At 47.4% G+C, this 72089-nt stretch overlaps 2 protein-coding genes across 3 annotated transcripts in view; both read right to left on the reverse strand.

The window, feature by feature from the left end:
* Window positions 1-248, reverse strand: part of LOC109762233 (DEAD-box ATP-dependent RNA helicase 31) — a 7950-nt gene extending 7702 nt beyond the window's left edge. Inside the window, exon 1 of the mRNA XM_073504012.1 lies at window positions 1-248. This exon is cut by the window's left edge and continues 1314 nt beyond it. Coding sequence (XP_073360113.1) covers window positions 1-161 — 161 coding nt within the window. The 5' untranslated portion in view covers window positions 162-248.
* Window positions 249-19017: 18769 nt separating this feature from the next.
* Window positions 19018-23833, reverse strand: LOC109762243 (probable protein phosphatase 2C 56). 2 transcript variants are annotated; one of them, XR_005764666.3, is made up of 9 exons: window positions 23491-23833; window positions 22880-23007; window positions 22701-22799; window positions 22437-22595; window positions 21820-21906; window positions 21412-21506; window positions 20900-21281; window positions 19902-19976; window positions 19018-19633 (listed from the first exon to the last, which is right to left on the reverse strand). XR_005764666.3 is itself a non-coding variant. In XM_020321063.4 (8 exons), exons 1-8 carry the CDS (start codon window positions 23751-23753, stop codon window positions 19508-19510), a joined length of 1032 nt encoding a protein of 343 aa, XP_020176652.1. In that variant the 5' UTR covers window positions 23754-23830; the 3' UTR covers window positions 19018-19507. The 2 variants fall into 2 exon arrangements, 1 of the variants encoding a protein (XP_020176652.1); XM_020321063.4 differs by lacking the exon at window positions 20900-21281 and having other exon boundaries at window positions 23491-23830.
* Between the last annotated feature and the right edge of the window lie 48256 nt (window positions 23834-72089).

Genomic DNA, 72089 nt, shown 5'->3' on the forward strand with positions numbered 1-72089 from the left:
CCGGTGCGCGAGGAGAGGAAGCGGGTGCTGATGGGAACGGCGGCGCCATTTCCCGGCGGGATGGGGTGTAGGAGGGAGAGAGAATCAGCATGGCGGGCCGCGGAGAAGGAGCCTGCCGCGGCGCGGCGGAGGAAGCCAAGCAGATGATGGCGGCCTCGCATGGCGGAGGTGCGGGGCTGAGTTTAGGGTTTAAGGGAGAGACGGCGGCGTCTCGGGGCTTATGGCATTTTGGGGGGCTTTAGGTTCAGGTTCTGAAGAGGGAATGCTGATCAGAGATTCACTGAACAAGTTTAGGTTGATTTTTGGTGAGCTCTCATGGCCGTCCGATTTTCAGATACGAAAAAAACCATTTCCAGACGGATCTGAGGGAGGATCTCCTCTCTCACGGACAAATTCCTGGCTCGCCCATGCGTCGCTCCACGCGAGCGGCTCGGGCGGAAGCCTAGCAGTCATCTTCGCCGCCACCCTCCATCCCATGCTGCCCACGACACAATGTCGTCAGGCAAAGCCCTGGCGGCGGCTGGTGCAGTTTGGGGGCTATCATGTGCGGGACCAAAGCATCTCAAACATGATAAAAATTACATTGAGATTTCGAGACCATCGAACGGTCACTACTGCCATTAGAACGTGTTGCCAACGTGTCGCTGTCGTCGCCCCCTTACCAAAGTCGGCTTGACCTTCCTGATGATAGCCGGGAAGTTTCTTCGTGCATGTGTCCATAAGGACCAGCGCCCTGGAGCCGCGGTCGTCGTCGTTAAACCCTTATATAGATCTGAAACAGTTGTCACCAAATCTCGCCACATGATGAGAAAACACTAATCTCGCCACCCCCAAGGAGAAGGCAGGAATTTACGCTTGAGCTCCGTTACTACGTCCAGACAAACGAAGGAGGGTTGAAGCTCGGAAGACAAACTTGAAGAAGAAGCAATGCCATCCGCCCAAGCGCCGCACCTACGAGGATTAAAGACCCTAACCTAAACTACTAACCAAAGTGAAGGCAACGGATTCTCCTCCCCCGCCACCGGGCATCGGAGCGGCAGGCAGAGGGGAGGCAAATCCACAGGCTCGTCAGTGAAGTATGAAGGGGAACCCTAACAGCTTAGGGTTAGTGGAGGAAACGAGAGTGTAAGTGCATCTAGTGCCCCTTAGTGATTTTGGTGTATTGAACACTTATAGGTTAAGGGACTAATGTGTTTATGAGTGTACACAGGTCTATAAGTCTATGAGGAGTTTGATATTTACAGAGAAAGTCGACCCCTAAAAATGAAGTTCTTTGACTGAAGACTTTGGATTTCTGAAGACTTTCTGAAGACTTTGAAAGTGAAGAGGTGTGACCTTGAAGACTTGGTATTCATTTGAGGAACATGAAGCGTGAAGACTTTTGTGTTCGTAGTTTCATTTTCCCTTTCTTGAGTCATAGGAAACACCGTACTGTTAAAGGGGGTCGAGGAAATACTAAGGAAAAATTTCCATGTGATGCTCAACTCAAAATCCTACACCTACCAATCCCTTCGAGTGAAGCCATTGGAAATCTCATACAGTTCAGTCATATTCTTCAGTGACAGAGACGAAGTTCTTCTGGTCTCTGAGGAATTTGTTCTGACTGAGGAGTTAGGAATTCGCCAGTGCGGATTGCCTACACAGTGAGGAACATGATAGCCCTGAGGAATTTGATACTCAAATTTCCGACCGTTGTTGTGCTATGCGCCAGCTGTCCCAAAATATCTACCCACCTAACGGTCATATCATTGAAGGGCATTTATGTCTTATCATGTCGGGCTGCTCCCTAGGCTATAAATAGCCGCCCCCTACAACCACTAGCTGGTTGGCTGCTCCGAGAGAAACTGACACTTGTCATTTGAGAGCATTCCATCCTCCGAGGACTTTGAGCGAAAATCATCAAGTGAGGAAAACCCAAACCCAAACACCTACAAACCCAAAGTGATTGAGCATCACTGAAGAGATTGATCCTGCGTGGATCCGATGCTTGTTACCTTTGAAGACTGTGCTTTTTCCAGACGGTTAGGCGTCATGGTCTAGAGCATCCAAGAGGAAATTGTGGATTGCCGAGTGACCGAGTTTGTGAAGGTTCGGAAGTCACCTGAAGACTTACCACGAGTGATTGGGCGAGGTCTGTGTGACCTCAGCTCAAGGGGAATACGGTGAGGACTAAGTGTCCTGGACTGCGTGTTCAGGACTGTGTGTCCTCAGGTTTAAATACCTAGCCGCTCCAACCAGATGTACAACTGAGACAACAGTTGGAACTGGTCTACCAAATCATTGTCTTCACCAAGCTTACTGGTTCTATTTTCTCAACTCTTTCATTTCCTCATAACTGTGTTGTGCACTTGTTCATATCTGTGTTTGAAGACTTTGACTGAAGACTTTCTCAATTTCCTTAGTTCAATTTCTTCAGTCTGTTTGTCTTCATCCTGTGTTATCCTGTGTTTACGCTTTCTGTACTCTGTGCTTGTCTTCATTTCATCATGATGACCATGCTTGTGTTCTGCTATGCATACTTTTGAGTACTTATTCCGCTGCAAGTAGTTCTTCGCTAAGGAATTTCCTCACTGGCAAATTCCTCAGTGAAGAATTCATAAAAATCGCCTATTCACCCCCCCTCTAGTTGATATAACGCACTTTCAATTGGTATCAGAGCAAGGTACTCCCTTGTTCTGTGTGATTTTGGTTTAACCGCCTGGAGTTTTAGTTATGTCGACCGCTGGTATGATCAAGGTCTCTGCTGGGTGTCCTACCTTCGATGGGACGGACTACCCCTACTAGAAGAATAAGATGCGAATGCATCTTGAGGCAATTGATAATGATCTCTGGTATGTTGTGGAAAATGGTATTCCCTCTGTCTCATCCTCACTGAACGCTACCGATGTGAAGAGATTCAAGCAACTCGATTCTCAAGCGAAGAATATCATATGTGGCCATCTGAGCAAAGGACAGTATGGAAGAGTGAGTGCTTTGGAAACTGCTAAGCTTATCTGGGATAGGCTGTCCAAAGTGAATGAAGGAGTCTCAACTCAGCGTGACTCTTGAGTTGATGTTCTTCGCAATCTCTTCAACCGCTTCAAAAGACTCGACAATGAAAATGTTCAACAAACCTTCGATCACCTCACTGACATCTCAAATGAGCTTCAAGCGCTTGGTGCCACTGACATCACCGACCATGAGGTGGTGAAGAAATTGTTGAGATCGCTTGATTCCTCATTTGATACTCTGGCATTGATGATACAAGAACGTGCTGATTACAAGTCACTTGATCCCGCTGATATCCTCGAAAGGCTAAATACTCATGAGTTCCAGCTTGCTGAAAAGAGAGACCTCTATGGTTCGAGCTATGGCAGATCACGTGCACTGAAGGCCAAGGCAGTTTCTGAGTCTGAAGATGAAGACTCTGGCAGCAGCCTTGGTGATCCTGAAGAACTGAGCCAGGAACTAGCACTGCTCGTGAAGAAATTTCAGAAGTTCTCAAGACGTGGTCGCTTTGGAAGATCCTCAAGGAGCAATGATTCCTCGTCCATTGACTACAAGAAGAGGCTTTGTCACAAATGCAAGAAACCTGGACACTACATTCAAGATTGTCCTCAGTGGGAAAAGGAATCAAAGAAGAAGAAATACAAGGATTGCAGTTCTGATGATGCGAAGAAAAAGAAGAAATCCTCAAAATCTTCATCATCAAAATCCTCAAAGTCTTCTTCTCACAAGAAGAGCAGCTCCAAGAAGGCTCGGGCATTCATTGGCAAGGAAATGGACTCTGAAGCTGAATCTGAGGAACATGAGGAAGAGGAGGCATCTGAGGAGTCCGAGTCTGGAGTAGCAAGTCTAGCTCTCGCCACTGCATTCGTCAGCAAGTCTATCTTCAACTCTGAAGAAAATGGCTTCACCAACACGGCTGATGAAGGCAATGATGACTATGCTCCCACCTATTGCTTCATGGCAAAGGGTGCCAAGGTATTCAAATATACCTCCTCTGAATCTAGTGAGAATGAATCTGATGAAAACCTCAAGCCCAGCTACTCTAAACTTGCTAAGATTGCTGTGAAACAACAAAGGGCTTTTGAAAAGGTTCAAAATATGCTAGACAAAAGTGATGATATGTTGGATGAAGAAATGGATCGCACTAAAACCTTGACTGAAAATCTCCAGAGACTTCAGACTAGGTTTGACAACCTTCAAGGTCATCATAACACTCTCTTATCTGATCATGAGAAGCTTTCTTATGAATTTCTTCAAATAAAGCAAGATCTTGAGAAGCTAAGAGTGAGTTATGAAGATCTTCAGAAGGAGCGCGATTCATTACTTGCTCAACAAATCAGCGCTGCTCAGGAAGAATTTGTTCCTTCATGTTTAAAATGCATTGAACGTGAACCTGTTAATTCTTCACCTGAATGTTCAAATGCTTCTAATGCTACAAATTCTTCAACTGTCTCTGCTATCACTAATTCCTCATATGAGGACATTGCTAGTTTCACTGACGGTGCAGGTGAAGGAAATATGCCCTAGAGGCAATAATAAAGTTATTATTTATTTCCTTATATCATGATAAATGTTTATTATTCATGCTAGAATTGTATTAATCGGAAACATAATACATGTGTGAATACATAGACAAACAGAGTGTCACTAGTATGCCTCTACTTGACTAGCTCGTTGATCAAAGATGGTTATGTTTCCTAGCCATAGACATGAGTTGTCATTTGATTAACGGGATCACATCATTAGGAGAATGATGTGATTGACTTGACCCATTCCGTTAGCTTAGCACTCAATCGTTTAGTATGTTGCTATTGCTTTCTTCATGACTTATACATGTTCCTATGACTATGAGATTATGCAACTCCCGTTTACCGGAGGAACACTTTGTGTGCTACCAAACGTCACAACGTAACTGGGTGATTATAAAGGTGCTCTACAGGTGTCTCCGAAGGTACTTGTTGGGTTGGCGTATTTCGAGATTAGGATTTGTCACTCCGATTGTCGGAGAGGTATCTCTGGGCCCTCTCGGTAATGCACATCACTTAAGCCTTGCAAGCATTGCAACTAATGAGTTTGTTGCGGGATGATGTATTACGGAACGAGTAAAGAGACTTGCCGGTAACGAGATTGAACTAGGTATTGAGATACCGACGATCGAATCTCGGGCAAGTAACATACCGATGACAAAGGGAACAACGTATGTTGTTATGCGGTCTGACCGATAAAGATCTTCGTAGAATATGTGGGAGCCAATATGAGCATCCAGGTTCCTCTATTGGTTATTGACCGGAGACGTGTCTCGGTCATGTCTACATAGTTCTCGAACCCGTAGGGTCCGCACGCTTAAAGTTTTGATGACAGTTATATTATGAGTTTATATGTTTTGATGTACCGAAGGTTGTTCGGAGTCCCGGATGTGATCACGGACATGACGAGGAGTCTCGAAATGGTCGAGACATGAAGATTGATATATTGGAAGCCTATGTTTGGATATCGGAAGTGTTCCGGGTAAAATCGGAATTTTACCGGAGTACCGGGAGGTTACCGGAACCACCCGGGGGCTTAATGGGCCATAGTTGGCCTTAGTGGAAGAGAGGAGAGGTGGACAGGGCAGGGCCACGCGCCCCTCCCCCTAGTCCGAATAGGACAAGGAGAGGGGGGCGGCGCCCCCCCTTTCCTTCCTCTCTCCCTCCTCTTTCCCCCTCCACTCCTAGTCCAACAAGGAAAAGGGAGGGAGTCCTACTCCTGGTGGGAGTAGGACTCCTCCTGGCGCGCCCCTCCTGGCCGGCCGCACCTCTCCCCCTTGCTCCTTTATATACGGGGGCAGGGGGCACCCTAGAGACACAACAATTGATCGTTTGATCTTTTAGCCGTGTGCGGTGCCCCCCTCCACCATAGTCCACCTCGATAATACTGTAGCGGTGCTTAGGCGAAGCCCTGCGTCGGTAGAACATCATCATTGTCACCACGCCGTCATGCTGACGAAACTCTCCCTCAACACTCGGCTGGATCGGAGTTCGAGGGACGTCATCGGTCGGATCGTGAAGACGTACGACTACATCAACCGCGTTGTGCTAACGCTTCCGCTTTCGGTCTACGAGGGTACGTAGACAACACTCTCCCCTCTCGTTGCTATGCATCACCATGATCTTGCGTGTGCGTAGGAAAATTTGTGAAATTACTACGTTCCCCAACAGCAGGGCTGAAGGAATTGTACATAACAGGCATGTACAAAAGCCTCAAAGGGCATCAGACTCTTTGTGATGTGCATAAAAAGCAGATCCTCAACAGGAACCCTAGGAAAGAGGGTATTGCCTTTGAGAGGAAACTCAATGCTGATGGTACATATTGGAAGCCTGAGCAGTACCCCAAAACCTCATGGGTTGCTGCAAAGGGACCTCCAGTTGATCCATCTAATTTATCTGGCTTTACATGTGAATCTTCTCATTCTTCTGATGAGTCATTTGACTCCAACTATAAACTGTTTAAAAATCAGAATGGTGAAGTATTTGCTAGATATGTTGGCACTAACTGCAGGAACGGTTCTCCTATGAAGAAAATCTGGGTTCCCAAAAGGTGCCTTGAAAGTCTTCAGGTGAATGTCCTCATGACACCACCTGTGAAGAATAGGAACCCCAGATCAAATTCTTCATATGGACCAAATTCTTCATATGGATCCAAGTCCTCATACGGATCGAATTCCTCACGTGGATCATATTCCTCAAAAGGATCAAAGTCCTCATATGAACATCATCGTGCTAACAACTCTGTTTCGCGGGGAAGAGCTAAGGACTATGAATATGAGCATTATTCTTCTAATCATTATGTTCATAAGTCCTCGAAGAATTTCTCTGCTTATTCATATGCTTACCCTAACTCCTCTTATGTGAAACGAAATGGATTGGCTTCTATGCCACCTTTCTCGTATGGAGCTCGCAGAGTGATGAACTCTTTGCCACCCCTTCAGATGTGGGTGGTGAAGAAAAAGAACTAATCTTTTATGCAGGGTCAGGTCTCCAGATGTACTTTAACGTCTGAAGAATTTGCTGGAGACCTGAAAAGTGCCTGAAAGGACGCAGGCTAATCATGAAGAAATGAACTTTCATTTCTCACGTCCTCATACTGTTTTTAACTATTGCATTGCTTGATGAAATTGGTCTGATGAATTGTGATGTCATATTCTTCACTGATGAAGTATATGAAGTTCGTAAGCTGCACTAATTCATCTGCAGGATGATCAACCCAAAGCCACTGAGTGGGTCCCCGATAATGGATGTACAAATCACATGACTGGTGACAAGAATCTATTGATGAATACTCCCTTATCACCATCGCATCTGAAGCATATCATCTTCGCTGACAAAGGCAAAAGTCAGGTATTGGGTCTAGGTAAGGTTGCGATCACAAAGGATCGACACATGGACAAAGTCATGCTTGTCGAGTCCTTAGGATACAACCTCATGTCTGTCTCAATGCTTTGTGATCTTGATATGGTTGTTGTCTTTGGCAAGTATCGTTGTGTTGTGGTTATGGAAGCTGACAATTCCAAAGTCTTCGAAGGCTTTAGGAGAGGAGACTTGTATATTGTTGATTTCTCTACAGGACCGCAACCAGCCGTGTGCCTACTTGCAAAAGCTTCAGAAGGCTGGCTATGGCATCGACGACTTGGTCAGGCAGGCATGAGGAATTTGCACACGCTTGGGAAGAAGAAGCATGTCATTGGCATTGAGAATGTCAAATTCCTCAAGGATCACTTGTGTGGAGCTTGTGAAGCTGGAAAGATGACCAAGGCTAAGCATCCAACGAAGATTATCATGACCACTACTCGACCATTTGAATTGCTTCATATGTTACTTACAAACCTGAAGTGCAGGAAGTCTTCAAACGATTTTCCTCGAGGGCTTCAACCAACTTTGGTGTGAAGATCAAGCACATCAGAAGTGACAATGGAACTGAGTTCAAGAATCCTGGTCTTGATGACTATCTTGATGAACTTGGTATTACTCATGAGTTATCTGCTCCTTACACTCCTCAGCAGAATGGCGTCGTGGAGCGCAAGAACAGAACTCTTGTTGAGATGGCTCGCACTATGCTTGATGAGTACAAGATGCCTCGTCACTTCTGGATCGAGGCAATTTATACTGCGTGCCACATCATCAACAGGAGCACCTACCCTCTGTGATAGATGAACCAGCACCTGAGGAAACTATCAAGTTCAAGGCTACTGAGGATGTCATTCCTACCATTCCAGAACGTGAAGAACGTCGAGCTAATGCACCTGAAGAAAATGCTGAAGAAAATGTTGATCAAATTCCTCGACGACAACCTGCTCATCCTCGCGTTGCAAAAGAAGTGCAAGTTGAAAAGATCATCGATGACATTGAAGCACCAGGTCCTCTCACACGCTCAAAAGCTTCACATTTATCTAACTTTTGTGGGCACTATGCTTTTGTCTCTATCACAGAGCCCACTAAGGTAGATGAAGCATTTCTGGAGCCTGAGTGGATTCAGGCCATGCAAGAAGAATTACATCAATTCGAACTCAACAACGTCTGGGAACTGGTTAAACGTCTAGATCCTCGCAAGCACAATATCATTCGCACAAAGTGGATCTACCGCAACAAGCAAGATGAAAATGGCCTTGTGGTGAGGAATAAGGCACGGCTTGTAGCTCAAGGCTACACACAGGTTGAAGGAATTGATTTCGATGAAACTTTTGCACATGTTGCTAGACTTGAAGCTATTCGCATATTACTTGCTTATGCTAACCATCATGATATCACTTTATATCAAATGGATGTGAAAAGTGCATTCCTTAATGGTAAGCCTGAGGAAGAAGTATATGTTGCTCAACCCCCAGGTTTTGAAGATCCAAAGCATCCTGACAAAGTCTTCTGACTCAATAAGGCCCTCTATGGCCTCAAGCAGGCCCCTCGGGCATGGTATGATACTTTGAAGGAATTCCTCATGAAGAAAGGCTTCAAACCTGGTTCACTCGACCCTACTCTTTTCACTAAATCTTATGATGGTGAATTGTTTGTGTGCCAAATATATGTTGATGATATTATGTTTGGCTGTACTGACCAACGTTATAGTGATGAATTTGCCTATATGATGAGTGAAGAATATCAAATGTCTATGATGGGAGAGTTGAAATTCTTCTTAGGTCTTCAAATTCGTCAACAGCACAATGGCATATTCATATCTCAGGAGAAATACCTCAAAGGATGTACTGAGGAAATTCGGCATGCAAGATTGCAAAGGCGTCAAAATTCCGATGCCCACAAATGGTCATCTGTGCACTGATGAAAATGGTATTGACCTCGATCAAAAGGTATACCGCTCCATGATTGGTTCTTTATTGTATTTATGTGCATCTAGGCCAGATATTATGCTTAGTGTTTGCATGTGTGCCCTATTTCAAGCTACACCGAAGGAATCACACCATAAGGCTGTGAAACATATTCTTCGATATCTAGCTCACACACCAACACTTGGATTATGGTACCCCAAGGGCTCGTCTTTTGATCTCATTGGATATTCTAACTCTGACTATGCTGGTGATCGTGTGGACCGCAAGTCAACATCTGGTGCATGTCATTTCATCGGACGATCTTTGGTCTGTTGGTCCTCGAAGAAACATAACTGCGTATCACTGTCTACTGCTGAAGCTGAGTACATTGCTGCTGGTTCTTGCTGTGCTCAATTGCTGTGGATGAAGCAAACTCTCAAGGACTATGGCGTCAATGTGAAGAATGTGCCTCTCTTCTGTGACAATGAGAGTGCCATCAAGATTGCTCACAACCCAGTTCAGCACTCGAAGACAAAGCACATTCAGATTCGTCATCATTTTCTTCGCGATCATGTGTTGAAGGGCGACATTTCTATTGAGCATGTGAAGACTGAAGAACAGCTAGCCGATATATTCACAAAGCCCTTGGATGAGAAGAGATTTAGCAAGTTGCGGTGTGAGCTAAATATCCTAGAATCTTCGAATGTTCTTTGAAAAGGACACTCATCCTAACACTTATGCAAAATTGATGACTTAGATGTGCAACACATGAAGAAACGTTTTTCTTCAATCAATGAAGAATAACACTCTAAGTGTGAAGAAATTAATGAAGAATTTGATTCTCAGAGCCCTACGACAATTGTACGCGGTGTCTGAAATCATCATTTTATACGGTGGGTCACGCCACCACAAAAGTTGAAAATCTTCAATTTGAGTTTTTCCTCAGTTTTTGAAATTCCTCAGTTGTTCATGTTCTTCAACTTTGCATTGTCTTCATCTTCTCCGTCGTTTTTCTTCATTGGCTATATATATATATATATATATATATATATGAGTTTATGTCCTCTACAGCATTCACTTATGGCTAATTCTTCAAGTTGATTTTTCTACTAAGTGAATGTGATCGGACCCTTCCCCCTCTATGCTATACTCAACCTAATCTATTCACAAATTCTTCATGTGTGTTCTATTTGAAACTCGTTCAAAATCTTCACTGTGTCCTTGTCAGCTGAAGAATTTGCGAACGGAACTTTTAACTTATCTTATCCAAATTTTCGGCTGCCGCTCAAACCGTTCCGCATCCCACGAAATACTTATCTATTCACCCACGATCTAACACGATCTCCACTTCTCAGTACGTGGGTGACACATGTCAAGCGAATGAGAAGGGTCAGGGGCACGTTCGTCCAATTTCTTCGGGCGAACAGTTTTTCACCGTGGCTATAAATACCCCCTCTCCCCTTCCTCACTTCCTTTACTCCGCTCGACCTCTCTCCAGCTCGAGCTTCTCAAACCCTAGCGCCGCCGCTACTTCATCATCGCCGGTGAGGAAGAGCTTCACTGCCTCGACCTCGTCGCCGCCGTACTCGCGCCGGCCGCGGAAATCTTCACTCCACCACCGCCGTAGCTGTCTTCCTCCGCCGAGTTAGGGCGTGGAAGATCTGCACAGACGAACTTCTCATCTCTACCTCACAGTTCGTCGTGTTCTTCGTTCAGGGTAATTAAAAGTTACTTTTACTGCCCTCCTTGATTCAAATGATTTCTACAAAATCTTCAAAGGTGTTTATTCTTCAAATTCTTCACACACTAAACACCTCACATGTCATCTGTTCTTGATTCGTTTCTCTAAGCAATAATTTTTCTTCAAGATTCCTCAATTGTGTGGATCTTCGATCTATACAACTCTGGAACCTAAGACAAAGAACGCTTAGTGAAATTCTTCAAGACTCATCTGGTCAAATTCCTCAAACTTGTTTTTTTTGAAAAATCTTCTGAGAACGCATATGACCTCTTCAACTTCCTCACAACTATACTCTGTTCACAGGTACTCATGTCCGCTGCTGAATCACTAGGTTCTCATCAACTTAACTCATTTGCAGCGTTCCTCGAAGAAAGGTTGCATACTTCTTCAGAGAATTCAATTGTTCAAATTCCTCATCTGAAGAAAATGGCTGATGGAAAGAAGCCACAGAAAGGAGGAAAAAGGCCTGAGATCAACACTGCATTTGAAATCCCTGAGGACATCTATGCTGGGTACTGCACAACCCTTGAGGAAGATAAAAATCAGTGCAAGGTGCGCATTCAGAAGATAGAGAGGAGATGGGCAAGAGAGTGGAGGAAGTACAGATATGTGACTCCCAAGTACATGAAGAAATTCGCACTCAATCCTCCATGCTCAAGACCTTCGTTGGCACCTGGCCAAGAAGCTGATCTCACCAGCCTCAAGCGTGGTGAAGATTATCCTGATGAATGGGCCAAGCGCCAGGCCAAGCTGGCTAAACAAGCTAGAGAAGCAGTGAGGAAATTCAATGAAGACTCTGCTGCTGCTGCTGCTGCCGCTGAGGTCTCTGTCAAGCCGAAGAAATCCATGGCAAAGAAGTCTGCGCGTAAGCCAAGTGCTTCACCGTCAATGTCCTCACGGCCAATTCCTCACGCTGCTCCTGCTCCTCCAAAGTCCTCAGCTGCTCCGACCAAATCCTCAGCACCTGTGCATCTTGCCACGTGCCAAAGGACTACAGGCATCTCTATTGCCTCAGGAGCTTCAGCTAGTTCCTCAGCTACACCAAATTCTTCAACAGAACCCTCTCTGATGAAGACAAAGACCACTGCTGGACGAGGCTCTCGCCCAAGTCCTCACAAGAAGCAGGACGCCTTCCAAGTGCCGTCTGAAGAAGACAAAGCTGATGATGAAGAACTTGCTGAAATCATCAGAGATAGGCAAGTCAGGGCCGCTAGAGCCAAGGGCACAAATGTGCCTCTGCTTTTGGATCCAAAGTTGATCCCCGATTACATTGATCTCTGGCACAAGGACCCAAACACTCCTATGCCTGACTTCAAGCTGACTCCTGGCCAAAGTCATATGCTGACTGCCTTCATCCAAGAAGAGAAATGGAAATTTGAGAAGGCCAGGTAGCTCAAGAAAGCACAGTACAGGAAGGAGAAATTCCTGAAGAACAACGTTTTCTCTATGACAACTGATGAACTTGTGAAGATCCAGTCTGAAATCAAAGTCCTCAGCGATGATTTCAATGCTTACTATGCTGATTGGGAAGGAGCCAATGTCAGGTTTGTTAAACTGACTGAGAAGTTCACCTCCAATGTTGCAGCCCCATTGCAATAAGAAATTCCTCAGGCTGAAGCATCTGCTCAGCCAACTGAAGAACATGCCAGCACCGCTGATGACATTCAGGCTGCTGAAGAAAATGTGAGTTCCAGGGCTGATGACTGCATTCCAGCCGCTGATGAAACTGCCAGGGCATCCACTAGTGGTGCGCCTGAAGAAAATGAAGAGGTCAGGGCAACTGCATCAGTTGTGCCTGAAGAAAATCAACCACAAACCTCTGCTCCTCCTACGCCTACCCCAACTCCAATTCTTCCATCTGCATCAGATGTGAAGAAGACCAAGGCTGCAGAGCGTGCAACAGTGAAGAAAAGGAAAGCATCAGCTCCTTCAGATTCTTCAGCACCGAAGAAGATGAAGAAATTGACAAGCTCATTTGCTAATCCAATTGATGTTGTTCCTATTTCCTCCATGCCATCAAAGGAAATCGTCCCTTTTGATGAAGAATATGTGATCCCTAGCGGATCTGATGAAGAAAATCCTTCTGCTGCTTCGTCAGAGCAGATGGATGAAGAAATTGAAGTGGATAAAATCCCTTCAACCCCCACAGTTTCCTCGCCTATGCCTCAGTTTACTACTGAAGAGGCCGGCGTTGAAGAAATAGAAGATGAAGACGTGGACATTGGATGTACCACACTAGTGATGAATGATGACTTTTGGGAAAGTCAGCACCCCAACTCTCCACTCTTCACACCATTGCAACAAATTCCTCAGTCTCCAGCAACTACAGTTCAAATGGGATCTGATGAAGCTCATGAAGAAATTCCAGCCACTAGTGCTGAAGAAAATGAAAATGAAGAATTGAAGACCCAGGCTGCCACTGAAGAGTAACCAGAAATTTCTCAGCCTGAAGAACCTGCGATTGCGATTCCTGAGGTTGTAATGCAACTGACTGACACTCCTCTACCCAAGCCAAAGGATCCATTCTCAAGGAAGCAAAAATTCAAGGCTAATGATTTCTTCGGCGAGCACGTATTCTTCACTGATTACAACCCCTATGACTCTGCTCGCATTAGGAAGAGGCGTTTCTGGACTGCCAGCCAGGCAAATTTTTATTCCTCAGTGCTGTTCAACAAAGACAAAGTCTTCGATCATGAGCACATTCCTCACGTGATATGGAATCTCTGCCGTGCTTCGTGCCAGTCCTCAGTGTTCTTTACGACGCTGGACTGTTAAATTTCTACACTGATATATGTGATTGGAATGAAGAGCTCATTCTTCAATTTTATGCAACTCTGCACATCACCGGAGACTCTGAAGATGTGAATTCATGGGTGCTGGACTGGATGTCTGAAAATACTCACTACAAGGCACCAGCTACTGAATTGCTTCGTGCTTTGCCTCTCAGTCCTCCCCTTGAAGCTGCTCATTGCGTCCACAGTGAACCTGAGCTTACAAATCACTATATGCAAGTGCTGATGAAGCCATTGAAGCTAGGTCAGGCCCCAAGAACTAAATTCCTTGTGAAGGAATTGTTATATGTGCCTCGGACTGTCTATCGCATTCTGACGAAGACATTGAGTCCTATCAAGGGCCACGACTCGAATGAAGAAGAAGTCGTTGGCATCATGAAGAATCTGCTTTTCAATATCATTCATGGCGTTCCCGTCAACTTCCATGATTTCTTCATGAGGACTCTGGCCAATGTCGCAATGTCACCATTTGAGTTGAAGCCTTATGCTCCGTGGATTATGAGATTCATCAGAACAAGGTCTTCACTCAACTACAAAGCTGATACACTGAACCATTGCAGCTACTTGCCCCCGATTGAAGTCCTCAAACGGACATTTTCCTCAGCTGATGAAAAGGGCAAGGCTACTGTTGTTATTGATGAAGGCATTTGTCCATTGGATGGTCAATTTCGCAAGGCTGCATCCTACTCCACCAATGATGACTCTGCCGCCAACGCAACCAAGCCAAATCCTCAAGGCACAGCTCCCAGGATGATGACTGACCGTGAGCTTCTCCTCAGTCTTCACCAGAAGGTTGATCGCAATCACAAATGGGTCAAGCGTCAGTTTGGTTCAATTCTTCACAACATGACTGCTACCCACAATGCAGTGAAGAAAAACCATTACTACCTTCATGAAACCCTCAACCGCACCTGGGCTGTTCTGTCGCACATTTATAGCGCAGAAGATCTGAAGAAAATGAGTATCAAGGAGGACTTTGACTGGTCTGCACCTCCACCGAAGAAATACAAGAAGGTCAAGGTTCCGTCCTTGGTGGCCAGCTCCTATTCTTCATCGCGTGACACCGACGAGCATGAAGACTTGGACGACACTGCGACAGGCCCTACATCAACAAACGACCCCAACAACGCTGGCGCTCCTTCATCAACTTGATATTCTTCAGGGGCGTTAGTCCTCATTTTCGAACCTTTTGGTCATTCGATGACAAAGGGGGAGAAATTTGAGTTAGTCTTCAAGCGGGTCTATCTATATGGGCGTTTTTTTCTAAGTTACAACTCTCGTTCTTCTGATGACTTTGTTGGATCGAGTTGTAAACTTAAACTCTATGGTGGCCTGATACTTTTGTTGTTTCTTCTGCATGCTTATTCCTCGTTAATGTTATTGCACGCATGCTGAATTACATCAGTCACCATATTTCATCATGCATTTCTAATTCTTCATATATTATGTCAAATGCGTGTATGAATTACAAGATATAGGGGGAGATCTCCATGATTTTACTCTTCAAGTGTGCATTGCTTCAAAAGCAAATTCCTCACTATGCACATCTTCAGGGGGAGTTCTTCTATATCTTGCAACCAAATTCCTCAATATCAGTATTTACACTTCATATGTTTATCCCCGTTGAAAACTTAACCTATATTGTCATCAATCACCAAAAAGGGGGAGATTGTAAGTGCATCTAGTGCCCCTTACTGATTTTGGTGTATTGAACACTTATAGGTTAAGGGACTAATGTGTTTATGAGTGTACACAGGTCTATAAGTCTATGAGGAGTTTGATATTTACAGAGAAAGTCGACCCCTAAAAATGAAGTTCTTCGACTGAAGACTTTGGATTTCTGAAGACTTTCTGAAGACTTTGAAAGTGAAGAGGTGTGACCTTGAAGATTTGGTATTCATTTGAGGAACATGAAGCGTGAAGACTTTTGTGTTCGTAGTTTCATTTTCCCTTTCTTGAGTCATAGGAAACACCGTACTGTTAAAGGGGGTCGAGGAAATACTAAGGAAAAATTTCCATGTGATGCTCAACTCAAAATCCTACACCTACCAATCCCTTCGAGTGAAGCCATTGGAAATCTCAAACAGTTCAGTCATATTCATCGGTGACAGAGACGAAGTTCTTCTGGTCTCTGAGGAATTTGTTCTGACTGAGGAGTTAGGAATTCGCCAGTGCGGATTGCCTACACAGTGAGGAACATGATAGCCCTGAGGAATTTGATACTCAAATTTCCGACCGTTGCTGTGCTATGTGCCAGCTGTCCCAAAATATCTACCCACCTAACGGTCATATCATTGAAGGGCATTTATGTCTTATCATGTCGGGCTGCTCCCTAGGCTATAAATAGCCGCCCCCTACAACCACTAGCTGGTTGGCTGCTCCGAGAGAAACTGACACTTGTCATTTGAGAGCATCCCATCCTCCGAGGACTTTGAGCGAAAATCATCAAGTGAGAAAAACCCAAACCCAAACACCTACAAACCCAAAGTGATTGAGCATCACTGAAGAGATTGATCCTGCGTGGATCCGACGCTTGTTACCTTTGAAGATTGTGCTTCTTCCAGGCGGTTAGGCGTCATGGTCTAGAGCATCCTAGAGGAAATTGTGGATTGCCGAGTGACCGAGTTTGTGAAGGTTCGGATGTCACCTGAAGACTTACCACGAGTGATTGGGCGAGGTCTGTGTGACCTTAGCTCAAGGGGAATATGGTGAGGACTAAGTGTCCTGGACTGCGTGTTCAGGTTTAAATACCTAGCCGCTCCAACAGATGTACAACTGAGACAGCAGTTGGAACTGGTCTACCAAATCATTGTCTTCACCAAGCTTACTGGTTCTATTTCCTCAACTCTTTAATTTCCTCATAACTGTGTTGTGCACTTGTTCATATCTGTGTTTGAAGACTTTGACTGAAGACTTTCTCAATTTCATCAGTTCAATTTCTTCAGTCTGTTTGTCTTCATCCTGTGTTATCATGTGTTTACGCTTTCTGTACTCTGTGCTTGTCTTCATTTCATCATGATGACCATGCTTGTGTTCTGCTATGCATACTTTTGAGTACTTATTCCGCTGCAAGTAGTTCTTCGCTAAGGAATTTCTTCACTGGCAAATTCCTCAGTGAAGAATTCATAAAAATCGCCTATTCACCCCCCTCTAGTCGATATAACGCACTTTCAGAGAGAAACTTGCGTAACTCGGCCACCCCCAATTATCATTTTGGGGGGGGGGGTCTCAGAGCCAGAGCAATGCAGCATAGAGAATTTCACATCTCTAAAATTGATTTTTCAAATGTACATGGTGCCTTAAAATTGGCCAAATCTCATAAGTTGGTCATCTAGTTTGAAGAAAGGAGTGTATGTACCAAACGATCAGTGGAAGAGAGCCATAAATCAAATGTCGTGAACAAAATGAATAATTTTTTTAATTGTATTGACACTTTTTTTTTCTAAAATTCATGAGGCTAAATGCAAAATAGAAAAACATGCACAAATGTGGGATGGGGGAGGGGGGAGGGCATCAGCCATGCCTCAATTGCCTCAGCCACTATGTAAGATGACATACAAGGTTGCATTCTCATAGAGCATCGACACTCGGACCCACTCATATCCCCCTATACGTCCGGGTGTATGGCCCGGTCATGAAAATGTGATCCAATCGGACCCCTCAAACCAACCTTATATGTTCGGGATGTTCGATAACCCCATACACAATCCCGTGGTGGATATGGGGAGGCCCGGATGCATCCGTCACGCCGGACTAACGGACACGCCTACGCAAAAACTCATCAATCCAACGGGACCTCAAAGATCCGCCGCATTCATGTCACTGCTCCAGCGCGTCGCCTGAGGGGCCAAACCTGGCTATTTAAGTCGGAGGGGCGGGCTTCACAGCCCTAGCCGCCTCCATTTCATCCCTCCTCCTCCAGTCCACGCCGCCACTGCACCCCCGACCGCGCCCTATTCCGCTCTGACCTCATCTTCCGCCGGTAGCCATGGTTCGCCGTAGATTACCTACTACAAGATGTTGACCCCACAACGATGGGCGGAGATGGAGGCACGACGCGCCGCTCGCATTGCAGCAGGCTTGCTTCCGGACTCTTCGAAAGAGCAAGAAGGAGAGCAGGATGTGGCGGCGGAGTAGGAGGCGTCGGACATGGAGATGAAGGAGGTGGAGTTGTGGGATGAAGAGGAGAAGCATGGTGTGGTTGATCCGGCACAGGAGCAGGCCAGATTCAACATAGAGGACGTGCTGGCAGAGTTTGAGGTCGCCCAAGCGGAGGAGGTAGTGGAACATCAGGTCATCCTCGAGCTCATCCAACCCAATGCGGAATTTAAGTGTGAGCCGCTCTTCACAAAACAAGGAGAACGTGTCGGAGTTTCGCCCGGTCGCCAACGACCATGAGGCTGGCGGCTTCAACAAAGTCGTCATCGACATATCCAATAACGAGTAAATCGTTTCCTTGTTTTTAGCTATGTTGGTGGATGAATTTCATGTTACATGTAGTAGTATGGGTATAAGGATGAGGAAATGAGAACTATGATTGTTTTTAGCTATGTTCATGGATGAATTTCATGTTACATGTAATAGTATGGGTATAAGGACGAGGAAATGAGAACTATGATTGGACACATGTAATAGTATGGGTATATGAGGAAATGAGAACTATGATTGCAATGTCCGTGAAATGAGGGGCGCCTGATCGGCCCGAATTTGTGAACTCCAGTTATAGATGCTCTTAGGCTCATCTGCACCATCACCGAGGGATGGCGCAAAAGATTGCAGTGGTAAAAAGATTTATTTCTATTGTGTTGATGTTTCCTACCCACAAAAGAAAAATGTTATCTTTTACAGGGAAAGAAAAAAGAAAGCTGTTGGCTCACAAATTCTTTTTCTTTTAACACGGCTCACAAATTCTTTGATTTCAGTGCGTCAGCTTTATTCTATTCGCCTTCTAAACTTCTTATCGCTCCTTCAAATCACCAGGCAAAGACTACATCATATTCTATTTCAAGGCACATACAATTGTACTGTAATGTCGACATCTTTTCCTAATTTAATTTTGATAATTAACATGCTTAGATGCATTAAACAATAGTTGCTAGAAAGCACACTTTGAAATAAATAGAGTACAATCAGAAGGTGCGAATCTGAATAACACATGTCTAGTGTTAATTTTTGAATTTTGTCCAGCATACTAGAGTAAAAGATTTATTCGCAAAAAAAATACTAGAGTAAAAGATTCCGGATAATCTTTGTACTTCAGATATACATATTTCAGCGTGGTGCATAAAAGCAACAAAGAAATATGTAGTTTGCAAGTTCTAGATCCAATTTAGGATCTCATGACATGAGTATGCCATGTAGACCTCGGTTTTGTGAATAAACTAAACTGAACACAAAACACTAAAGAAAATACTCCACACTCCTTCAATTATAAAGATATGATGATGTTGTGGTGTAGTGGTAGTAGTAGTATGCCCTAGGCCTTCTCCATTTTGTTGATTTTGTGGACCCAACTCCTAACGGATCTGATGCAATTTCACTAAGTGATAATCAGATGCAAAAAATTCCCTACAAAAAGATCCAACAATTGGCCAGTTTCTTTCACAGCCGTTGGAAGTCTTATACCAGCCATAGATCAGAGAGGAAGTGAAAAAACTTCACTGCCACCAATATCGGTCACGTATCATACGCTGTTCAGTGGTGAAATCCCACCACAATGCATGTAATGTTGTCTGAGCTGTGCCGAGAGTGGGCCATTTCCGTCAGCTTCACTGCCGCCACCTCAGGCTCGTCCGTTGCTCTCATAAGTGAAATAACATCCTTGTTTGTAAAAAAGACACAAAATATGATTAGCAGTGGACCAAATGAAACGCACAAATAATATGTAAGTCCATGTTCACCATATCGATTGTGCCAACATGCAGCTAGATCTCTAAACCCATATGGGCCGAACATGAGCGTTTGGGTTTATGCACTGGTAAAAAAAACTAAACAAGGCTCTCTAAACCTTTCCAGAGGCAACTCTTAGTACTATCAGCAAACACAAGCCATGCCGCCATATGCTGTGTTACAAACTTAAAATCGGTACCTCATTTTGCACGACATCCCAAAGACCATCTGTAGCGAGAACCAGGTATTCCAAGTCACTGCTGACCTGCGTTTCCTGCATTTTACAGTAGAACAGTACAAAAAATTCAGCAAGTGACACTTAACATACTTTTCAAACAGCAAGACCTTAAGTGAAGTTGCGTTAACAGTAGAATACTAAAAAATCCTGCATTCAAAACCAGAATCTAAATAAACTTCAGAACACACCATTCCACTTTCCAGTGAAGTGGTGTTAACTGCTTGAGGCCCTTCGTCCCGTTTCATAAATTAACCTTCTGAAATGAACTGTATAATATGACTAACATTGTTGTGACTTTACTGTTACCAGATATACACAGAATATTCTGTCAATGTCGGTTATCCTTATTCTCAGGCAATCTGCATATGTACATGCCTCTCCAGAGTCCTGACAAACAACTACAGGAATAGCAAAATCCTGAAGGATTGCCAAGGAACCCCATATGGTACTTACACCCAAAAAAGGATTCTGAACATGCCCTGATATCTAATCACAGAAATATCATCTATTACCATTAGAACAGGGCTCCCCCCCCCCCCCCCCCCCCCCCTCGTTTCCCTGGAAAAAAACACATCCCCTCTCTGTTTCATCTGACACCTCTTTCACCTCCCACTCAAAATACCAGGAAAAGAATCCTCTCTCAGAGACAAATATAATGTAGGTCTTCCCACCTCACAAACTCCTCAAAATGAGGAAATGTGAAACGTTCCACAAAAGATGCCACTCATAAGATAAAACTACAACATCATATCTTGTATCACTGAAATAAGTTATTATGGCAGACAGCAATAGACGCAAGTGACCCCGCAAAAAAAAAGCAATAGACGCAAGTGTCTCTCACTGGGACATGAAAATATTCATTCATAGGAACGTCAGATCAATATGTGCCGGATGATAAAAATGTTAACATGCATGATTTCTTTTAGTTTCGCACAAGTAGCATAGATTATTCTACTTACAGTTGGAAGACCAATATAGAGACCCAAGTTAAAAGTTGTAACTTCAGGATTGGAGTTAAGGTTGCAACAAGAATCTACTACCATCATCCAACAAATCTACAGGACAATTATAAAATTCCCACTGTTTGATTCAGCAAGCAATGATCCAGATCACAGGTGATTAAAGGTGCCAGCATCCCAATATTTTCTCAACTGATCAATCAGTAAATGACATTATTTTATTAGACGGAATGAACTTGCAGTTTCTGAAGGACTGCAGGAAATCCATTTGAATTCAGGTTGATAGTCTGTAAAGTGCATATTTGTCATTTGTACTCAGGTTGATGGTCCGTAAAGTGGGAATTCATTATTCCTCATGTGCATGGCGAATGTATATTTGGGTCTACAAAAACAAAAACAAAAACAAAAACAGCATGAGGAAACCGGTTCCTTCCTCAATAACACTTGAGTACTAAACTAACTGAAGTTTCAGGAACTGGGAATTAACACAGAACTAAACATAAATTAGATACCTGAATGTCAGGCTCTGCTATCACATAATTCTTCAATGAACGGTTGCCAAATGCACGGGACATTGCCAGAATTCCATCAACCCTCCAAGTAAAACCTGCAGAAGAGCTCATATGAAAACAGAAAAAGAAACAAAAATGATACAGTATTTCTGAAGAACCTTCAACTAACAGAAAAATAGGAGAAACATGTGGTGTTAAACATGTACGCAATCAGTTGTGCAATCTCCCCATTTTAAAATTTTTGTATTTGAATAAGGAAAAAGTTCAGGTGGGCTTATAGTTCCCCATTGATGCCTCAAGAATATAAGATGAAGTCAGCTAATAACCTCGATTTTTGCTAGCTTCCACATCCAATTAAGTTGAAGTTAGCTATATCACAAGAGTATTGTAAGGAAAAAGAGGTCTTACCATCATAACTAACACCACCTCCAGCATTCTCAATTCTCGTTCTCTCATCCTTTAAGTTAGGTTTATGGTCATCTGAGAGTGGGATAGCTACAAAACACAGGGACAAACATGTCTTCTTATATTATTCACGGGTAAAAAAGAAACCAGAGAACAATTAGTGTTCACAATTTGTAGAGCAATATAGCGACATAACAAAGTACACATGCATGAATGAATTGAAAAATATGAGGTGAACAGTTAATAACTGAATTTAGTATTTAGTAGGCCAGAGTAATCATTCCTTAACACAATAAAATAAATACATGAAAAGCACTCATTTCATAATTGGGACTCAGAAGACAGATGTCAAATCCCTAGCAAATACTCCCTCCGTCTCAAAATAAGTGTTGCTGATTTAGTTCAAAGTTGTACTAACTTTGTACTAAAACAGCGACACTTATTTTGGGACAGAGGGAGTATCATTTAAGCAAGTTTAAGTGTACTATTAACTACACCACAAGGATATGGTAGCCACTGGATGGCAGAGTGTTTCAGTGTAGAGTAAGCTTGGCAGCTGTTGTATTGGATATTGGTAAAAACATCTTCACTAACAAAAAATATGAGAAGAAGAATATTACCTTTGCCACCTTTTAAAGCGATAGCACGTGAATCACCAACATTTGCTACATAAATTTGGTCACCAACCAGAACAGCAGCCAAAGCAGTCGAACCATCCTCCCTATAAGGAGTGGTTACCGACTCTAAGAAATCAGCATCAGTTTTCAGGAAGGTCGTCTCTGTTTTTCAAAAGTAATCAACAGTGATAAGATAAGTATGATACGGCACTGGGAAGGGCCTTACTACGCAAGAAGGCATAGTAAACAGAAGAAAAAACACATTACTCAGAGCAAGCTTTGGGTTTCTCAGGAACTGAGGATGCTTGATAAGGTTGTCAAGCAGATGTTCCTTTAGATATTCAGCGGCAAGTGCTCCTGCATGACCTAGTGTACCAAATATTTAAAAGCATAAACATGGTATCCAATGAACCACAGACTAATGAAGGCATGTTTTAAGATAATACCATCAAATACACCAAACAAGCTAACTGACTGTCCCTTCATTTTAGCGAACTTTACATCGTAGCGATCCTCCATAGTAGGTCTCCTCCCTTTAAAACTTGAATATCCGCAGCTCAGCTTACCATCCTCACTGGCAACAAATTGTTTACATTACATCAATCCAAATAGTATGTCAATCTCTAACACCACAAAGAATCATGAGCACGTGAAGTGAAAGGAATAGGTCAATGGCTAGAAGATAAATTTAATCATAGTGTAATTATTATTTTAGAAGTATTCACAATGAAATACAGTAGCCAGGTAGCCAACATTACTAGGATTGTACAAAAGTAACTATCTGAGATGTTTCAGAAGCTAATGAAGCACAGCTGAATCGTGTCTTATTTTCGATCATGCTTCAGAGTAGATGGCATTGCCACATTCCCTAGCATTTTATCCAACTGGTATCTCTCAATGGAGCTCTTGGCGCGGCGGTAGCATAAATCCAGATTGAATGCCCGCCGGTGAGCATCTCGATATGGTCACCATCCATGGATTTCCTCGAACACGCCAATGGCGGAGACTGGCATTAAGCCCATCACTAGGTGAGATGGTCATTGGACCTTGAAATTACCTCTCTAAGCCGCCGCTAATCAAGTTACGCAGCACCGCTCGTCTCGTCGCCAAGCCGCGCCGCGGCTGCAGCTGTGGTAGGGCCGGCGAGGACGAAGAGGAGGATTCAGGAGTCGTCCTGCCCCCGGAGCCTGAGGCCACGGCCCGGAATGCGCGCCCGCCGGGCGACGCGCGGGGTGGCGCGACGGAGGCGGTCACCCGCCTCCGGCCCGCCGCTGCAATGCCGACCAGGCCACGCAGGTTGGCGGCAGCGGCGCGTGCCATCCCTAGCAGGTCCGAGGGGGCGAGTGAGCCCGGTCTTGGGGGTTCTAGATGAGAGAAAAAGGGAAAAGCGGGTGGTGCTGGACTTGGGCGCTTCGCCTTTTGTGAGAAGACTCTCCACGTATGGAAATGTGCAGGGCACACGTGGCAGCGTGAAACCATATGGAGAAAAATTGCCTCACCTTTTTGTTTAGTCCAGGAGAAAAAATGCCAAAACACTACATATGGGGCGTGGGGTATCTGCTCCGGAGCTCAAATACTCTCTGATGGAGAGTAAAATCAAAACAAATGATAAAAAAAATCAAAAAATCAAAATTTTGTTTGGTAAACTTTGACAAAAATTTTGTGTATTTGCAAAAACTTATCATGAAAGGAAATTCATGGAAGTCGTGGAGAAAATGGATGCTTCAAAAATGCTATATGTGAAAGCATTTTGGAGTGCTGGTTTTTTTTTCATGAATTCTACGAATATCATTTCGTGATAAAATTTGTTAAGTCTACAAAATATTTGTCAAAAATTGACATGAAAATTTTCAAAATTTTTCAAAAAAAAAAATTACAGTTCATCGTGAGCTCATTTGAGTTTGGAGGCAGAAGAGGACTTTCATACTATATCTTCTTCTATCTAGAGAAGGACTAACATTTATATGCGCAAGAATTATGATGAAGGATGATTGAGCTTCTTTGTCATCTATAAATACACCATCCCTTTCGTCCAGACGCGCATTACCCTATCATCCTTTCTCTCTCTCCCTCTGCTTCTGCCCACCAGCGAAAACTTCATCATGGCTCTGAAGAGGAAAACGCTGAAATCCTTGAAGTTGAGTTCGCGATCGCGAGGCGGGGCCTCATCGCGACTAGTCATGCCCAGTCCCGCTTTAAGGAGGCGGAGCTAGATCGAATCAAGCTGTGGCTGGTGTCGGCGGTCCGGGAGGATGCGCGTGTGATTCTCCTTCCTACTTACGCGCTCGTCCCGGATGTGGATAAAACGGTGGTCTTTTCACGCCACATCCTTGCAGGACTTCTGTTGTCGTTCTCCGTCTTCTTACTCGCCATCTTGAGCGATTTCGGTATTCATCCTATTCACCTTCCTCCCGGCTTCGTCCTTCTGCTTGCCACCTTTGGTCATCTCTGCGAGATGTTCGCGGGGGTGGCGCCTTTGGCACTCTTTTGCCACTACTTTGTTCTCCGCCCATCCGACGACGGGTGGTGGCTGGCGGTTATACTTCTTCCTCTGCGAAGACCTCACCGATACGTCTCCGATGTATCTATAATTTTTTTATTATTTCATGCTATTGTATTATCAATCTTGGATACTTTATATGATATTTTATATCATTTTTGGGGACTAACCTATTAACTCAGTGCCTGGTGTTAGTTGCCGTTTTATACTCTTTTTCGTTTTACAGAAAATCTATACCAAACAGAGTCCAAACACGACAAAACTTTTTGACGATTTTTTTGGACATAAGAGACCCTAGAAGCTTCGGGGAAGGACCAGAAGACCTACAAGGAGACGGCAAGGCAACAGGGCGCGCATGGGGGTAGGCGCGCCCTGATGCCTTGTGGGCCCCTCGTGGCTCCGTTTGACCTAATTCCAACACTATAAATTCACAAATATTGGAAAAACCCCAGAGAAGCCAATGATACAATTTTTCCCCGCCGCAAGCTTCTGTACTCTCGCGGTCCCATGTGGAGGCCTTTTCCGGTACTCTACCGGAGGGCGCAGGGCTTCTACATCAACCATGTTGCACCTCCGATGATGTGTGAGTAGTTTACCACAGACCTAAGGGTCCATGGTGATTAGCTAGGTGGCTTCTTCTTTCTCATTGATCTTCAATACAATGTTGTCCTCGGAGTTCTGCCTGGTGTTATCTTCCTTTACGGTGTGTTTGTTGGATCCGATGAATTATGGGTTTATGATTGGATTATTCATTGAAAGTAACTAAGTCTTTTCTGAACTTTATTATGTATGATTGTTATAGCTATGTAATGCTTTCTGATCTATGGGTTTTCTTTGACCAAGTTAATTCATTGTGCTTCAGTGGAAGTGGTGCTTAATAATAGGTTCAATCTTGTGGTGTCCTCACCCAGTGACAACTGGGGTAGCGAGGCACATATTGTATTGTTGCTACTAAGGAGAAAACGACGAGATTTAATCACATTGCTTGATTTTATTCTGTCTATATTATGTCATCTTACTTAAAGCATCACTCTGTTTGTCATGAACTCAATACCATAGATAATGTCGGATAGCAGTCGATTGGTGGAGTAGTGGTAGTAGATGCAGGCAGGAGTCGGTCTACTTGTCACGGACGTACTGCATATGTACATGATCATGCCATGAATATTGTCATAACTATGCGCTTTTCTATCAATTCCCCAACAGTAATTTGTCTACCCACTGCATGCTATTTTTATGAGAGAGAAGTCTCTAGTGAAAACTATGGCCCCGGGTCTATTTTAATCATATTATAAAACAAAAAATACCTTGCTGTAATTTTATTACTTTTATTTTACTCTGCAATTTATCTATCTACTATTACCAGATTTAATCCTTGCAATTAACGAGTACGAGGGGATTGACAACCCTTTTGCCTGCGTTGGGTGCAAGTATTTGCTCTTGTGTGTAGGTACTGCTAAAGGTTGTTTGCGTGAGTCTCCTATTAGTTCGATAACCTTGGTTCTCTACAGAGAAAAATATTATCTACTACTATATTGCTTCACCCTTCCTCTTCGGTGAAAATCCCAAGCAACTCACAAGTAGCACTCACCAACCACTATATCCATGACGTCTACTGATAACCCACAAGTATAGGGGATCACAACAGTTTTCGAGGGTAGAGTATTCAACCCAAATTTATAGATTCGACACATGGGGAGCCAAAGAATATTTGTAAGTATTAGCAGCTGAGTTATCAATTCAACCACACCTGGAGATTAATTATCTGCAGCAAAGTGATCAGTAGCAAAGTAGTATGATAGTTTTGATAATAGTAGCAGTAGCAATAGTAATGGTAACAGTGATAGCAGTAACTTAGCAGAAACAATACAAGATAAATTCGTAGGCATAGGATCGGTAATTTGTTGGATGATGTTCATCATGTGACAGTCATAACCTAGGGCAATTCGGCACTAGCTCCAGTTCATAAATATAATGTAGGCATGTATTCCATAAATAGTCATACGTGCTTATGGAAAGAACTTGCATGACATCTTTTGTCCTACCCTCCCGTGGCAGCGGGGTCCTATTGGAAACTAAGGGATATTAAGGCCTCCTTTTAATAGAGAACCAGAACAAAGCATTAACACACGGTGAATACATGAACTCCTCAAACTACGGTCATCACTGGGAGTGGTCCCGACTATTGTCACTCCAGGGTTGCCGGATCATAACACGTAGTAGGTGACTATAACTTGCAAGATCGGATCTAGAACATGGATATAATGGTAAAAACATAAACGGTTCAGATCTGAAATCATGGCACCCGGGCCCAAAGTGATAAGCATTAAGCATGACAAAGTCATAGCAACATAAATCTCAAAATATAGTGGATACTAGGGATCAAGCCCTAACAAAACTAACTCGATTACATGATGAATCTCATCCAACTCACCGACCAGCGAGCCTACGAAGGAATTACTCACTCCCGGTGGGGAGCATCATGGAATTGGCGATGAAGATGGGTTGGTGATGATGAAGAACGAAGATCCCCCTCTCCGGAGCCCCAAACGGACTCCAGATCTGGCCTCCCGATGAAGAACAGGAGGTGACAGCGGCTCCATCTCGTGGAACGCGATAATTCTTTCTCCTTGATTTTTCTCTCCAAAAATAGGATTTTATAGCATAGGTTTTAGGGTCTGCGGGGCCACCAGGTGGGGACAACCCACCTGGGTGCGCCTGGAGGGGGGCGCGCCCTCGTGGGTTGTGCCCACCCAGGTGCCCTCCTCCGGTGGTTCTTGGCTCCAGAAATTCTCTTTATTGATATAAAAAACCTCACAAAGTTTCGTTCCATTCCGAGAACTTTTATTCCTGCACAAAAACAACACCATGGTAGTTCTGCTGAAAACAGCGTCAGTCGGGGTTAGTTTCATTCAAATCATGTAAATTAGAGTCCAAAACAAGAGGAAAAGTGTTAGGAAAAGTAGATACATTGGAGACGTATCAACTCCCCCAAGCTTAAACCTTTGCTTGTCCTCAAGCAATTCAGTTGATAAACTGAAAGTGAAGAAGAAAAACTTTTACGAACTCTTTTGCTCTTGTTTGCATAAATAAGCTTAAACAGCAACCAGGTTTTCAGCCAATATTATAACTAACCATGTCGACAATAACTCTTAAAAATTATATTAACTCATATCAATGACATAATCAGCTAGCGAGCAATAATAAGATATCTCAAACGGCGACACGTTATCAAAACAACAATGATATAATATGACAATAGTGGTATTTCGCTAGCCCTATCTGAGACCACAAAACATAAATGCAGACCACCTCCAAAGTTCAAGCAGCGACTAAACATTGTAATTCATGGTAGAAAAGATCCAGTCATGATGCACCCAGTATTAGCTATTGTCGGATTTCGGGTTCCGGCAAAACCCTTGAGGTTCAAACACTGGGGTGCGCACGAAGATCTCTCCTCCCCCTAGCTCACGCCCTCACCGCGATCTCAAAGCTCAGCACGTCGAACTCACAGAACAAGAGGGACACAAGATTTATACTGGTTCGGGCCACCGATGTGGTGTAATACCCTACTCTAGTGTGGTGTGGTGGATTGCCTCTCGGGCTGAGGATGAACAGTTACAAGGGAAGAACAGCCTCCTGAGGAGAGGTGCTCTTGTGCTTGGTGAGCTTGTGTGGATGAGGATGATCTGAATGGCTCAAGATCCGTTGCCTACAGCTCGGTTCGGTCCCTCTCCCACTGTGGTGGCTAGCCCTATTTATAGAGGCCCTGGTCCTCTTCCCAAATGCTGGCGGGAAGGGATGCCACAACAGCCAAATTTGAAGGGAGACAACTAGTACAAGTTATCCTGACTAAAGGTGGTCTTCGCCTGCCAAAGGCTCTGGTGTTGACGCCTCTTGGGCTCCACGGTGACCTCCGTCCTGCCGTCCTGCTGGTCTTGGTCTCGTTGCACTGATATGGAAACCTTTGCCTGATGCCTCGGGACTCCTCGCCTGCGCTTGCCTCTTTAGCACCAAAGAGGAAACGGGGACACTGCGCGCGCTGGTGCCCGCCTGGCCCCGGTCGTCATGGCTTGCGTCACAGGAACCTCATGAGGTGCCCCTTGCCTTGATCTCTCTGCCCCTCGCGAGCCAGCCTGGTGAGGCCGCCCCCAAGGAGGTCTTGCGTCGTCCGCCTCGCGAGGCTTGGCCCTTCGCGAGGGTCTTGAGTGTTTGCTGGTGAAGATGGGCCGTACAGGCCCGCTGGTGGAGCCACGCCGTGGGCCACAGGCAGGCAAGTCTGGGGACCCCCGTTCCCAGGACGCCGACAGTAGCCCCGGGGCCCAAGGCGCGCTTGGACTTGGCTTCGAGGCGAAGCCAAGGGGCAAGTGCAGAGCGTCGCGGGCCCCAACAGCCTGTGGCCTTGTCTGACGCATGGCGATTGATTGGACGTGGGCGTCTCCGCTTCCCCACGCTGCCTCGGCAACTTCCCGACTGACAAAAGACTGGCGCGGGCTGTATTTGCCTTCATTGCCTTCCTTCATCTTGCTCCAAATCCCTTTCTTGCCCTTCGCTTCCAGAGACTCCAGATCCACCCAGATCCTCCTTCTAGCTTGCCATCGATGGCGCCCAAGAAAGCTCGGGCTACTCCTCCGCCATCCTGGTACGAGCCCGCGCTCGACGCGCCGAGCGTGTCGGAGAAGAACCTTGCCGCCATGCGCCTGATGACGGCGGAGGGTGACGAGAAGAGGAAGACTGTGCTCCGGGTTGGCTCCGCCGAGCCTGAGGCTTCTGGCAGCACATTCTACCTCTTCTTCATGAGCAGCATCGTTGCCGGGTTGGTTCCCCCCTTCTCCGACTTCTTCTACTCCGTCCTCAGTCACTATAAGATCCACGCTCTCCATCTTCACCCCAACTCCATCCTCCTTCTATCGATCTTCGCATTCTACTGCGAGGCGTATGTTGGAGTGATGCCGTCCGTGGCGCTGCTGCGCCACTTCTTCTTCCTTCGGATCAAGGAGGGCTACCGCTCCGGGTGCGTTGGCTTCGTCGCGGCCAACAAGACCAATGCCATCTCGAAGGCTGGGAAGAAGGCCGAGGGCTTCAGGAGCAAGTGGGTCCTGATGGACGCCAAGTGCTCCCACCCCCGGTTGGTGCTGCCGACAGAGATGCATGTGTCCCAAGAGGGATGGCTTCGCGCGAAGCTCACCGACCCGCGGGCGACGCAGGTGCTAGAGAGGATGACTGCCGACCTGAAGCCCGGCGATTCGAGGACGGCGAAGCTGACGGGGGCCATGATCGCCAAAGAATTCATGGCACAACGCGTGGCTCCCCTCCAAGTGCGCTCGTGCCCACTGTGGAAGCTTGGAGACGAAGGGGACGACCTCCGCCTGCGCCCGGAGCCCCTTTCCGATGAGGAATTGCGCTCGACTCTTCGTTCCTTGGTCGGGGACGACCAAGGGTACCCGCCTGATTGCTTTGTTCCCTTGTTCCGCCGCCAGGACGGGGCAGAGGTCGCCGCCGCCATGCCCGTCTTTGACGGGCGCGGGCTCGTGCCGCCTGCACCCACAAACATCCCGGTGGCGACAACTCAGGTGGTCGTGTCTTCCGGCGAGTCTCACGAGGAGGGAGAGGAGGAAGAAGAGGAGGAGGAGGAGCACGACTCGGAGGCGACCCGCGAAGGGGCGGGGAAGACCTCCCCCTTGTGCAAGGCCGACATCCTCCGCACCCTGCCTGATGATGATGACGAGGCCGATGTCCCCCTGGAAAGGGGGGAGCTGCGTACTGCAGGGGGCTCCTCGAGGTCCAAGGTCAGTCCCCGGAGGAGGTCACCGGTCGAGATTCCGACGAGAGGAAGGTCGGCGCTGGTCTCCCGAGACGACGCCCCTGTTCTGCCGCTACCTGAAGCTGCTTCCCACTTGCCTGCTGCCCCCTCTTCTACGCCTAGAGCCCTTGCGCTCGCGCCTCAGGCTGCGAGGCTCTCAGGCTTCAAGCTCAGGAAGCAGAGGGACTACACCGCGGTGGACCAATAAGTATTCTTGTCTTGCATTGTTCCTGCTTCTGCTGCTGATTCTTGACGCTTTCCGTTGCTTGACTAGGTCGACGCCCGCAGTGAAGAGGAGGAAGGAGGATACGGCAGTACTGCTCGGGACCAAATCGCCTGCAGCGGTCGCACCCTCCTCCGCAGGGAACGGCGGTGGCGGTGCTCGCACTTCCCCGGCCCGATCGTCCTCACAAAACTTGGGGGAGCGTCCTCTGGAGGAGGCAACCCCCATGGCCCCGCTGGCACCAAAGGCGCCGGCGTCCGGCTCGGCTGCTGAGGTCCCCAAAGCTCAGGAGCCCTCAGCCTCCCAGGCCATCATGACGATGTTGCCTCTTCCTTCCTCCGCTGCTCTGCTGACACCGGATCCTTCGGCCTCCCCCGACATCCTGGAGCGCGCTCTTTCTGCACTGACCTTGCTGCGGGAGGATCTTCAAGGCACCGATTGTCGCCTGGTGGTCAGGCGCCTAGAGCTGATCTCTGGCTGGCTCCACTCCGATGTGGTCGTCCGGGCGGCACTGGGCCAGGCTGCGGTGGACTCCGAGAAGGACAAGCAAGCTGTCGCCCAAGCTATGGCTGCCCGCGAGGTGGCGCTGAAGGATGCCGGAGCCGCCCAAGATCGTTGCCAGTTGCTGGAGGCCGAACTGAAGACCATGCACAGTGAGCGTGCGGACGAAGCTTGGGGCCGCAGGGCGGAGGAGGAGAAGATGAAGGCTCGGGAGGATGCTGTCAGGGGTCGCGACGCCGAGCTAGAGCAGTTGGCGGAGGCACAGGCTGCGGAGTGCAGCGGTCTCGCACGATGCTGCGGTCGCTCTACGAGAAGGGATTGGAGGAGCCGCTGGCTAGCGATGACGAGGGCCCCACCCAGCTGCTTCCTTATCTGGTCGTGGCGCTTGAGGAAGTCGTGAGTGGTATTGGCCCCTTGGCAGAGGGAGAAGCCCGCATTCTTTCCTCAGCCCCGTTGACGCGCGTCTTCAGCCACCTCCATCTTCGCGATCCTGCCGCCCACCTTGACGAGCTGCTGGAGCCTGTGGACACCGAGCACTGCGCAGCTGCTGCCGAAGCCGTGAAGGGTCAGGTGGGGGCCCTGCTGAAGAGGTTCCGCGCCTTCGATCCCGCGCCCTCAACTGGCGGTGCTGCTGAGCCTGCAACTCCGGCGAGTGGTGCAGGTGAGAGCAACGCCGCTATGGAAGAAGCATCCCTTGCGGGCGACGGTGGCGTCCGGGGATGACGAGATGACTTGTTGGCGGCTCCTTTCCTGTTTAGCTTTTGCAGTATGCACCATGCCTCATGGAGGCGTTTAAACTTGCGTTTGGTATCGGGAGAACAATATGTCTTGTAATATTTGCTTGAGATTTTGCGATTTCCTTCCCATTTGCTTTACGTTCTACGTCGGCAGGGCCCGACCCCGCGCATACCTCAGCTGTCGTTGGGTCGTCCAGATCACCAGGATGAGACCAAGGGGTGAGGGGCTACATGGCCAGTTAGGCTCCCGAGTCGCGATGCTCAGGAGTCCCCCTTGACGCGCAAACAGCTTACAGAAAGGAGACGCAAGAATAGGTCTAGTGTTCTATGTCGGCAGGGCCCGACCCCGCGCATACCTCAGCCGCCGTTGGGTCATCCGGATCACCAGGACGAGACCAAGGGGTGAGGGGCTATGTGGCCAGTTAGGCTCCTGAGTCGCGATGCTCAGGAGTCCCCCTTGACGCTCAAACGACCTTCATACCTTTTCCCTCGCCGAGGCTCCGCTCGGGAGGGCGCACGACGACCAGGCCCGAGGGACCTGGCGGGGTGGCATATGCTTGGGCGTGACCCAAGCGTAACCCCCGTGCCCAGCCCCCTCGCGCGACTCTCCCGAGGGGAGGTGTTGCGATGAGGCCAGACACTGAGCTCAAGGGCTCCCTGAGGTTGATACGGCCATGGGGCCGCCCTCAGTTGTTTATCACCAGCGCGGAGCATAGCGCTTCCACACTTGCACGGGCATAACCGCTCCTCGGCCGTGTCGACTGCCAGCGCAGAGCATGGTGCTTCCACTGGCGCGTGGGTGAGGGCTCCCTCTGAGTGGAGCCCCCGGGGCGTGTATAGCCCTGCCCTGCCATGTGGCTTGCACGGCAGGGCTAGACGAGGTGTGTCTGGGCACTCGTGAGCCAGCGCGGGACTCACGAGGCCCTACCTCAAGGCGGGTTGCGCCTGGTCTTGGTTCTTGTTGACTGCGGTGGTCCTACGAGATGGTTAGGCAACCTGCGCCAAATGAATCTCCTGAGGTTATCGCATGAGAAGGCTAAGCACCAACGACCCCAGGAGGTGACGTGAACGGGACCGGCCCACCAGACAGAGCTCAGCCGTTGGATTTATCGACGCTGCAGGGATGGACCCGAGCACAGACATCGTGCCTAGCCTTCTTATGCGAAGGATCCTGAAGAAAGACGATAGGCGCGCGGCTCCCGTGGTGGGTGGTAATCAAGCAGGTAATAACCATAGATAGCTTATGCATGGAAAGCGAACTTGTTTAGGTAAATGCAAGAACGATACATGCCACTGGGTCCGACCCGAGCGGCCTGGGGATGATGCAGCCCGAGGGGCGCCCCCAGCAGAGTAAGGTAAAGACATAAAAGGACACATGCCGCAGGGACAGGCCCACGCGGCCTGGGAATGATGCAGCCCGGGGGGCGCTCCCAGCTAAATAAACTTGGAAAATGTCACCTGGTTCCGTTGTCGAAGGGATGTGGGGTAGCTGAAGATGCGTGGCGAAGGGGTTGCTCCTCATGAGCCACCGGGGCCCCGAGCCTCGGGAGGCTCCGGGGGTCCAAGTGGTTCCTTGAGGACCGTCTCCATCTCCGCCAAGACCGCATGATGCCTGGCGTCCTGGGTTGCCAGGATGCTCCGCAGGTTGCGCTGGAAGGCGGCCACCATGCTCGGCAGGCCGAACGGCATGCGAACATAGCTGTGAGGTGGGCCCTCGTAACATCCCACGCGTGAAGGCCAGAAGCGCTCCTGAGATGCGACCCTGTTGAGCCCTGGGATGTCGATGCAGACGCGCAGCCCACCATCCTCGCCTGGATGGGGAGCTGCGCCAGGTGGGCGGCGGTCGCCGCACATGGACCTTGCATCCTGCAGCTCCTGGGTGGTCTTGGCGATGAACTCCTGAGCATCAGGCGCTCCTCGCCCGGTGCCCTCCTGAGGGAAACGTGCCGCAAAGCACGCCTCTATGTGGTGCCCGAGCGCCTCCCTCGTGATGCTGGCTAGGTCTGAGGCCCTCCAGAAGAGAGCCCCCGAGCCCTGCCCGAGGAGGGCGCCGGGCGCACCTTCCTATGCAAGGGAGGGAGGCGCTCCAGGTGCGGGCGTCGATCCTGAGGTGGCACCGCTAGAGGCGCTGCTCCCCTGAGGCCCTATACGGAGTAGCTGCTTCTTCTTCTTGGGGATGGCCTCAGGAGGGTATATGGTGCCTTGGTTGTCGGGGTCTTCGATTTCTGCGGCTTGGAAGGCGCGCTCGAGGGAGCACACCACATCTCTTTCTTCGCACGGGACTGTGATGATCCGGCCGCTTCCTGGCATCTTGAGGACGTTGTAGCCGTGGTGGGTCACTGCCATGAACTTTGCTAGGGCCGGATACCCGAGGATGGCATTGTATGGCAGACGGATGTGAGCAACGTCAAAGTCGACGAGCTCGGTGCAGTAGTTGTCGTGCTGTCCGAAGGTGACAGGGAGGTGGACCTGCCCTATCGGGGTGGTGGAGCCGTCGGTCACTCTTGAGAAGGGCATGGTAGGCTGAAGCTGATCGTATGGCACTTGGAGGCTGTCGAATATCTCGACGGACAGGACGTTAAGCCCTGCACCGCCGTCGATGAGGGTCTTGGTGACTTGTACGTTGCTGATGATGGGTGAGAAGAGCATCGGGAGAGCGCCAACAGTGGCCGCGCACTTGAGCTGGTCCGCCGAGCTGAACGTGATGGCGCAGTTGGACCATCTAAGCGGGCACGTGGCCTCAAGCCTGGGCAGAGCTGCGTTCACCTTGCGAGCAAACTGCTTGAAGATACGCTGAGATGCTGGGCCTGAGCTCCGCCCAAGATGCAGGCGATGGCACGCGGTTCCTGGAAGCCCCCAGCCCCCTCGTCCTGATGGTGGTCGTCGTTCCTTCTTGGTGGCGGCGGCAGTGGAGGAAGACCGGCATTGCCCTGAGGGCGGTCCTCGCGGGGCTGATCCCTCCATGCGCCCTCATGAGGCTGGTCCTGCCAGCGGTCCTCGCGAGGCCGGTCGCGCCACTCCTGGCGGGGGCCGCCATCATCCTAGCGTCCTCCGCCTCGTCCTCCTCCTCGGCCGTAGCCTCGGTCATTGCGCTCGGGGCGTCGACCGAAGCGTCCATCTCGAATGGCTCTGAGCTCTTGACAGTTGTTGGTGTTGTGGCTGTGTACGTTGTGGAAGGTGCAGAACGGTCGACTGCTTTTGGACGACTCGGGATGGTCCCGGCCGCGCTTCGTATCTGGTTCTTAACTCAAATGAACTAGGCATGCATTTCTTTACGATAGTACAGCAGGCACTGCTGACATATTGGCCAACTCAGGTATAGCATAACAAGTAACAAACAAGCATTCGGATCAAGCAATACAGCAAAGCAGACAACTGAACTATTTGTAATTCTATAGGATTACAGGTTGAGGGCACAAGCCGAGAAAGCAGCCCACACGCATTACATTTCACATGTACTAAAACACACTGGCTTACCATATGTTGCTGTGAAGCCTCGCTGCTGTTGCAATGTTCTTTGAAGATATCGTCAGCATCCCATGGTTGCAAATCTAGTTGTTGTAGTTTATTCTGCACCCTCTATTTAGGTAAAATTAATTTTAATCGCATGCACTGGTTCGAACTGATCATCAATGGTTCATCTAAACTAATGAAAGAAGGGTGTGTGCATACACGACAACATATCTGCTTCCCTCTATTTTTATGCTTGTTCGAGGTGCCAGCCCCAAAAAAACAAATATTTTGCTTGATGGGGTTGGCAGCTCCATAATTAATAGAAGCATCAAATTAGTCATGCAACTTGGGAAGATCAAGAACACACAAAAAAGTAATGAACAGAGGCTCGGAGCAGTGATGTAATAGCTAGCATAAGAAAATGTAGGGTAAAACGAACAAAAAGCAGCGGAACCACATGCTAGTTTGCTGATGTGTAATTAAGCATAGAGAACATGAAGCAGTCTGATGGAACCAACAGGTGGCATCAGAACAACACCATTATCATAAATATAGCATGCAAGAAGTAAAATAGTAGGCAATGATATCTAGGAAGTATAGTAATACTTAGGACAAAACTAAAGCATATTAACTATATGTGCACTGGTATGTAATTTAGCACATGTAACATGTTCACTGCCAGAAGTATGGCCCTACAGGGGCAAGTAGAATAACGCGTGTCATGAAAAATTGAATGATGTCCTGAAGAAATTCAAAGGTGCGGTGCTTATGCTAAGAAAGTGAACGTAGGCACCGGCCGTTGGATAATAGTACCTGATTCTCGGCCGCGTATGGGTATCGTTGTCATACTTGATAGCTAAGGATCATCGATGGTGCTCGTGTTGCGGTTGAGTTTGGGCCTGCTGTCGCCGTCGCTCAAGCGGCTCCGGTGCTTCGGTTGCGGCGCCTGTCGACATGCAAGAAAGCTCATCTGTGGTAAGTGAACAGTTGCATGATCAAGAAGAGAAAAACCTAAGGAGTACAAATCAAAATAACCTGATGAGGCTGCGACGTCAGTAAAGCAGGGCCGATGGAGTTGAATATGGCATCCGTGGAGCGGGTCCGATGCAGTGGACGAAGGCTTCGGCGGACGCGGTGTATAGTGCTTTCGGTGAGGCAGATCTGTTGCACGGACGAGGGCTTGTATGAAGGGCCAGCGATGGGGCGGACGAGGGAGTCAGTGAAGGGCCTACACTATGGTGGACGAGGGCGCTGGTTAAGCAGATCCGGTGCCGTGGACCATGATGGCGGTCAAGGAGATCTGGAGCGGTGGACAAGCCAGTCGCTGAAGCGGCTCCGGTGAAGTGGTGAGTTGGCAGTTGGGGGTTCCAAGGTGCGGAAGGTAGATCCGGCGGGGTGTGAGGTCTACCGTTGCGGCAGAGGACTAGATTCGGCGGCTTGCCGGGGTTGGGGGGGGGTCGGGGAGGGGAAGGGGAGGGGCTCTGGGGAAGAATGTTGGGGGCAAAGAGGGGAAAACAATGGAGTTACCAAAGCAGCCCTTTTCCGTTCATGTGGCAGTGGTAAAATAGGAATATCGTAGGGCTAAACTTTCGGGCGCGAGATATTTCGATGTGAGCGGGAAGTTTCAAAGCTTTTGGCGCCTGAAATTATAAGTGTTCTGCTCTTGTACGGCCGACTATGATATCATGGCTGAGAATTTATTTGTTTTGCACGCAAAAAAAGTGCAAGTTTTGAAAATCAATGTCTCCAACTCGAAACTTAGATTGTCCATTCAATTCAAATATGGGTCATTGAGCTAGTACAAGCAAATACCATCATACGGTCCAATTCAAATGAAATTCCAAATGTGTTTATCCTAAATATGATGACAAAAGCAAAAATGTGTATGTGTATGAATAAAGTGGATGATTATAAAGTTTGAACATGCCCGTATGTGTATATCTCTAGGTTTGATATATGAATTTGAAATCACAAAATCCCGACTTAAAAAATGTACCTCCGTTTAAATAAATTACAAAAGCTAATGATGGAGTCGAATTCCAAAGTTCCAATCTTAGGTTTGTAATTCTGGTACATCACGGTATATCATGCATGTTCAAAAGTATCGTTATCTCATAGTCCAAACTGTGAAACAAATTGATCAACCATGAGTGCACACACTATTGACCATATATATCTCAATTACACAAGTCGTTCTCTCCCCCAGACACGAACACACGAGCACATTAACGCCCCCTCTCTTCTAAAGTCCGGACCCCAATATATATAGGTCTCCATCTTGTCTCTCGAGCATGCACACATCTCTTCCCCCACTCTCTAGGTCTCCCAGCATCTCTCTTTGCCAAGCACACGCACTATGTAGAGTGTATCTTTCCCATACACACAAAACGTCGCCCCCAAACGTCTATCTCCCTAGTTATGTGGTTCTCGCACACTCACCTCACACACCACCCCCACTGCAAACAAGCACACTTTGTCTCCTTGTGCACCACTCTCCTCTTTCTATCTCTCCCACATGCAGACCTGCCCCAGCTCCTTCCCTGTATAGATATATGCCGTGACTCTTTCCATAGCTCCCTAATGTATCATCGTTCTCAATCTCGCACGTTGTTCTCTACACCATCCATTCTAGATCTCTCATGAAGTCCCTATCACACACACGATGACTCGCTTCCCTTGCGTCTCCGTACATAGGCCAATTTTGAACAACATCAACATTGTCTCCCTATCTATACGCCATGTATGGACACAAACGACCCCTCTCCCCCTCTCTTCCTCTCTCTCTCTCTCTCTCTACGTCGCTCTCTCTCTCTCTCTCTCGCTCGCTCTCACACCCCTCTCCCCCTCTCTTCCTCTCTCTCTACGTCGCTCTCTCTCTCTCTTTCTCTCTCTCTCTCTCGCTCGCTCTCACACCCCTCTCCCACACACACTCGATGTCTCTTCCAAATAGTCTGCTCCCCGCCCGCACCCATGCTATCCCGCTACTACACATGCCTTTGTCTCTCTGTGACACACATGTCACACCATTCCCCCTTCCCTTATACTAGGTTTACATCATTAGTGGTCTCTCTACTCCACATACACACACACTCCCTCTCACACACAAACGCGCACAACAACACACACAGACACGCACAAACACCCATTTATCTGGATCCTCATCTCTCCCCATGTCCGCATGTGTATCTCACACACTCACTCTTTGATTATGTCTATGTGTCTCCACGTTACACAACACAAAGCCCCATGTACATGTCTCTCTCTATCCTCCACACACATAGACACAAAGAATCTCTTATCATTGCCTCAGTCTCTAGACATATCACACACGCACACTGTCTCTCTCTCTCTCTCGCAAACACGCCCAACAAGGGTTTCCCCGTGAATAACTTACCGTCTACTCATCAACAGTCGTGGCAGTACGGCGAACACGAGATGTGAAAAAGAATAAATCTACACATGCGTAGACCACCTAGTATGACTACCAGGACTAGAGCAAGCCGAAAACGCGCCGCCGTCACCCCCTCCTTATCGGCGACGGGAAAACCTTTGTTTTACACAGTCAAGAAGTCATTGTGCTAAGGCCCCACATGCTGAGGCATTGAATAGAATGTAGATCCTAGTTTACAGAAACAATTATAGATAATACGTTTGTATCTCCATACTTATATTTCTTCTCTTATAAAAAATCGAGTTGGTGATGATGGTACGCGTGCCATCTTACAATATAGACCATCCGATCTATATCTGACGGATGGAAATTACACTAAAAGATACCCGCACCTCTCTCCACACTTGCACACAAGGCCTTCCCTCGTTCATCCTTATCTCCAACAACCTCATTGTTGAGCAATTAAAAAAGAAAGCCTTTGGAACAAACTGGCCTGGTGGCCGCTGCCGGCGTCGTCCATGCCCATGCCTCCGCTCAGTCCGACCACCAATCACCACTACGCCCCACTCCTCTTCACCTTATCTCCTATTTCTCGAGATATCATTAGTTTTTACACATGGGATTACTCCCGCATGGGTCAATCACAACAAGTGTTTTATAAAAAAATGCATCTTGATGTTCCGTGCAATGCACAGACATCTTGCTGGTACTCCTACAGAAGACTAAGTTGGTGATGATGGTGTGTCTGCCATCCGTCATTTCTGACCATTAGATCTACATCTAACGATTGTGAGGTAAGTTGTTGCCTTTTCTCACCAACATCCCACTTCTCTACCAATTTGCAGAAAAACCCATAATTAGTATCTTCAAACCAACCACATCCCTCCCTCACGTCACCAAAACAGCCCAAGGAATATATTCTGATTGAAACATAATATATCTCTAGTGATATATGTATATCAAAATTAGAGTGTTTTGTATCAAGTTTGTGAATAAGTATTATTCTAATTATGATCTGTTGCAATGCACGTGAACATTGCTAGTATTTCCAACCATGCAAAAAATGCTAGTATTTCCATAGTTTCGAGTTTTCCATGAAGATATTAGTCACTCATGGTTGATATTTACTTTCAATCACGTACACATATGCACTATGTAACTAGCCTTGCTTATTGGCTTCCAAAGCTTAACTTTCACTCCTGCTTACAATATGTAGAGTATTTAACAAAAAACTACCACTTTCAACCAGCCCTAGGAAGAAACTATTGTACAAAAAATAGCAAAAACATACCCAAAATTTCTTAATCCGCGCCAAAAACTACTACCTAGTGCCGATTAGGCTCGTTTAAACCCGTTTATGACAGGGTTGACCCACACGTCTGTGCTGATGAGGCAGCTTAAACCAACACATTTTGTTTGACCGTTGACACGAGGGACCCACATCTGACCTTCTATCCTGTTATTCCCCCTCAAATCATTATTTTTCCTGAACGTTACTTCAAACAGTACTGATGCGTGTTCGTCGGTGGCGCCGGCGATGAGCGAGTTGGCCGCCGCTCCGCCGGACGGGCCGGACGCCGCGCTGGCCTCCGCACGGGTTGGCAGGCTGGCCCGAGCGTGACTCACGAGCGAGCAAGCCGCCGCGCTGGCCTTCGCTCGAGCCAGATGGCTGGTCTTAGCGCAACGCGCGCGACCAAGCCACCATGCTGCCGTGCCAATCTAGCTAGCAAACCTTGCAGACAAGCAACTGGACGGAGCTATCTTGGCTAACTAGCAGCTGCGAGCGCCGGACGAAGATGACATCCGGGCTGCCGCAAGATGGGCTCCGCACCGCCGGCGGTTTTTTAAATAGTAACTTCGTTGCGAGCCAATATTGTACACGGGTAGTTTGAGTTTTGAAGTCGAACGGACGTGTCGCACCAGAATCTTGGTGCACTGGATACCCCAGCCACGTGAACGGGTTTTCCTTCCCATCATCTCATGGCTCGCGTGCTTGCCCTAGCCATACCTCGCTTGCAGCTTCCTCGTCAGCTAGTAGCATATTTAAACCAGCGCCTCCCAATTAAGCCCGAGGAGCCGGAAAAGCCTGGCGCGGCATTGGGAACTATGCGTGAGAGGAGCGACTGAGTAGGCCAGCTACGCGCTTGAATAGAGCACGTAGAGTACCCACTACGCAGGTGTACTTTCTCTGCATTGATAGTACAATGATGGTTCTAGAGAACAGTAGTACCCTCCACTTGCAATTGTAGCTCCTTGGCCTTGAGATTCAAGAGTTCAAAACGGGTGCACTATAGAAGTACAGTACATCGCACTACTAGGTGACAAAGTAGTACTACTACTGCTACAGTACGAGTACATAGTAAATAATTGTCTCATCCCTTCGCTAAGGAACGATCGAGGAGCTACAGTTGGAAGGGACGAGGCCCTGCGGTTACTACGCTCTTATCTCCTCCTCGCCGGTTCCCCTCCCCCCAAAGAGAAGGCAGTTCGTCGCTGCTCCCATGGATTCGCCAGGCGGTTCTCCTCCTCGTCGGGGCTGGGAGACCTTGGACAATGATCCTCTGGGAGAAATCGCACGCCGCTCCGACGTCCTCACCGCCGTAAGACTCGGTGCTTCCTGCACCAACTTTTTCAAGACGGTGCTTAAACAGGCTTGGGAAAAGGCCATGCTTGTTGGTCTTCCATGCATCCTCGAGGAGAAGGTTCTTCGATGGGACAATCCTTCGAACAGTCCACCGCTCCCTGGCCATGGTTGCACGTTGACTCCGCTAGAGTTGCCGACGTTGAGAGGTAGTCGGATTTTGTCCGATGAGCAGGTCAGTCATGGAGTTTGATCATGTAGTACTTAGTTATTCCGTTTCCATCCCGTAATTTCTCCGCTGCCCACCATCTTATATATAGGTCTGGGTCGGTGCCAACGAAGATTGGCTTGCATACCTCTGGCCGGATACCACCATCATTTTGCACAACATCCACAACAGTGCGGCCGTTCCCGTAGACCCCTTCTCAACCATTGGGATCGGCCTTCTGGACTGGCTGGGCTTGAATACGTATGATGATGCCTACATGAGATTGAAGAAGATAGCAATTGCGGACCCGCTGACAAAGTGATGCGGCTACGACGATTACTATCTCATCGCGGTGTTCGACATAAGGATTTCCATCAATGCAAGAGGCAGTAGCGGCAGAGGCTGGCGCATGTTGGCCGCAGCAGATTTGTACCCCTACACGTTCGAAGACTTCATGCGCCATCTAGGCCGCATCTTCGCGGTGACAAGCCAGGGGACTTGTTTCATCTGGTTGCCATCCTACGGTACGGGAGATTACAAACATAATGCACAAACCATCATTTGCATCCCTAATGGTACTCCACAATTTTGCAGGGACCAGTCATCCCCCGATCAAAATAAGATCGCCGATCCTGGATGTGCATTTGCATCCGCAATTCGGTCTAACCTGGAACCTTGTAGCTGACTTTGGCATATTGGGATCAACTATCTTAGCAGTCGTTACCCATGGTACCACTGATGTGCAACATGTCACACAATCTACCACGATTGGACCGTCACCATCTACCCATGTATTCCATTTAGTATTATATTTTTTTTAACCCTCTCGCCTTCTCTTTCATTGTTGTACTACTTACTAGTAGGAGTACTTTTTACCTTGGAGGACGCATATAGCTAGCTAGGCCCTTGAAGACTTGAACCCACTAGCTGCCACCATTTTTGTTTTTCCATGTCTTATTATCTCATCCATGTAGCCAAGAGTGGCTATATATAATAACTCAATTATTTTACTTCCTCTATACCGGAGTAGTACTATTTGCTGCACAGTATTACTGACCGCCATATTTGAGCACAATATTATTATGCATGGACCTTGACTGTGTACGTCACCATGTGTCCAGATCTGAGATGCCGCGTGTACCAGATGAACGGCGCCGAGTTCGACCCCCGTGATGCTACGTGGGTGCCGAGGAACACTCTTGGAGAGTACTTGCTTTTCATTGGGGACAGCTACCCCATTGTGAAGCGGATGCCACCTTCCGTGCACGACACCGAAGGCCTGCCGTTCATGAAGCATGGTTGTGTCTTTAGTGCGCACCGCCGGATGAACGACATGCTGGGACACGCTATCCCTGATTTATGCCGCTTCATCTTGGATGAGTCTCCATCGTGTGGAACTGGACTAGAAAGCTGTGAAAATGATTCCCGTTGCCCAGCGCTATGGATCGTGCCATCCATGAAGAACACCTGGGACTGGAACCCGGAGGAGGACATGTAGCCCATCTATAACGTGTAAGTGGGGTATGGTCAATTGTGAACGGTAGCGCTGTGCATATATGTAGACTAGTCGTGCACAAATTTATCTAATGAATGTGTGGCATACTGGCATTTGTCCTTTAGAATTTATTACTAGTAAATGTGTTATGTGTACGTGCAACTTGTGTGGTTGTTGCACGGGATCCAACACGCTCATTGAGAAAAAAGGTGGCACAACTTTGGATATAGGTGACGTGGCGGCATCATACAGTAGCATCGTTCGCTATAGTTGTAATACTCCTACTAGGATGACAACTCCTATAAAACCTTGGCTTGGATCTTTGCCTCTTCGGAAGGTTCAACAGTTCATACTCGTGTGAACCTTGCACTTGGCTCTTCGCCTCTTCGGAAGGTCCAACAATGATGATACTACAGTACAATATGCTTCTGGCAATCTGACACCGATTGAACTGCTGCACGTCCACCGCGAGGGCGAGGGCGAGCGAGAAGGAGAGGGAGAGGGCGCTGTAGTCAAAACCCTCTCCTCATCTTGCGAGCCACTGCGCACATGGGCGAGGGAGAGGCGTAGTAAGCAAGCTTCTCCTCGTTTGGCGAGTTGACGGGACACATCAAAGCAGTACAAGTACTAGTCCTTTTCGGTTAAATATGGCTTAATTTGAAACAAGAAAATACACTGGTGGTCAACGTATGTAACAATATGCTCTTTACGGTCATTATTTATAGTTTTGCGGTGATTATACGCTCACTAGCTCATCACAGAGCACCTTACACTACCAAAAAAAGACACATCCGTGACATTTTGGGCTGAACGAAATTTTTTCTGTCATACATATGACACTTCTATGACGATAATTGTGACAAAACCCGGTATCATCATTGATGTGGTGGGCTCCTACTTCTATGACAAAAAATCATGACAGAAAATGGGCTTTTCGTCCTGGGCGGGCCGGAGACGCAGCTGCATGACATTCTTTGGGCCGTCCATGACGGAAAAACCGTGGTAGAAGCGAGGGCGAGGAAAATTTCGGGGAGTTCCCGGTTACGGTGGGAGGTCGGGGGCCAAGCGATGCGCGTTTCTCTCGTACACGTACGCGCGTGTGTGCGAGGCGTTGGCTCTAACTGAACCCGAGCGAGGCGTTGGGCTCTAACTGAACCCAAGTGATTGCACTGCAGGCTACGCGTTACTGAACCCGAGCGATCGATCGATGGCTGTTAACTGAACCCGATCGAGCGATTCCTCCGCTACTGCTGCTAACTGAAGCCGATCGATGCTGCCTCTGGATGAACAGTGAGCGTTGCTGGGGGGGTTTGGATGAACAGTTCCCGGTGGGGGTGGATGAACAGGACCCCATGGTGTTGCCTCTGGATGAACAGGACCCCGATCGATCGAGCCGGTTGGGGCTGGATGAATAGGACCCCGTGGAGGGCAGGATTAACAGGACCACCCCGTGGAGGGCAGAATGAACAGTAGACGGTGGATGGCTGGATGAACAGTAGCCCGTGGAGGGGTGGTTGAACAGGAGCCCGTGGAGAGGGCTGGTTGAACAGTAGCCGGTGGAGTAGCGTGTGGTGGAGGCTGGATGAACAGGAGCCCGTGGATGAACAGTCGCAGGTGGAGGCTGGAGGAGGTCGACGGTAGATGAACAGTAGCCCGTGGAGGCGGGAGGGGGTCGACGGTGGAGATGAACAGTGTCCCGTGGAGTCCCGTTTTGTGGTACGCCACACCCCTCCCGATGAACAGGACCCCCGTTTCGACCGTAGTGCTCCAACACAAGTCCGTTTCCTCCGTTTTGCGGTACGCCACACCCCTCCCGATCAACAGGACCCCCGTTTCGACCGTAGGAGGTCCGTTTCCTCTGTTTTGCGGTACGCCAAACCCCTCCCGATGAACATGATACCGTTTCAAACATGGCCGGTCGAACACAAGGCCGTTTCCTCCGTTCTGCGGTACGCCAGGCCTCGTTTCCATCGGCTGTTCCATCCAAGCCCTCCCGATGAACACGACGACGCATTCCGTTCTGACCTAGCCGGTTGGCTCCCCATGAACACGACGACGACGCTGTTTCTCCGTTCTGACCCAGCCATGTACACGAGCCCTGGCCGTACGTATGCGCGAGTAGGCGTTCGAGACCCTGCCCGTATGTACGTACATGGCCGTATTTTCTTTCTTGCACACTGGCCGCTGTACGTACGTGTACATGCTACGTGCGCGCCTCTACTACGACACGTGCGCGCCTCTACATCGACCAGTATGTACGTACAAGTTCACGACCAGAATGACAATGCTACGTACACTTCGACTAGGTGGGTCCCGACTGTCAGGCACTTCCTTGCCTGCGAAGATGTAGCTGGTGGGTCCCAGCAGTCAGGAGGGCGAATCATTTTTTTTGCCCGGACGCACTGTCAGGCACCACGCCGCGCCGAGAGCACCAGGGCGGTGGACGACGGCGAGGCCTAGGAAGGGGACGACAGGGAGCCGGGGAAGACGCGGCAGTGGAAGCCTACGCGGAGAGGAGTACGAGGGTTCACTGGTTCGGTTGCGGTGTGAGGCTGCCGTCGCCGCAGGGCCTGGCCAGCGATGGGAATAGTAGGGGGCGGTGAGGCCTCCGCGGCAGCACAGCCGGCCACGGGAGGCAGTAGCATGCGGCACGACCGGCACTGCTTTGGGCGGCTGGAGCAAGAATACCAGAGGTTGAAGAAGCACTACGGCCGTTGGATGGACATCGTACGGTCACTGGAGCTAGAATCGTTCATATTGACTAAAGTTGACAAAGGCCCCCGTCCCAGTTAACTTAGTAGGCCCACAAGTCAGCCTCCCACCATGGTGGGTCCCAGCTAGCAGGGGGAGTATTCATTTTTTTGTGCATAATAAGGAGGCACTTCCTTGCGTGCGAAGATATAGCTGGTGGGTCCGAGCTGTCAGCGGCGGTAATGTTTTTTCGGTGAAATACAGAGGCCCTTTCGGTGGGTCCCAGATGTCAGGTGGAGGAATCATTATTTTGCGCGTAATAAGGAGGCATTTCCTTGCGTGCGGCCGTGGACCCAGCTATCGGCCTCTCCACGTACAGTCCACTTCAGATGCATGTCGGTCGTTGACCATGTTGACCAGGCTGCGCCGAGAGCACCAGGGCGGTGGACGACGGCGAGGCCTAGGAAGGGAACGACACGGAGGCAGGCAAGACTCGGCAGTTGTTTCCCACGCGGAGGGGAGTACGACTGTACGAGGGTTTACTGGTTCGTCTGCCGTCGCCGGAGAATAACAGCAGGTGTGGGTGAGTAGAGGGATGGCTAGGCCAGCGATGGGAGTACGATGGGGCGGTGAGGCCTGCGCAGCAGCAGAGCCGGCCGCGGGGAGGAGGGAGCAGGCAGTCCCGCCGGTGCTTGTTTGAGTGGCTGGAGTAGGAAGAGCAGAGATTGAAGAAGCACGACGGCCGTTGGATGGCCATCCAACAGTCACTGCTTGTGCGTCAACCTTTTTTAGGAAAGCCTCAAATCTGTGGAAAACAGCATACATCCCATCTGCCATTATTTCTAATAATTTACAGCCCATTTGCTAATTATTAAGGTTTTTTTGGAGCCCATATTCTTTTTGTTAGCATTACAGCCCATATTGTGGCCACGGTTAAAAAATTATACGAAATTTTGCATATTTTGGTGCGGTCCGAACTGTTTTTAATCCCGAAATTTCGACTCACATTCAAACTGATTTTAAAAATAAATGTATATCAATATAAAATCCAACAAATTCTCCACGCATAAAAATTAATGTAATTTAAAATCTCAAAATGAAAAAAAAGATATTTGAAACTAATTGCCGGTTTGATGTGTTTTAAAAATGTACAACCCATTTCTCATTACTGATGGGCCATTTTCTCGGCCAGCCGAATGAAAGCTCTCCTCGTCTTGAAAGATTTGCAGCCCAACAGGCCTGACAAAGCGACTTACTTGGCAAATCACAAAAAACTGGGGTGTGGCCGTGGACCCAGCTGTCAGCCCCTCCACGTACAGTACTCTTCTAATGGAAGTTGTTCCTTGACCACGTTGACCACGCCGCGCGGAGAGCACCACAACGATGGACGACGGCGAGGCCTAGGAAGGGGACGACGCGGAGCCGAGAAAGACGCGGCAGTGGAAGCCTGCGCGGAGAGGAGTACGAGGGTTCACTGGTTCGGCTGCGGTGTGAGGCTGCCGTCGCCACAGGGCCTGGCCAACGGTGGGAATAGTAGGGGGCGGTGAGGCCTCCGCGGCAGCACAGCCGGCCACGGGAGGCAGGAGCATGCGGCACGACCGGTGCTGCTTTGGGCGGCTGGAGCAAGAAGACCAGAGGTTGAAGAAGCACTACGGCCGTTGGATGGACATTGTACGGTCACTGGAGCTAGAATCGTTCATATTGACTAAAGTTGACAAAGGCCCCGTCCCAGTTAACTTAGTAGGCCCACAAGTCAGCCTCCCACCATGGTGGGTCCCAGCTAGCAGGGGGAGTATTCATTCTTTTGTGCGTAATAAGGAGGCACTTCCTTGCATGCGAAGATATAGCTGGTGGGTCCGCGCTGTCAGCGGCGGTACCGTTTTTTTCACAAAATACAGAGGCCCTTTCGATGGGTCCCTGATGTCAGGTGGAGGAATCATTATTTTGCGCGTAATAATGAGGCATTTCCTTGCGTGCGGCCGTGGACCCCGCTGTCGGCCTCTCCACGTACAGTCCACTTCAGATGCATGTCGGTCGTTGACCATGTTGACCAGGCTGCGCCAAGAGCACCAGGGCGGTAGACGATGGCGAGGCCTAGGAAGGGAACGACACGGAGGCAGGGAAGACTTAGTAGTTGTTTCCCACGCGGAGGGGAGTACTACTGTACGAGGGTTTACTGGTTCGTCTGCCGTCGCCGGAGAATAACAGCAGGTGTGGGTGAGTAGAGGGATGGCTAGCCAGCGATGGGAGTACGGTGGGGCGGTGGGGCCTGTGCGGCAGCAGAGCCGGCTGCGGGGAGGAGGGAGCAGGCAGTCAGGGGGCAAACGTTTTTTCGCAAAATACGGTGGCCCGTCCAGTGGGTCCCTGCGGTCAGTTGGAGGAATCATTATTTTCCGCGTAATAAGGAGGCACTTCTTGCTGCGGCCGTGGACCCAGCTGAGACTCTCCACGTACAGTATACTTCCGATGGAAGTCATTCCTTGACCACGTTGACCTCGCCGCGTTCCGTTGCATGCATGCGTCCATGGGCGTGGTGCGTCCCACTGTCAGCCTCTCACGTACAGTCATCTTCCGATGACTCTCGGTTGTTGACCACGTTGACCACACCGTGCCGAGCGCACCCAGACTGGAACGACCCGGAGATGGGGAAGACGGGGCAGTGGAGTCGCAGATGGAGAGGAGTGGGAAACTTCACTGGTTCGGGTGCACGGCAGCACAGCCGCGGTGCAGCCCACGGGAGACAGGAGCAAGAACAGAGGTTGAAGAAGGAGCACGGCTGTTGGATTAACATCCAACGGTCCAGCTGCTAGAATCATTTGTTGATTAAGTTGACAAAGCCGTGCGTACACGTCCGCTTAGTAGGCCCACAAGTCAGTCACCAAATCTGACGGGTCCCAGCTGTCAACGGGATGAATATTTTTTTCGCAAAACAAGGAGGCACTTCCTTCCATGCGAAGATACAGCCGGTGGGTCCCAGCTGTCAGGTGGAGGAAACATTTTTTCAGCTTAATAAGGAAGAACTTTCCTTGCATGCGACCATGGACCTCGTGGGTCCCAGCCGTCAGGCTCTCCACATACAGTCCTCTTCTGATGACTCTTGTTTGTTGACCACGCCGCACCGAACGCAGCGAGGCGGTGGACGACGGCGAGGCCCCGGACGGGAACGACTCAGAGATGGGAAAACGCGGCAGTGGAGTCGCAGATTGAGAGGAGGAGAAGGGTTATAACTAGTTCTGTTGCGGCGTGGGGCTGTAGTCTGTGGAGAATAATAGGAGGTGTCGAGGGGTGGAGGGATAGCCTAGCCGGTGGTGGGGTAGCGCTTCGCAGCGATGTGTGCTAAGCAGAGCCGCTAGCCGCCGGAGGCCGGACCAGGCGGTCCCGGCGACGCTGGAGGAAGAAGACAAGAGATTGAAGGTGCATGCCGGCCGTTGGATATAAATCCAATGGCTGTGGATGACACAATCATTTGTTGACCAAGTTGACAACGCGCTGCGTAGGCTTCGACCTATTGGCCCACATGTCAGCCTGCAAAAATGTGGCATATATTTAACCCATGTTTTCTAGAATGTATAGTCCATTTGCTGGGCTGGGTGAACAAATAATTTCGCGTCAATCAGGCCCATTTATATTTTCTAAGAAAACCCAGCCCATTTGCACTTCCTTGAAATACACGTATTAGGTGGGCTCGTTATATATATAATGTTATGTTAGAAGGAGTAATTAATATCAAAGAATAAACCGGAGAGGCACATTATATATATATATATATATATAATTAAGAAATTAGCAAGTTATTGCTCGAAATAAAAATGAGCGCGTTATTATTAAATTGGTCCTTAATGTTGGAAATATGCCCTAGAGGCAATAATAAATGGTTATTATTATATTTCTTTGTTCATGATAATTGTCTATTGTTCATGCTATAATTGTGTTATCCGGAAATCGTAATACATGTGTGAATACATAGACCACAACGTGTCCCTAGTAAGCCTCTAGTTGACTGGCTCGTTGATCAACAGATAGTCATGGTTTCCTGACTATGGACATTGGATGTCATTGATAACGGGATCACATCATTAGGAGAATGATGTGATGGACAAGACCCAATCCTAAGCATATCTCAAAGATCGTGTAGTTCGTTTGCTAGAGCTTTTCCAATGTCAAGTATCTTCTCCTTAGACCATGAGATCATGCAACTCCCGGATACCGTAGGAGTACTTTGGGTGTGCCAAACGTCACAACGTAACTGGGTGACTATAAAGGTACACTGCGGGTATCTCCGAAAGTGTCTGTTGGGTTGGCACGGATCGAGACTGGGATTTGTCACTCCGTATGACGGAGAGGTATCTCTGGGCCCACTCGGCAATGCATCATCATAATGAGCTCAATGTGGCTAAGGCGTTAGTCACGGGATCATGCATTATGGTACGAGTAAAGAGACTTGCCGGTAACGAGATTGAACAAGGTATTGGGATACCGACGATCGAATCTCGGGCAAGTAACATACCGATTGACAAAGGGAATTGTATACGGGATTGATCGAATCCTCGACATCGTGGTTCATCCGATGAGATCATCGTGGAAAATGTGGGAGCCAACATGGGTATCCAGATCCCGCTGTTGGTTATTGACCGGAGAGGCGTCTCGGTCATGTCTGCATGTCTCCCAAACCCGTAGGGTCTACACACTTAAGGTTCGGTGACGCTAGGGTTGTAGAGATATGAGTATGCGGAAACCCGAAAGTTGTTCGGAGTCCCGGATGAGATCCCAGACGTCAGAGGAGTTCCGGAATGGTCCGGAGGTGAAGAATTATATATAGGAAGTCCAGTTTCGGCCACCGGGAAAGTTTCGGGGGTTATCGGTATTGTACCGGGACCACCGGAAGGGTCCCGGGGGTCCACCGGGTGGGGCCACCTGTCCCGGAGGGCCCCATGGGCTGAAGTGGGAAGGCAACCAGCCCTTAGTGGGCTGGGGCGCCCCCCATGGGCCTCCCCCCTGCGCCTAGGGTTGGAAACCCTAGGGTGGGGGGGCGCCCCACTTGACTTGGGGGGTAAGTTACCCCCCTGGCCGCCGCCCCCCATCTAGATGGGACTTGGCCGGCGCCCCCCCTCCGAGGGGGCCTATATAAAGGGGGGAGGGAGGGCAGTAACACAACAGCCTTGGGCGCCTCCCTCCTCCCCTGCAACACCTCTCTCTCGCGCAGAAGCTCGGCGAAGCCCTGCCGACATCCCGCTACATCCACCACCACGCCGTCATGCTGCTGGATCTCCGTCAACCTCTCCTTCCCCCTTGCTGGATCAAGAAGGAGGAGACGTCGCTGCTCCGTACGTGTGTTGAACGCGGAGGTGCCGTCCGTTCGGCACTCGGTCATCGGTGATTTGAATCACGGCGAGTACGACTCCATCAACCACGTTCATTGGAACGCTTCCGCTCGCGATCTACAAGGGTATGTAGATGCACTCCCTTCCCCTCGTTGCTAGTATACTCCATAGATGGATCTTGGTGAGCGTAGGAAAATTTTAAATTTCTGCTACGATCCCCAACAGTGGCATCATGAGCCAGGCCTATGCGTAGTTACTATGCACGAGTAGAACACAAAGCAGTTGTGGGCGTTGATGTTGCCAATTCTTCTTGCCGCTACTAGTCTTATCTTGTTTCGGCGGTATTGTGGGATGAAGCGGCCCGGACCGACCTTACACGTACGCTTACGTGAGACAGGTTCCACCGACTGACATGCACTAGTTGCATAAGGTGGCTAGAGGGTGTCTGTCTCTCCTACTTTAGTCGGAACGGATTCGATGAAAAGGGTCCTTATGAAGGGTAAATAGAAATTGGCAAATCACGTTGTGGTCATACGTAGGTAAGAAACGTTCGTGCTAGAAACCTACAAGCCACGTAAAAACTTGCAACAACAATTAGAGGACGTTTAACTTGTTTTGCAGCATGTGCTATGTGATGTGATATGGCCAGAAGATGTGATGAATGATATATGTGATGTATGAGATTGATCATATTCTTGTAATAGGAATCACGACTTGCATGTCGATGAGTATGACAACCGGCAAGAGCCATAGGAGTTGTCTTTATTATTTTGTATGACCTGCGTGTCATTGAATAACGCCATGTAAATTACTTTACTTTGTTGCTAAACGCGTTAGCCATAGAAGTAGAAGTAATCGTTGGCGTGACGACTTCATGAAGACACAATGATGGAGATCATGATGATGGAGATCATGGTGTCATGCCGGTGACGAAGATGATCATGGTGCCCCGAAGATGGAGATCAAAGGAGCATGATGATATTGGCCATATCATGTCACTATTTGATTGCATGTGATGTTTATCATGTTTTTGCATCTTATTTGCTTAGAACGACGGTAGTAAGTAAGATGATCCCTTATGATAATTTCAAGAAAGTGTTCCCCCTAACTGTGCACCGTTGCGAAGGTTCGTTGTTTCGAAGCACCACGTGATGATCGGGTGTGATAGATTCTAACGTTCGCATACAACGGGTGTTGACGAGCCTAGCATGTACAGACATGGCCTCGGAACACACGCAATACACTTAGGTTAACTTGACGAGCCTAGCATGTACAGACATGGCCTCGGAACACGGAGGACCGAAAGGTCGAGCATGAGTCGTATAGAAGATACGATCAACATGGAGATGTTCACCGATCTTGACTAGTCCATCTCACGTGATGATCGGACACGGCCTAGTTAACTCGGATCATGTTTCACTTAGATGACTAGAGGGATGTCTATCTGAGTGGGAGTTCATTAAATAATTTGATTATATGAACTTAATTATCATGAACTTAGTCTAAAATCTTTACACTATGTCTTGTAGATCAAATGGCCCACGTTGTCCTCAACTTCAACGCGTTCCTAGAGAAAACCAAGCTGAAAGATGATGGCAGTAACTATATGGACTGGGTCCAGAACCTGAGGATCATCCTCATAGCTACCAAGAAAGATTATGTCTTAGAAGCACCGCTAGGTGAAGCACCAATCCCAGAGAACCAAGACGTTATGAACGCTTGGCAGCAGCGTGCTGATGATTACTCCCTCGTTCAGTGCGGCATGCTTTACAGCTTAGAACCGGGTCTCCAAAAGCGTTTTGAGAAACATGGAGCATATGAGATGTTCGAGGAGCTGAAAATGGTTTTCCAAGCTCATGCCCGGGTCGAGAGATATGAAGTCTCCGACAAGTTCTTCAGCTGTAAAATGGAGGAGAATAGTTCTGTTAGTGAGCACATACTCAGAATGTCTGGGTTGCACAACCGCTTGTCTCAGCTGGGAGTTAATCTCCCGGATGACGCGGTCATTGACAGAATCCTTCAGTCGCTTCCACCAAGCTACAAGAGCTTTGTGATGAACTTCAATATGCAAGGGATGGAAAAGACCATTCCTGAGGTATATTCAATGCTGAAATCAGTGGAGGTGGAGATCAGAAAAGAACATCAAGTGTTGATGGTGAATAAAACCACTAAGTTCAAGAAGGGCAAGGGTAAGAAGAACTTCAAGAAGGACGGCAAGGGAGTTGCCGCACCCGGTAAGCCAGTTGCCGGGAAGAAGTCAAAGAATGGACCCAAGCCTGAAACTGAGTGCTTTTATTGCAAGGGAAGTGGTCACTGGAAGCGGAACTGCCCCAAATACTTAGCGGACAAGAATGCCGGCAACACCAAAGGTATATGTGATATACATGTAATTGATGTGTACCTTACCAGTACTCGTAGTAGCTCCTGGGTATTTGATACCGGTGCGGTTGCTCATATTTGTAACTCAAAACAGGAACTGCGGAATAAACGGAGACTGGCAAAGGACGAGGTGACGATGCACGTCGGGAATGGTTCCAAGGTCGATGTGATCGCCGTCGGCACGCTACCTCTGCATCTACCTACGGGATTAGTTTTAAACCTCAATAATTGTTATTTAGTGCCAGCTTTGAGCATGAACATTGTATCTGGATCTCGTTTAATTCGAGATGGCTACTCATTTAAATCCGAGAATAATGGTTGTTCTATTTATTTGAGAGATATGTTTTATGGTCATGCCCCGCTGGTCAATGGTTTATTCTTGATGAATCTCGAACGTGATGTTACACATATTCATAGTGTGAATACCAAAAGATGTAAAGTTGATAACGATAGTCCCACATACTTGTGGCACTGCCGCCTTGGTCACATTGGTGTCAAGCGCATGAAGAAGCTCCATGCAGATGGACTTTTGGAGTCTCTTGATTATGAATCATTTGACACGTGCGAACCATGCCTCATGGGTAAGATGACCAAGACTCCGTTCTCCGGAACAATGGAGCGAGCAACCAACTTATTGGAAATCATACATACCGATGTGTGCGGTCCAATGAGTGTTGAGGCTCGCGGAGGATATCGTTATGTTCTCACTCTCACTGATGATTTAAGTAGATATGGGTATGTCTACCTAATGAAAGACAAGTCTGGAACCTTTGAAAAGTTCAAGGAATTTCAGAGTGAGGTTGAGAATCAACGTGACAGGAAAATAAAATTCTTACGGTCAGATCGTGGTGGAGAATATTTAAGTCACGAGTTTGGTACACACTTAAGGAAATGTGGAATAGTTTCACAACTCACGCCGCCTGGAACACCTCAGAGAAATGGTGTGTCCGAACGTCGTAATCGCACTCTATTGGATATGGTGCGATCTATGATGTCTCTTACCGATTTACTGCTCTCATTTTGGGGCTATGCTTTAGAGACTGCCGCATTCACTTTAAATAGGGCTCCGTCGAAATCCGTTGAGACGACACCGTATGAATTATGGTTTGGGAAGAAACCTAAGCTGTCGTTTCTAAAAGTTTGGGGATGCGATGCTTATGTCAAGAAACTTCAACCTGAAAAGCTCAAACCCAAGTCGGAGAAATGCGTCTTCATAGGATACCCTAAGGAAACTATTGGGTATACCTTCTACCTCAGATCCGAAGGCAAGATCTTCGTTGCCAAGAACGGGTCCTTTCTAGAGAAGGAGTTTCTCTCGAAAGAATTGAGTGGGAGGAAAGTGGAACTTGATGAGGTGATAGTCACCCCTTCCGAACCGGAAAGTAGCACAGCGCGGGAAAATGTTCCTGTGGTGCCTACACCGACTGGGGAGGAAGTTAATGATGATGATCATGAAGCTTCGGATCAAGTTACTACTGAACTTCGTAGGTCCACAAGGACACGTTCCGCACCAGAGTGGTACGGCAACCCTGTCCTGGAAGTCATGTTGTTAGACAATGGTGAACCTTCAAACTATGAAGAAGCGATGGCGGGCCCGGATTCTGACAAATGGCTGGAAGCCATGAAATCCGAGATAGGATCCATGTATGAAAACGAAGTATGGACTTTGACTGACTTGCCCGATGATCGGCGAGCCATAGAAAACAAATGGATCTTTAAGAAGAAGACAGACGCGGATGGTAATGTGACCATCTATAAGGCTCGACTTGTCGCTAAGGGTTATCGACAAGTTCAAGGGGTTGACTACGATGAGACTTTCTCACCCGTAGCGAAGCTGAAGTCCGTCCGAATCATGTTAGCAATTGCCGCATACTATGATTATGAGATATGGCAGATGGACGTCAAAACGGCATTCCTTAACGGCTTCCTTAAGGAAGAGTTGTATATGATGCAGCCGGAAGGTTTTGTCGATCCTAAGAATGCTAACAAAGTATGCAAGCTCCAGCGCTCAATCTATGGGCTGGTGCAAGCATCTCGGAGTTGGAACATTCGCTTTGATGAGATGATCAAAGCGTTTGGGTTTACACAGACTTATGGAGAAGCCTGTGTTTACAAGAAAGTGAGTGGGAGCTCTGTAGCCTTTCTCATATTATATGTGGATGACATACTATTGATGGGAAATGATATAGAATTCTTGGAAAGTATAAAGGCCTATTTGAATAAGTGTTTTTCAATGAAGGACCTTGGAGAAGCTGCTTATATATTAGGCATCAAGATCTATAGAGATAGATCGAGACGCCTCATTGGTCTTTCACAGAGTACATACCTTGACAAGATATTGAAGAAGTTAAATATGGATCAGTCCAAGAAGGGGTTCTTGCCTGTATTGCAAGGTGTGCAATTGAGCATGGCTCAATGCCCGACCACGGCAGAAGATATAGAAAAGATGAGTGTCATCCCCTATGCCTCGGCCATAGGGTCTATTATGTATGCCATGCTGTGTACCAGACCTGATGTAAACCTTGCCGTGAGTTTGGTAGGAAGGTACCAAAGTAATCCCGGCATGGAACACTGGACAGCGGTCAAGAATATCCTGAAGTACCTGAAGAGGACTAAGGATATGTTTCTCGTTTATGGAGGTGACGAAGAGCTCGTCGTAAAGGGTTACGTCGACGCTAGCTTCGACACAGATCTGGATGACTCGAAGTCACAAACCGGATATGTGTATATTTTGAATGGAGGAGCAGTAAGCTGGTGCAGTTGCAAGCAAAGCGTCGTGGCGGGATCTACATGTGAAGCGGAGTACATGGCAGCCTCGGAGGCAGCACAGGAAGCAGTCTGGATGAAGGAGTTCATTACCGACCTAGGGGTGATTCCCAATGCGTCGGGCCCGATGACTCTCTTCTGTGACAGCACTGGAGCTATTGCCCTTGCGAAGGAGCCCAGGTCTCACAGGAAGACCAGGCATATCAAGCGGCGCTTCAACTCCATTCGTGAAAGTGTTCAAATTGGAGACATAGATATTTGTAAAGTACATACGGACCTGAATGTAGCAGATCCGTTGACTAAACCTCTCCCTAGGGCAAAACATGATCAACACCAGGACGCAATGGGTGTTCGATTCATCACAATGTAACTAGATTATTGACTCTAGTGCAAGTGGGAGACTGTTGGAAATATGCCCTAGAGGCAATAATAAATGGTTATTATTATATTTCTTTGTTCATGATAATTGTCTATTGTTCATGCTATAATTGTGTTATCCGGAAATCGTAATACATGTGTGAATACATAGACCACAACGTGTCCCTAGTAAGCCTCTAGTTGACTGGCTCGTTGATCAACAGATAGTCATGGTTTCCTGACTATGGACATTGGATGTCATTGATAACGGGATCACATCATTAGGAGAATGATGTGATGGACAAGACCCAATCCTAAGCATAGCTCAAAGATCGTGTAGTTCGTTTGCTAGAGCTTTTCCAATGTCAAGTATCTTCTCCTTAGACCATGAGATCATGCAACTCCCGGATACCGTAGGAGTACTTTGGGTGTGCCAAACGTCACAACGTAACTGGGTGACTATAAAGGTACACTGCGGGTATCTCCGAAAGTGTCTGTTGGGTTGGCACGGATCGAGACTGGGATTTGTCACTCCGTATGACGGAGAGGTATCTCTGGGCCCACTCAGCAATGCATCATCATAATGAGCTCAATGTGGCTAAGGCGTTAGTCACGGGATCATGCATTACGGTACGAGTAAAGAGACTTGCCGGTAACGAGATTGAACAAGGTATTGGGATACCGACGATCGAATCTCGGGCAAGTAACATACCGATTGACAAAGGGAATTGTATACGGGATTGATCGAATCCTCGACATCGTGGTTCATCCGATGAGATCATCGTGGAACATGTGGGAGCCAACATGGGTATCCAGATCCCGCTGTTGGTTATTGACCGGAGAGGCGTCTCGGTCATGTCTGCATGTCTCCCGAACCCGTAGGGTCTACACACTTAAGGTTTGGTGACGCTAGGGTTGTAGAGATATGAGTATGCGGAAACCCGAAAGTTGTTCGGAGTCCCGGATGAGATCCTGGATGTCACGAGGAGTTCCGGAATGGTCCGGAGGTGAAGAATTATATATAGGAAGTCCAGTTTCGGCCACCGGGAAAGTTTCGGGGGTTATCGGTATTGTATCGGGACCACCGGAAGGGTCCCGGGGGTCCACCGGGTGGGGCCACCTATCCCGGAGGGCCCCATGGGCTGAAGTGGGAAGGCAACCAGCCCTTAGTGGGCTGGGGCACCCCCCATGGGCCTCCCCCCGCGCCTAGGGTTGGAAACCCTAGGGTGGGGGGGCGCCCCACTTGACTTGGGGGGTAAGTTACCCCCCTGGCCGCCGCCCCCCCATCTAGATGGGACTTGGCCGGTGCCCCCCTCCGAGGGGGCCTATATAAGGGGGGGGGGGGGAGGGAGGGCAGTAACACAACAGCCTTGGGCGCCTCCCTCCTCCCCTGCAACACCTCTCTCTCTCGCAGAAGCTCGGCGAAGCCCTGCCGACATCCCGCTACATCCACCACCACGCCGTCGTGCTGCTGGATCTCCATCAACCTCTCCTTCCCCCTTGCTGGATCAAGAAGGAGGAGACGTCGCTGCTCCGTACGTGTGTTGAGCGCGGAGGTGCCGTCCGTTCGGCACTCGGTCATCGGTGATTTGAATCACGGCGAGTACGACTCCATCAACCACGTTCATTGGAACGCTTCCGCTCGCGATCTACAAGGGTATGTAGATGCACTCCCTTCCCCTCGTTGCTAGTATACTCCATAGATGGATCTTGGTGAGCGTAGGAAAATTTTAAATTTCTTATACGATCCCCAACACTTAAAATCTTCGCAAGCTTTTGTACGCAATCACCAGGATTTTCCTTGCCTGTGAGTCAAAAACAACCTGGATTTTCCTTGCCAACTTCCGTAAACATTTACTTTTATAAGTTAATAACACGTGGGATGTTTTTATAATGTATATATAAGTCTCTATAAAATATACGATAATAGTAATAATATAAATATATATAATGTGGTTAGAAGGGAAAACATAAATTGGACACATCATTACTTTTATAAGAGACCTGCGTTTTATACCCCATAGTAGGCATACTAACAAGTTCACACACAAATACAATAGAAAAGGTAAACATTCATATCAAACTCAGGTTCACAGGACACGTTCATATTCATAGCCAACATTCACTATCAACAACTCAAAAGATTCATATATACACAAGCTCAGCATATCTATGCATCCAAATGATTGATAGATCACACGACAATATTCATACATAATTCACAAAAAGATTTAGATATACACATGTTCAGTATGTTTATGCATCCAAATGATTGAGATCACAACCAATATGATCCATGGACGAACTTTAATTACCTATGGTACAGACTGGTAAATGGTGTTCAATCGGAGGTACTTCTTGCTAAAATTAGTTCTTGTACGAGTAAACTTTCGAGTACATAAGAGGCAGCACAGACAATCTGAATTTTGCTTGTAGGTTTATCCTCAAATAGTGGCCTCGTGCCGAGGGAGGTTTGAGCAACTTGGCCACTACTTTCATCCAACTAGTTTACTGGCTCATCTTGGTCCTGTATCTCGCCAAAATTCTACATTGCAAACGAGAAAGGAGGCGGTTGAGAAAATGAAGCACCCAAATTTTTTGTGCAGTTCAACTGAAATGGAGCATCCTTGGCGTGTAGACTGATTAAGTGCCAGATGAATATACGCGTCAACCAACTTGTCTGGAATCTTTAGACTCCATGCCATATAGTTCGCTACCATATGTGCCGATAACCAAAAGGCACAAGTTGGGACCAAAGACCGGACTGCATTTTTCTGGGCTATGCACCAAGCAAAAATTTTGGCGTTCACTCTCCTAATACTTGGAGTTTGACAATTGGTTGACGCCGGTTGATACTCGAATGAATATAGGCACTTCTTGTCAACATCGATGCTTGTCTGAGTGAACTTTGGAGTACATAGCAGCAGCATAAGTACCTGTCCATCTGATCATTTTGTGCAGTTCTACTGAAATCACCCGATGTAATGATTTGCCTGCGAGTTCAGGCTCCAAATTACTCCTTTATGAAATCGGCAAACAGTAGCACAATACCAAATTACCAATACATATGATAGGCATAATAATCAGGATAAAGACCAGTACCAACCTGTGTGAGGTAGCATATCAATTACTATTTCCTTTGACTGGAAGCCGAGATAAGCCAAGCAACTGACAGCAAAGGAAGAAAGCAAGCGGAGATTAGCGACTGACAGGAAAGGATGGAAGCTGTCGAGGCAATGAAGCACCCAAAGTTTTTGTGCAGTTCCACCAAAATCGAGCATCCCTGTTGGCGCATATATTGAGAGAGTGAGATTACTGTAATAGTGGGACTAGTTGATGAAACATACACTAACAAATAGAAGCACCCTCATTATCTTAATGGGTAAAGTTAGCAACATAGTAGTCTTGCTTAAAGAGAGGTATTAGTTTATTTAATCAGTGCCAATTAGCTCAACTCAACACTCAAAGCATTGCCATTTATCATAGGTTGCAAAACTTTAACGTGCAAAGATAAAGGAGTTTCTCATGACAGTAGCACGATACAAATAGAGATGACAGCAAACTAATATGGATGAAGGCCTTAGGCCCGTACCAACCTGAGAAAGAAAGCTTATTCATGTAGTCCCATAAGAGATGATAAAGCACTCACTGGAACCACACAATAGTATATATTTTTGTGCACTTCAAATGTATGGTTGAAATCACTCTTGTTTACCAGTGCTAAGATTATATCAAAAGATTATCAAGAACTTCCAGCAGAGTTAAAGCACTGGCTGGGATACAGTTCATTGTATTGTCTTGTGTAGTTCCACTAAAATGTATGATTGGCACAACATGATCCCTGTTTGCACAAGTAGGAACAAGGTGAAACCTTCATTAGCTTAGTGAGAAAGGATAGGAAGACATTAGCATATTACTCAAACAGTAGCATCAAATTCATGATGGACAATACGCAAAACATTGCCTCATTGAACCAATGGCAATAAATTGACATGCAAAACAATAGCACTATTATGTCATGACACTAATAATATTCCCTCCCTGCTCCACCACATGATTCACCTCCATAGACAAACATACACACGTACATGATTCAGCATAGGGTCCTACTAAAGATTTGTTTAACTCCAACAGGAAAATTAGGCAGTAATAAATTAGTGGTACTTAAGTACTCCTAATTAATTAAGTGAGACAGCAGAAGTGGAAGGGCTCCCTGGAGGATCGTCTCACATGTAAGGTAGTCGTTGCCAGAGCCCTTGAATGGCCTCGACTGAGGCCTCTGGCTTCAGCAAGATCGCCTTGGCACTGTTTATTCTTCTTCTTCTTCTTCCTCTTCATGCTCTGTTTCTCTTTCTCCTCACCAGTTGGTGAAACCAAGTACATGATTGACCTTCTAATTCAGAATTGGTTTTGTCAGTGAGGGAGTACAAGTGTACTAGTAAAAAATAGCATTATTTTCTCATGGCAGTCGGAAAATAGAGATGAACACATGCATTAAATATCATTCTTACCTAAAGGAAGGTTATGGCGCCAATATGGATGATGAGGATTGGAACACAGATCTCCCTTTGTGCAGTTCCACCAAAATGAACCAACTGTTCCATTCTGACATTCCAGTTAAACAGCACAAAAGTCACTTCTTTTAAGAAGAGTTTTGTGCAGTGCACCAAAAGGTCACAACAGCAACCAGGTGAATTGGATATCCCTGTTTGCACAAAAAGGCACAGAGGAAACAGTCAGAGTCTCAAACAATTACAGGCAAAAACATTTGGCTAAACTTGTCATGGCTTATAACAGTGGCATGGCTTCATTTTTACCAGGGACAGTAGATTAAGAACAACTAAGCCTGCGTTCGGTTCACAGGTTTGGTGTAGGATTTTCGTAGGAACACAATTCCTACGGTATTCTTTCCCTTCCAACCGTTCAGAACACGGGAAAGGTGAATAGTGTTTCATAGGAAAGCTGGTCTGGTAGTACTGATTCCATAGGATTAGAAACATCCACGCGCTCCTCATTTTTTGGGCGGAAGCCCGAGGCAGGCGCTCGCTGCCATGCGTTAGACAGGTTGCTGTGCTGTGTTGTCGGAATAAAAAAATCAACCTATGTGTGGTACGTGAGGTGAGGACAAGAGTAGTCACTGTGCAGCTGAATAAACAAATAGCATCTCATACTGCCAAGCATGCTACTCTAAAAAAACAAATCTGTACATTTCGTAGTCCATCCGAACACATTCTCTTGAGAGTTTCCTCCGGTTCGCTGTTCCATAGTTTTATACCTACATTCCTTTCCTATTCCTCTATTTTCATCAAGACCTATGTTTTCTGCCCCTTTATTCCGAACGGAGCCTAAATATTTGGTATAAGGGCATGGGACAGTGGGTGCACCAGCAGTCCAGCACCATGTACGTAAACAGGGGCATAAAGTGGTGATTCATAGTTTGTTGCCCCGAGAAACAAACATCCAAGAAACATATCTGGGTTGGTCCCATTTTTGTTCACTCTAGCCACCTACTCCTATGTGTGGATAGCAAATCTAGTCCTGGTCATACCACTGTGTACATCGTTACCCCTATATTTCCCTTTTCGACCAAGAGACCGGTTGGATGACCAGTCTGTACTACTTTCACTCCCTTTCCTTCCTGTTTGTACCAAGTCCGATGTACTCCCTCCGTTCGGAATTACTTGTCGCAGAAATGGATGTATCTAGATGTATTTTAGTTCTAGATACATCCATTTCCGAGACAAGTAATTCTGAACGGAGGGAGTACATACTAAATTCCCCCACCCCCACTTTATTTCTTGTTTGAACCAAGTACTCCCTCCGTCCGGAATTACTTGTCATCAAAATGGATGTGTCTAGAACTAAAATACATTTAGATACATCCATTTCAATGACAAGTATTTTCAGACGGAGGGAGTACAAGATTCGACTCCATGAAGTGGCTTTACCTCTAACAATAGAAGAAAAAAATGTGACGTTGGACCATCCGATCGAGAGGGGCTGAGAGGTAGAAAATGATGCACATGCAGCGACGTAGTGAGCTGGGGAAGTAGAGCTAAGGCGGTTTCGAACGAAGATATACCTGAAGGTTGTCGGGATGTGGATAGGTGGGCGGCGGGAGGCCGGATCCGCCCACAGGCAACAACAAGGGATCGGAGGACCTCCCGCGCCGGCGCTCGGCCAGAGATAACGGTGCAGCCGGCAGTGGGTCTCCTCCCTCGCTGTCGACGACGGCCTAAACGCTGCCCCTCCTCCCCTTCACCGGCGGAGGGGGATACGTCCGGATCTGTAACCAACGGTGAGGATAGAAAGCCAGTGTTTTTTGAAGGGAGAAAGACAGTGTTACTACCCCTATCTTGTTTAGATCTGGAGCGGATGAGAGTGTGTGAATAGAGAAACCCTAGCAAGCAAGCGTGGAGGCTCCGGCCTATATATACGTAGTGGGGTAGTTTTCCTTTTTCAGTCCATCAAAACAATTGTTTAAAATTGTGTACTACTACATGCCAGGTCGCGGTTTTTTTAGTTGTTGATTGTTTTTTGAGATAGCTACCCGCTTGTTCCAAGTGGTGTTACGGTGTGCCAGGTTGCACTTTGTATCGTTCAAGTCTGGTACTACAAGTCCCTCCATTAAATGAACAACCAACCCCTCATAAAAATTGTGAACAAGCCCACGACTAAAATTAGCGGAAACGTGGGTTGCCCCAACATGCATTATTATTTATATTTTCTACTCCCTCCGTTCCTAAATATAAGTCTTTTTATAAGCCACACCTAAGACAAGAATTTTTTTTATTAGCAGTGAACCCCACATGTCATAGACACAAAAATTGTGGCTAGATTCCCTTAGGCAAGCCAAAGTGTGTCTAACAATTTGAGCAACTCAGGTTAGACAAGTGTGGCAAGTGTGGGAAAAATAATGTGGCAACATAAGACAAACATAGTCACAATCCAAACAGCCCCGTAATTTTTTGTGACATGCATGAAAATTTGGTTAGTTAAATTTATAGTCAAAATTTGGCAAGGTGCATCAAATCAACACATGCAAGTATCAAAAGGAAAGTCACGACATGCATGCATGCGTTGTACTCCCTCCATTTCCAAATATAAGTCTTTTTAGAGATTGCAACAAGTGACTACATATGAAGCAGAATATGTCTACTCCTACATACAAAGTAGCCCATTTTAAATGTGTAAAAAGACTTATATCGAGTGCAGTGCTTTGGTGTGTCGCGTCAACTCGTACAAGACCGAGAAATTTGATTACTACAACGCCCTCTCCCTCGCGGACTGAGCTCCGGTGCCTTAACTGCACCTGCCTTTGGCTGCATGACAGGAGGGCCAACCACCTGTTGGGCCCACCTGTCATAGACGCAAAGGCAGGAGCAGTAAGTAGAAGCTTTCGCTACACGCTATCCCTCCCGCACGAGGTGGACGGACATGCAGCAGTGGATTCGATACTGTAGAAGTAGGAGTAACATCATTGTTCGTCTTCTTGAAGAGGCGAAGAGCCAAGCGCAACCCGAACGTGGCAGTTGCAAACGCTCGCGTGGTGCGGTTCCTTGGAGTACTAGCCAGGCTCTTGCATGAGACAAAATTGCTATTGTTTAACAATTAAACTCCATTATCCATTGGTTGATACTCATTCTTCATAGGTCCACATGCTTAGCACCGTTTCCTCCTAGGGTCACCAATGTTTATTTGCTAATTAATAGCATTGCATGCAATGAACTAGCCATTGCAAGTCATTAAAAGCATGCACACCTCTCATCTCTTATTGGTTGATATGTCAAGAAACAAGAAACAAGGTAGAAGTTAATGCACCGCGCCTAAGTGTTTTGGGACTATTTGGTTTTCGTAAGATGACTTACACACCTAGACGGAGGGAGTAGTATAGCCCTGTAAACCGGAAAGGAGTATTTGCCTTTCTAGAGATTTCAACAAGTGACTAGACTACACCGTGTGTAGTACTCCCTCCCTTCCGGTTTATAGGGCTCAAATCTCAAATCTCATGAACCAAGGCATTTTGCGATTGGAGGAATGTATCTCGTACTTTACAAAATTACCCTAATTAAACTCATGCATTAATTTTTGTTTGATAGTGAATCATGCGATGAATCATGCGAACCCTCTCCAAGTTATGGAAACAGATGTATCCTCACCAGCTTTTGATGTAATATATGGCATGCTTAGATGTAAGTTTGAACTGTTTATCATATCAGCAGGGCTTTTTTGATGATTCTTGGTGTTAGTAGGCTAGCTACTGTGCGAGCTATAGTACTTGCAAAACACTCACCGAAGAGAAATGTTGGGGCTGATGAGCTCGTGGTACGCTTATACTTATCCCTCGTCGATCGACCAATAGCTCTAGCTCCTAAAATTGTAGGCTTAGCGATCGATCAGACAATAGTCGACATACATTCAGGCCTCATTTGGTTCATAGGGTAGGAAAATCGTAGCAAAAGTACAGAGAACGTGCAACACAAAATCATAGCAGTGCAGAGACGTACTCCCTCCATTCCAAAATAGATGACCTAGGCGGGCTAGTTTGGCCTAGTGGGTTTCAGTGATATGACGTGGTACAGTGCCGTCTAGTCTTCGCGTGTGGTAGCAGTATTGTGGGTATAGTAAGTTTTCTTGAAGAAGCGGAATTCAACGAAGTCATGATGGTTCCTTTGTCCGAACAACTTACAGTGGGAAAGGTTGGGCCTGCTATACGACCGGGGTAGACCAGGATAATTTTGTGCATGGCAGGTGGACCAGGATGGTTGACGTCCCACATGTCAGCGAATGAAAGTATTCTTTCTGATATAGAGGACGAGCAACGAGTATTCATTGTTTATTTTTGATGAAAGCTATTGTCTCCACTGTTACGACGGAGGAGTGTGAAACACGGCAGCCCAGTGAACTTGGCATGTGCACCACTCCCTCCTTCCTCATGTAATGCCCAGGTTACAGCTTTTTCTCACTTTCTCTCTATCTATTTCCTCTCAAATGTTTTTTACCTTTCTTTTTTTAAGACACAATTGTTTTTTATGCCTTTTTTAGAATTATTTTTTATACCTAGGAGCACGTGTAGAGACGGGCTCTTGCAGAGCCCACTCCTTGACTTTGTCAATGCCTCTCTCTCCTCTACATAAGGAGTACTACTTGCTATGCATGCATGCGGCGGGCAGCTGGCGTCTTGAGGGGCCAGGGCGGTGAGAGCGGGCTCCGGAAGCGGTCCGGACTCCAGCATGGCCCACCTCACATTATCACCATATATTTCTTGGAGTCCGTGCATGGCGGGCGATCTCTTCCCCCTCCCCCGTTTCTCTCTTCTCAGCCGACGCCCGCCGAGTGATTAGATTTCGGCTATCGACGGTTTATTCAATTACGGTCCCACATGTCAGTGAAATTGCAAGACAACGCGTGTTCCCTCTGGTGAGCGGCGTGCGAGCCGGACTGTCAGGGTTGTGACGCGTACGAGTCTTAAGTGTGCCGCCTTTTCCTTTAGAACTTGCGAAGGGTAATCACCATATCTCGTATACAATGATCAAAGTGAGCTATCAAGACAAGTTCGATGACCGCCAATGCATTTTACTCGGTAATAAATGACCAGGATTGAAGGGGAATCCAAATTTGCTTCGTCTTCTGTCCTTGAGCTCCTGACAAACCAATGCACTATACGGTTGTCCGGCCACTCCACCCCAGAGCTCTCACCAAGCGTCGTTCATGCCACCGCGCCACACACTAACCGGTAAGGCAGCGATGGCATCCCGCCGCGCCGAGTTCCTCGCCGCCCACGACCGCACACAAAATGGTAGGGAAGTGATGGCATCCCGCCGTGCCGAGTTCATCGCCGCTCGCGACCTCACAACTATGTGGGAGGAATTTGAAGATGCCAAGGCCGAATGGGCAGTAGAGCAAGAGGCGGCCAAAGCCGCACAGAGGGAGCGGAAAAGTCAGAAAGCACTCAAGAAAAGAGAGGCCCGCCGCCGCAAGAAACAAAAGGACGCACGCGCTGCTGCGGAGAGGTCGGCGGAGATCCAAGCACGGTGGGGTGTCGCCGACAAAGCCGGGAAGGAGAACGATGGCGTCTGGCCAGCATGTGAGAAGTAGTAGTACTAGTAGTTAGTGTGTGTGTCTGTGTCTGAGTACGAGCATGTACCAATACTAATAGTTACTACTGTAGTTTTTAGAGCAAATTACCAGTACATTAGCCTAGACTAAATGGAAAAATTCCTATCCTAAGAATCAAATGGCATATCTTTCTCTATAGGAATTGAGATGCATGTCATCTCACTTCCTATGATTTTCATATTCCTATCCTATGAACGAAAGGAGGCCTCTGTTGGAGTAACTACTGTAGCTAGCAGTACTGCTGGTACAGTAGTTTTCTTCAAGAAGCGGAATTCAACGAAGTCATGATGGTTCCTTCGTCCGAGCAACTTCAAAGTGGGAAGTGGGCCTGTGATTTGACGACTCATTAGTCATTATTACTGCGGCGCGACGACCTGGGTGACTCTCCCTTGGAGTTCTGCGTGCATGGCAAGTGGACCAGGATGGTCGACGTCCCACATGTTGGCGAACGGAAGTATTCTTTCCGATATAGAGGAGCAAGGAAACCACGTGGTATAGTATCACTGATTGGTTCGCAAAAAAATAGTATCACTGCCGATTTATAATTATTTTTTATTTCTGATGAATGCTAGCGTTTCAACTCTTACGACGAAGGGTGCAAACACGGCACGTGCTGGATGTCCCACACGTCAGCGAAAGGAGTGGGACATGAACAGCGTGGTAGAGCCCAGCGTAAAAAAACAGCGTGGTAGAGCGTCTCCACTTCTTCCACTTCTGGGTCGGAGACCACACGTAGTAGTACTTAGTGGTATGAACGATACAAAGTGCGACCTGGAGAGAAAGACACGTCTAGTTGGAAGGTCTCGGGGCATACACGTAAACAAATATAAAAGTTAATATGTGCCTCCAACTAATATAGTAGTAGTAGAGTACTTAGGCACGTACTCCATAACATCACCGTGCATTGCACGTACAACATTTAGTGGTAGTACGTAGTAAGAGACAAATGCCGCCCAAGAGTTCCCTTCTCGACCTACTTTTGGGTGTTTGGTAGAGTGTATGGAGGGTGCATGAGTCCACACTAGTTTAGCACAAATACACTAGAAGCATGCATGAAGAGAGCATGCATGAAGAGGGGTGTTGAGTTGAGCATGCATGAAGAGGGAACAACTATGCTGAGACGAGAACGCAACCAAACACACCCTATATGCCACGCATGTTCATACCATTTGTGCCTTTCTACTTCACTTACTGCGCTACATTACTCAGGTTCGTACGTCCACTCCTGGGTACATGTCCGTCTCGTAGTTCCAGTCCCACATGTTCTTCGTATAGATGGAACGATCCTTGCATAACACGTGCACCTTGATGCTAGATGTCTCGCGTGTTGGCAAAAGGATGAACAAAGCTCACGTAAAAAAATAGAGTGGAAGAACATAGATTCCGGACGACCGAGAAGGAGCAAGGAACCTCGTGGTGGAGCGTGTGCACTCATAATATTTAATATTATTTAGCGATATAAAATTAACCAATCATCTCCACAGTGGACTGGAAGAGTACGAAACACGGCAGCCTAGTGTAGTTACATCATACTAGTACATGGCTAACCCACGCTATCACCATATTTCTTGGCTTCCGTGCGACACCTATCTCTAGTAATCTAGCAGCCTGTATCGCTTCTCCCTCCTCGTCTCTATCAAAGTGCGGCGGGCTGGCGTTTCTGCCGTCTATTGAGGCCGGTTAACTATCACATGTTAGTGACATGCCAAGAGCATTATAAAAAAAATCCTTTCACGTTCCGTTTTCAAAAAGAAAAAAATCCTTTCACGTACGAATTTGCCTGTATGCTTTGAGCAACTTGCATGTCCTATACTGCTCCTGTTTGATACTCTAACTTAGCTAGAGGTTAGACTAACTCATGACTAACCCTAAACTAACTGTAGCCAAAGAGGTATTTGGGTGACAGGGTTAGATTGATAATAAATGCACTTCATGGAGAGAGAAAAGTGATTTTTCAGTGGTCCCAATGAGAACTATCTCCAGTTAGCACCTCTTGGGTGGGATAGTTTTTTTTGGTGGGTTCGGTGCAACTTGCTCCAATTTAAACCCTCATGCTTGGATACTTTAAGGCTATTTGAGCCCCAACTAGCTCAAACTAACTCTAACCCATGGATCCAGACAGGGCCTATGGCCAGTCTCGACGCGGAGCAGTCGCGTGCACTGGGAAGCGGCGCTCTCTCGGCCGTCGCGCCACTTCAAAGCCGGCGCCAGTGAGAGGTCGCCTCCGCTCTGGCCGGGCATTAATGCGGCACTGACGCACCAGGGCGACACTGACCATTTCACGCGGGAAGCGCGCGCTGGCAAGGGAGTATAGGTTTTGAACCGTTTCAGGTGTAGTACTGGTAGTTTGCAAAACTACTCAATTATTGCACTCAGTTTCCTAAGAAATAGTGGTAAAAAACGTTACTCCACAGCCCGCTTCCCTTCTCCTTCCTCTTCCACCGCCCGCGCACGTCCGCGGGAAGCGACCGGTCAACCCTTATATAGGAGTGCTAGCACAAAAAGATGCATGCATGACCACTAAAATTTCCATATTAAAGCGCCGCTCCTGCGGGAGTATGGCGTATGTTGTTACCTTCGGCCGGCCCATGGCTACCGGGCGACGGCGACCAGAGAAGAGGCGGCGGGAGGGGAATGAATGCAGCTACTGTTTGGGTTCGCCTTCCGGCTTAAATAAATGCGCAGCATCACGTGTACCCACGGGTGAACAAATTATAACATACGTGTCTGCTTAAGTGGGCGTCACGTAACTGGTGTGTGTGTGAGAGAGATTCTGAGAGACAGAGTGCGTGTGTGCGACTCTACTCTTCGGACATGTACTCAACCTTTTGCATCGGGATATAAGTATAATGGTATTTACTTTAGCTAGTGATTTACGTGGCCATGTTAACGTGGTTGTGTCAAAAAAATGTCACTTCCTGCTCGTGATTTGCGTTATATAATTACAAGCAAGATTCTCGTGCATTGCACGAAATATCAATATGCATTTTTTACAGAACACCTGTTGTGATTGACCCATGCAGGAGTAATCCCATGTGTGAAAACTAATGATATCTCTAGAATTTTATCGGAAAACTGGTATCTCGAGAATGTCATCGAAAAAATGAAAGATGAGAGATAAGGCGAGGAGGAGTGGAGCGTGGTGGTGACTGGTGGTCGGAATGGGCGGAGGCATGGGGATGGACGGCGCCGGCAGGCGGCAGCGGCCACCATGCATGCTAGATTGTTCCAGAGACTTATTCCTTTTTAATTGCTGAGCAATGAGGTTGCGGGAGATAATGATGTGGAGAGAGGTGCGGGTATCTTTTGTAAAATTATCATAGTTTGCTTTCTATCCTCAGATATAGATCATACGGTATGTATTACAAGATGGCAGGCACACCATCACCGCCAACTCGTTTTTTTATAAGGGTACAGATGATAAGTTTGCTGACTACTAAAGTAAAGTGGAATTTTTCCATGTTATGCAAGTAAATAAAGGTGATTGTTTATCATACGGGTAAGGTTGGATGAAGGGTGGTAGGAACAAATGCTCCGCCTAGAGCATGTGTGTGTGATGGAGTCTTAGTGTGTGTGTGGGGTGTGTGTGTGTGTGAGAGAGAGAGAGGAGAGAGAGAGAGACAGATGGAGTCTTAGTTTGTGTGTGTGTGTGTGTGAGAGAGAGAGGAGAGAGAGACAGATGTAGTCTTAGTTTGTGTGTGTGTGTGAGAGAGAGAGAGATGGACTCTTAGTGTGTGTGTGTGTGTGGGGGGGGGGTGCGTGCGTGTGTGTGTGTGTTTGTGTTTGTGTGTGTGTGTGTGTGAGAGAGAGAGAGAGAGATGGAGTCTTAGTGTGTGTGTGTGTGGGGGGGGGTGCGTGCGTGCGTGTGTGTGTGTGTGTCGCGGGGTCCTGGGAGAAATGAGACCCCGGGAGACAAAGTTTTGTGTTTGTGTGAGAGAAAGAGATTCCACATGGAGAATCATAGTTAGAGACACATAGCAGGGAGCGAGATATACTTAGAGAGAGATAGAGTGATGAAGGTCGAGGGAGAGAGTACCGTCAGTGTGTTACGAAGATAAAAGATCATTGTCGACATACAGGTAGCACGAGAGATACCTGAGAGACGATGAACGCGTATAGGTCCAGAGAGATAGTCCTATATAAGCATGAGTGATAGCTATATGAGACGAATATCTGGATTAAAGGGGATTCAAATATTTAAACTGGAGATCACGACATCGATAATATCATAACGCAAATTGGTGTATCAAACATGCATATTCATTTGAATTTGGGCACACGTGTAATGTTATATAGTTTATCAATATTGGTGATCCATAGATTCTTCAATTACAAACAATGCATGGTTTATATGCAATTAATGTCTAAACGGGATTACACTATATGTTGCGTGTGTGAAACACATTATACATGTTTGAGAAGTAAAAAAAACCTGCATGAAACACACATTAATTGGAGACAGTTAGCGAGGAATGCATACATTGGATTTCAACATAAAGTGGTTTCAAATATTTGAAAATCCAAATTGATGGATACAACCTTATGAATCTGAGATCATGCCATTTGTAAACCATATTTATGTATAAATGGTGTTGTGCTTTTGAAAGTATATATAAAAAAAATGATGTATATAGAATGTAATTCCAATTGAAATGGATCCCGCCCGAAAAAATAAGAATACAAACGGGATTCGAATTGAGTTGGCACGGTAAACGTGCACTCTGCAAAATTTGAACGAAGCGGGGAAAGTCGCAGTAACCGCCCAAAACCAAAATCTGCGAGATGGAAATCACTACTGCCTATCCCTGCCACGAAAAGCCTATCTACTGGATTTCTATAGGTTTCGATAGGGGTAGGTTTGTAATTTCACCCAAACGTGACGTAAGCGCCTCTCACCCGGATTCATACACGGTGGGCGCCAAAACACAGTGTGTCCTCGGCCGAAATCGACTCCCTCCCCGATTCATATTCATACACGGTGGGCGCCAAAAACAAACTCTCGTCGGCAAATATTCGGTGTATGCGAGATTACCGTCCTATCCCCAACCGACTAATGTTGCTGTGATGTAGTAGAAATTTGAAACGGGGGCTAAGTTTGTAAATTTCCTCGCATTTGAGACAAGCGCGCCTT

The sequence above is a fragment of the Aegilops tauschii genome, chromosome 7, assembly GCF_002575655.3.
Source record: "Aegilops tauschii subsp. strangulata cultivar AL8/78 chromosome 7, Aet v6.0, whole genome shotgun sequence".
Classification (NCBI taxonomy): Eukaryota; Viridiplantae; Streptophyta; class Magnoliopsida; order Poales; family Poaceae; genus Aegilops; species Aegilops tauschii.

Excerpts from the sequence above, each read along its gene's own strand:
- LOC109762243 (XM_020321063.4), bottom strand. The coding sequence starts at position 23,753 with ATGGCACGCGCCGCTGCCGCCAACCTGCGTGGCCTGGTCGGCATTGCA. Across the intron at positions 22,596-22,700 it reads AAACCCAAAGCTTGCTCTGA|AGACGACCTTCCTGAAAACT; the intron begins GTAATGTGTTTT and ends TTTGAAAAACAG. Across the intron at positions 21,907-22,436 it reads CGCTTTAAAAGGTGGCAAAG|CTATCCCACTCTCAGATGAC; the intron begins GTAATATTCTTC and ends TGTGTTTTGTAG.